The following is a 72,089-nucleotide window of genomic DNA, read 5'->3' on the forward strand; positions in this document are numbered from 1 at the left end:
ACACACACACACACACACACTTATGTATATATAGATGGCTATTTCAGTTTTAATGGTTGGATTAAGATTTAACCATGTTAGAATAGGACTATTGAAACAGGACTATTAAAATCATTTAAATAGGCCTAAATGCACTCATTAATAATATGCAACTATTGTTGTTTATGTGATGGGGTTGTTTAATTACATGATTATTAACATGCAAGTAGTCCACAGGATTGCGATCTTAAGAATCACAACTCAATCTTAACTAAAATGCCACAGTTGTCAAGTTTAATTCCTATCTTCTCAGTTTAACAGTTTGAATACAACATGTATAACTTTCTTCACAGTGCACAAGGTAATTCAGTACCAGGTTTTTAAAATGTGCTATGTTAGATATCATTCCTCTATCTTCAACTATATGGTTTACCTCTCTCTCTCTCTCTCTCTCTCTCTCTCTTTCCCTTGATATCCGAGCAGCTGCATTCAATTCGAAGCTTAATTTCATGGTCTGAAAACACAGGCTTTTGAAGCAGCTATTGTACAAATTCCCAATTGTCTAAATCTATTTATTGAGATTTACTTTTCACCCCATACCAAGGGCATTTTTTGGCAAAGGTTACAAATGGAACTACCTATATCTCATTTCCACTGATGCCAAAAAATAATCCTTGAAACTGATTCACGTGTCTCTCCCTTGTTTCGTGTTAGAGAGATTCTGGTTATTTTTCATAAGTTCTCCCCCCCCCCACTACTACATTTTTTCATGCTTTCTTCCTTGTTTTGCTGCTTGGTAAAATCATGACATGTTTTGTCCTGAGTCACTCAGCAATGCCCCAAATTACAAATCTTGGATTTAGTGTAGAGCAGAAAGGGGATTGTGGCTAAATATATATAAGAGCCGAGGTGGCACAGTGGTTAGGGTGCGGTACTGCAGGCCACTTCAGCTGACTGTGATCAGCAGTTCAGCGGTTCAAATCTCACCGGCTCAAGGTCGACTCAGCCTTCCATCCTTCCGAGGTGGGTGAAATGAGGACCCAGACTGTAGGGACAAGTTGCTGACTCAATTTGCTAAAAAAAAAATGTAAACCGCTTAGAGAGGGCTGAAAGCCCTATGAAGCGGTATATAAGTCTAATAGATGATAGATAGATAGATAGATAGATAGATAGATAGATAGATAGATAGATAGATAGATAGATAGATACAAAGATTCAGCTGAAGCATTTTACAATACTTACCTCTATTTCTTTTTTTCTTTTTGGAGAATTTTTTTTTATTGTTTTAGTTAAACAAACTAACAAAAATCATCTTTCGTTACATCTTGTTGAAAACATATCGATTGGTTACAAATATATTCCATGCGTTTCTTCCACAATCCTTACATAGGCTTCATTCAAATCATGTTGTACACTTTAAGCTAAGAAAGAAAAGTTATGTATTTTACTACCCCAGTACCATAATTTTCATTTGGTTACAATTGTTTAAACATGTTTTTATCTAGAATCATGTATATTAGAAGACACAACCACCTACTGGCGTTCATTTGCAATTTCAATAGATCTCCAATACCATTACACCTTTATAACATATTCTAAAATTAATTCAGTTAAGTAAGATATCTAAGCATTCCCCTCACCCCCGTAACACACCTGTATGTATCATTAAATATTGTCCATTAACATTTCATTGTTATTATTGTAGTTAACTAAAGGTTATTTACTGATTATCTCACCTCTCCTCTCCAGGCCTACACAATATTCTAACTTTATAACCGTCTTTAAACAATGATTTATTAATAAGATTTATAGGACTTTTCCCTCAATCCCAAATTAGTTAATTACGTGCTAAGAAAATAAATGTTAGACATCTAAGACAATCTAAGAGATATTAACATTTCTACTTGACAATCACCCAGAATGTAATACTTATCTCTATTTCTTGATGTTTGCATCTTTTCCCCCGAAATGCAGGGTGGTTTTCTTGCAAGAAACAAAAGTATTTTCCAGTATGTTCCTCATATATATATATATATATTTACTGTAAATCACCATAGAAAGCTTTCAGGCATTAGCTCTCTCACAGCTGTCTAGCCAGTTGTCATTCTGTTGATGCCTTTATGAAGGCAAGAAGCTCAAGAGATCTGGGTAATTTATTGTGAAGGACAGAAAAAATGTTGTTTTTGCAGTTATTAATGTGTACAACACACAGGACACTTTAGCTACACCTGGTTCATGGCAAATATCTTTGACAGTCCTTTCAAAGGGCTTACATATTTCCCTGACACTTTTTTTAAAGCACAGTCTGAGCAAACATTTATTTGCTCGGTCTGATTTATTTACATTTAATCTTGTGTCCAATTGAGGGACCTTTCTTCCAAGATAAAAAGACGGATTCTGGCTCTCGCTTGGAATTTAGCGATAGGAATAGCACTTAGACATATATACAGCTCTTTTACAGCCCTCTGTAAGTGGTTTTTACAGAGTCAGCATATTGCCCCCAACAATCTGGGCCCTCGTTTTACCCAGCTTGGAAGGATGGAAGAGCCGAGGTGGCGCAGTGGGTAGAGTGCAGTACTGCAGGCCACTTCAGGTTCAAATCTCACCGGCTCAGGGTTGACTCAGCCTTCCATCCTTCCGAGGTGGGTGAAATGAGGACCCGGATTGTTGTTGGGGGCGATATGCTGACTCTGTAAACCGCTTAGAGAGGGCTGAAAGCCCTATGAAGCGGTATATAAGTCTAACTGCTAACTGCTATTGCTATGGAAGGCTGAGTCAACCTTGAGCCAGTAAGATTTGAACTGCTGAACTGCAGCTAGTAGCAGTCAGCCGAAGTAGCCTGCAGTACTGCATGCTAACCACTTCACCACCTCGGCTCCTGAATTTCAAAGCATATAGTGGGTGCACCCATAATTCAGGAACCTTCTCCTTCTAGAAGGAGCTTTCAGGGGAACCACAGCGGACCTTCCAAATGTGTGGACTTAAATCCTGCAAATTCTCAGCCATGGCCACATTGGGTGGGGAATGCTAGGAGTTAAAGTTCACACATCAAGAAAACATTTGAAAGAGACACCTATAACAATAGAAAAAGAAAGGAAGGGAAGAAGGAAGGAAGGAAAGGAGGGGAGGAAGGAAGTAGAAAATGGAGGGACGAAGGAATGGAAAGGAGTGGAGGGTGTAAGAGAGAGAAAGAGAAGGAGAGATAGTAGGAGAGGAAGAAGAAGTGTGGAGGAGAGGTAGGGGAAGAAGAAAGAGGTAAGGAGAGGTGGGTGGAAGGGAGAGAAAGAGAAGGAGAGGATGGAGGAAGAGAGAGAAAGAGAAGGAGAGAGGGTAGGAAGGAGAAGAGGGTAGGAGTAGGGGAGAGGTAAGGGAAGGAAGAAGGGGATGGAGAGGAGGAAGGAAGGAACTAGAGAAGGAAGGGAGGGAGAAAAGAAAAGAAATCGAAAATAAGGTGGTGTTATAGCAGGTGCGAAGGATGGTAAACAAAGCATTCCAAACTATACCTTATAACCTTCCAAATGGAATAATAATAATATAAGAATGGCAAAGAAAAAGAATAACTCTGTGAATGTATACCTATAACTGTATGTAAGAGAATAAATGACAGTAAAAATATAAAGCACAATATAGGTAAATAATATTTGATCATAAGTAGCTAAGTATAAATAAATAAAGAATTGTACATAAAAATGGATAACGAATAAGGGGACCATGAATGCAAGATAGAATTGTATAGAAGGGAAAACACTAACTGCAAAGAAACCAATTCGGAACTGCTGTATGATATACGATGGGACTTATTGTTCCTATGTTGTTTTTAATTCATGTGTTTGTTTCTATTGATGTGCTTATGTGTTTAAAATAAAAATTTATAATAAAAAAGAAAACATTGACCTTGCCAGTGACAAAACACAATTTACCACAATTTGAAACATCCTCTTAGGATAAGTGAGAGCAATGAATGTTAACTAATCACTAACAGAACAATTAAGCAGTGAAACGGTTTACCTTCAGAAGTTGTGAGTCCTTCATCACTGGAGCCTTTGAATAGCAATAGCAATAGCAGTTAGACTTATATACCGCTTCATAGGGCTTTCAGCCCTCTCTAAGCGGTTTACAGAGTCAGCAAATTGCTCCCACAGTCTGGGTCCTCATTTCACCCACCTCGGAAGGATGGAAGGCTGAGTCAACCTTGAGCCGGTGAGATTTGAACAGCCGAACTGCAGATAACAGTCAGCTGAAGTGGCTGCAGTACAGCACTCTAACCACTGCGCCTCTCGGCTCTTGAAGAAGAGACTGGACAGACACTTCTCTGTAATGGTATACGGTCTCCTGTCTGAACAAGGGATTAAACTAGAAGGCCTCCAAGGTCGTTTCCAATTCTATTATTCTGTATTCTGTATGATTTTCCCCATCCTGTAAGGTCTTTGTAAGGCCCAGATATGACAGTAGAGGCTGGTATTTTGTTTTGTGGAATACACTCTTTAAAATGAAACAAAATGAAATAATAAATCCAATAGCTTGGTGGACACCCAAGGGCCCACAGTCATAGTGTTGCCTACCTTGCTATGCCTTAGTATCATGGACATAGTAAAACACACCTTGCTATAAATTTGTTCTGAATGCTTGTAAGGATCAGCATGTCAGACATTCCAGTTTCATGGAAGAGGATCTTAATAAGCATCAACTGAGCGTAATCATCTCCTATGATTACGCAGTTGTTCTTGCCGCCGAGTAGCCCTTCAACGGCGTGCATCCCGAAACAACTCACAAGTGTTTTCCTGATCAGTCCCTCTGATCCAAGGCTCAGGCGCCTCCTGGTGGCCAACCAGACTCTCCTCGCCCTGCTCGGAGTCGGCACCCTGTTCAGGGTCCTCCACCTCCTCCAGAGCCGACTCATAAGACCCCTCGCTGTCGGAGTCTGGCGGCAGCTCCAATGGCACCTGCCGGGCCACAACAGAAGGCTTCCCTTGATATGTTAGGATTAGAACTCCCACATTCCTAGTGAGCAAATGCAACAATAGTGAGGAATGGTAATCCCAAATTGGATGCATCAGAGCTTAGTTGTTTGTTCAGTATCTGTGGGGTAGCTTTCTAGTTTTGTGGTAGAGGCCCTGACCATATCACCTTCTTAGACTGCACTTGCATTGGGATCCCTCAGACAGACAGACAGGAAGACATAGTAAGTACCAGTGACATGCAGTGAAGTTTATAGCTGGTGAGGCAGTCCTCTCCCCCGGCACCCCACTGATTAAAGTGCTTTGTTTCGCCTGCAGCAGAGCTCAGGCGGGTGAAAGGAGGTGATTTAGTCAGTGGGATGCCGGGGGAGAGGAGAGAATGCCTGAGCATTGTCTCCTCTCTCCCGTCGCGCACCCCACTGATTAAAGCGCTTTCTTTCGCCCGCCTCAGGCACGCACCCAACTGATTAAATCAGATTCTTTCCTCTCCTCCCGGCACGCACCCCAGTGCTTTCTTTCGCCTGCACTTTCTTAGTGCTTAACTGTTTTAAAAAGCCTCTAAAAAAACACCCTCAACAGGAGGAGGCAAGAGAACCACGTGCCTCATCTACATAAGGAATTTTTCGGCTTTTAAACCTTGCTTAACTCTGCTCGAGTGATCATAAAGTCAGACTAAATGAGGCACGTGGTTCTCCCGCCTCCTCCTGCAGAGGGCACTTTTTTAAAGAGGTTTTTTTTAAACAGTTAATCACTAAGCAGAGTCATCCACTGTGACTCTGGCAGCAACTAGCTCAGCCTTTTTCCTTTTACATTTGTTTTTCTTTTCATGATGGCAGTGGTGAGTCCCTGCATCCCCTGACTGCACGTCACTGGTAAGTACAGGCGAAGTTCCTTTATGTGTTCAATATCCATAAATACGGAATGCTTAAATAAAACCTTATTTACCTTGACCTTCTTCTTTGATAAATATGCTATTTCTTCTTAGCTACTCAGCTTTCAATGAACTATTGTGGATAAACTATGTTTATTCATATCATAGTCAAATAATGTTTAATTATTGCTAGTAACATCCCTGCAAAGGATTAATACAGCTATCTATTGTTACATTTAGGTCTAACCTTGCACTAAAAGTGGGGTCTAGAGATTTATTTCCGCAGGGACAGAATAACTTTCTATTTCAGTAATTTTTATTACCTTCCCCCATTTGTATGAATATTGATCACCATTTCGCTTCATTGTATGTGCATAATATCAATACAGGAAGACAAAAACATGGCTTTAGTATAGATCATAAAAGGCTTTGTTTCCAAGTGATTAAACATAATGAATTACTTTCCATCTTTATTTTCACTGCTCTCTAATCATAACTTCTTTATTCCGTTGTCAATGAAAACTAAGCAGCTTAGGTCATAAAATATTGGCTGTGATGAGAGTGTAGATTTTTATTTAGATATAGGTTGGGCTGGTCTACCTAAACTGCTAGATGAGATATGCTCAATAGCCAACTGTTTGAATTAAGAATGCTGCAGAGAGAATTTTTTTGGAATCAAACCAAAGATCTCTGTTGGCTTTCTTGCTGCTGTTGCCTATAATCCTCCCTCTCCCAACCATAAAGCTTGCAAAAGTGCTAGATGACACCCAGAGAAGTCATAAAATGAAGCCTGGTAAAATAGTTATGAGCTTGTAAGTTGTCCTCAGAGCAAGATGCCTGAGTGAATATTAAATGCTTCGTTCCCTTTGCCCTCAAGTCTATAGTGTTTCTGTTTTCTCCATATTGATGTTAAGAGAAGAAGAAGAAGAAGAAGAAGAAGAAGAAGAAGAAGAAGAAGAAGAAGAAGAGGAGGAGGAGGAGGAGGAGGAGGAGGAGGAGGAGGAGGAGGAGGAGGAGGAGGAGGAGGAGGAGGAGGAAGGGGAAGGGGAAGAAGGGGAGGAGGAAGAGGAGAGAGGGAGAGAAAAAAAGCAAAGTAAACAGATATAATCCATTAGGCTGACAGCTACACATGTTGTGCTCATCATCAGAAAACATGTGAGAGATGAAAAACAATGACAAACAAAATAACACGATTTATTGTATTTAAACTCTACCAGATTATAAAAATATGTTTATTTTCAATCTTTGACTTGTACTATATTTGAAGTAAGTTATATTCTTCATTATGAAGGAATTGACAGTTATTGTAATATTGGGTAGTGTTCAATACAACCTATAAATTGTTGCAGGAACTTCCACTTCTCAAATCTATGTCCAATCAGGATGAATATACTGGAATGTTGATATTCATTAATTGATTGATTGATTGATTAATTGATTCATTCATTCTTTTAAAATTGTTGGACATGACACAAATAATATCTATTAGGGGAAAGTAAGTGCCTACACACACTAGCTATATTAAAAGAGGACAAGACCTCTGCATTAATTCCTGATGTAAGAACAGTGATGCTTAAGATCTTATCTGGGAGAATAAAATTATACTTAGAGAGATGAACGAACAGGCAGATTTCAGAAAGATAGAGGTAAAGGAGATCAGGTAGTTAACATAATATATTTATTTGTTGGTTTGTTTATTTATTTATGAACAACTTAGCTCAGAAATAAATGTTAGAAGTACGTTTTTAAGGTTGCCATTTTTTGGGCTATATTAACATTCATGGCATCAGTTTTACTCAGTGACCAAATGTATGTACTCTGTATTGTTTTCATGGTTCTTCATTGTTCTTATGTTGAATGACGTCCAGAGTCACTTGTTGAGATGGATGACTATAGAAATCAAATAATCAAATAATCAAATAATCAAATAATCAAATAATCAAATAATCAAATAATCAAATAATCAAATAATCAAATAATCAAATAATCAAATAATCAAATAATCAAATAATCAAATAATCAAATAATCAAATAATCAAATAATCAAATAATCAAATAATCAAATAATCAAATAATCAAATAATCAAATAATCAAATAATCAAATAATTAAATACATACATACATACATACATACATACATACATACATACATACATAAAGCAAAACACAGGAGTAACTTAATAACATTAACATAGATCAAAAATTGGATAAAGGAGGAGGATTATTCTTCCTTCCTTCATAGCAAGACCTTTGTGTAGATCAGTGGTAGTCAACCTGGTCCCTACCACCCACTAGTGGGCGTTCCAGCTTTCATGGTGGGCAGTAGGGGTTTTGTCCGATACTGAAGCACTTTCCTATTTTTTTTAAATTTAATTGACTTTTTTTTTTAAAAAATCATAGCATTATTTAAAAAAACATTTTCATTAGGTTTTCATAAAATCACCATTACTGTGGAACCGGTGGGCGGTTAGAAAATTTTACTACTAACCGAGATACAAAAGTAGGCGGTAGGTATAAAAAGGTTGACTACCCCTGGTTTAGTCAATCTTTGGAGAAGATAAGGCAATATCCTTCAGAGGTCCTACATCTAACACCTTTGGCTAATAGCAAAAGATCATGGCATCTATAGTCCCAAACATCTACCGTTTAGAACAGGGGTCACCAATCTTTCGGACCTCGGGGACCATTAAATTCATAATTTTAAATTCTACAGACCACTAATATGATCTGTCTAATGCAGTGGTCCCTACCACCCACTAGTGGGTGTTCCAGATTTCATGGTGGGCAGTAGGGGTTTGCTGTAACTCTGCTTTGTAAATTTTATAAAGTAAAGTTACTTCCCTACTTTATAAAACACCATTACTGTGGAACCGGTGGCCGGTTAGAAAATTCTACTACTAACAGAGATACAAAAGTGGGCAGTAGGTATAAAAAGGTTGACTACCCCTGGTATAGATCATGCCAGGCTGTGGAACATATTATGGTTAATAAAACTACCGTAATAAGAGATTATTCATCTGAGAAATTTTTACAGGTAAGACCCAAAAGTTGCTATAAAAACTTAAATCTATAAATCCAATAAACCAAACCAATTTTGAGAAGTATTTCAAAATTTAAAAAGATATGGAAAAGCATGCATGTTTACACAGCCAATGTATTTATTTATTACAGTGATGGGATTCAGGATGACAACTGAAATCAAAAGTGGGGGTCAAAATACTAACTATAGATATGCAGATAACATCACTTCATTAGTTGAACGTGTCAGGCTTCACCCTAGAGCTGGCCAATAAATCTTGACTCTCCTGACACTTAATCTCTTATTCAAGAATAGGCTTACTCAGCAGAAGAGTCTCAGATGCAATTTGGTCAAATTAGGCTATTGTAGACAAGCTGCTTTGTCCTTTGCAGAGGAAAGAAATCAAAGCTTTTATATTTGTCTGTTCTCAGGATACGAACTTTGGGTGTTTCTTTCTGCCTTCTCAACAGATACTACAATTTTGCTTGGATTTGGAATGGATTTGGAATGCTCAGGCATGTTTATATGACAGGTTGCTATGGTCTAGAAAGATTTAGCCATCCAAAAAAGTCAAGAAGACTTAAAATAATTGTTGTGATTTTAACTATTTAGTCGTGCCCTACTCTTTCTTTTATTTTTTTAATAAAAAAATATTTTTAATTTAAAGCAAACACAACATCCTTCTTTACATGCTATAGAAAGTGTATCGGTTGGTTACAAAAAGGCTTTTGTGCATCTCTTCCACAGTCAACAAACATAATTCATATTAACTCAAGCATTTTAACTCAAATATTTATACATGTCACCATCATCATATCTCCATTTTCATTTGACTATTATTGTTTAAGCATCCTTCATCATAAAATATACCAAAATTTGATACATAACCACATACTGGCCTTTCAATTACTATTTCTAAAATCCTACACTAACACTAAATCCTTATGTCCTAGTCTAGCTGAACATCCATAATATTTCATAACAAAGTTTTCTAATCCTCCTTTCCAAATCACTATTTAAAATTTACATCTAGTTTCCTTATGTTATACCCATAACTATATATACATTGTTATTCTTATCCCTCCTGTATCATAACATTTTCTCCCTAATAATCAAAACTTTAACTGTATCTAACTTGGTTCTTTTTTAATTAACCTTTATATATAATCCAAAGGAATTTCTAATCTTCCTTACATGGGTACCATTCAATATTCATATCCAATTATACTCATCATAACAGTACACATTGTATACATTAGTAACATTATCAATTATTTATTTAAACTATATCTATTGTCAATAAATTTCACTAAGTTTAACTAGTTTTAAATTATATTCTCCCATCTATCAACCTGTATTTTTCCAATAGCAAAACAGTCTCATATCTTCTTCCATTTGTGGTGCCAATCCTCTAATCATCTCCTTGATCAACTTTGTATGGACTCCTCTTAGCAACTCCTTGCTTATAAAATCTCTTGATGCCCTTCTTCTGTTTCCTCAGTTAGCTTATCTTTGTCAGTAGTGTTAGCAATGCTATTGCTAATAAAATTTCTCTCTTTAAATCCATAGATTCTTTGGTTTTTTCTTCTTCTGTAGCTTGCCCTCTGGGATAAATTTCCCCTCCATTTAATTCCTCTTTTAGTATTCCACTCTTTCCATTTTCAAGGACAAATCAATCACCATAAATATCAACCAATTTAATCTCTTTAGATTCATTTTACACCTCAATTTTTTGAGTTTTAACCACCACATTTTCTATTTGATAAGCATCCTCAACTTCTTCATCATATTTTGCTGTTATATGCCCTATATCTTCCAGCTTCTTCTCTATCCTCTCATATGTATTTGATAATTTCTGTATTTCTGAAAATATCTTTTGCAAGCTTACAACTTCTGTTTGCTTTTGAAATTGTGCCATTCTTTCCAGCTAACAAAGACAGCTGCTCTAGCTTAATAAAATTAAGCATACATTCACAAAGACGTTTTGTTTTAACTTTTTTCTGTTTAAAGATATACTTCAAAGGAACATCTGTAGGCTTCCCTTCTTATCACTCTCTGGTCAGTGAGACCTTGTAGTGCCAAGCCAAAACAATCAGTGAAGAAAAAAAGTGTTCCACTTCCAATACACCAACCTTCCAGCCTCTGAGTAGCAGTGTTATTGTTGCAAATTTCCTTATTTCTTTTTGTATCTTTTTTGTAGTTCAAGTTAGAAAAAAGAGCCCAATTTTTAAATGGGTTAGAAGAATATCCATGAAAGAGGAAAATTTTAGATCGTAGGTTACAGAGAAAATAAAAGAAAAAATAGAAGAAAACTTAATCCATTCATTTTAAAAGAGCCAAGGTGGCGCAGTGGTTAAATGCAGCACTGCAGGCTACTGCTAGATCAGCAGGTCAGCAGTTCAAATCTCACCGGCTCAGGGTTGACTCAGCCTTCCATCCTTCCGAGGTGGGTAAAATGAGGACCCAGATTGTTGGGGGCAATATGCTGACTCTGTAAACTGCTTAGAGAGGGTTGAAAGCCCTATGAAGCGGTATATAAGTCTAACTGCTATTGCTATTGCTATTGCTATTAAAAGGCTTGCATAAATTCCATCCATGAAAATAGCATTTAGAAAGTAAGTATTCCCATAAGTATTCCCAGTTAATATTAAATTTAAGAAATCAAATAAAATATCAACCTGCAATCTTTCTACGTGTGCAGTTATCAAAAAAGTGAAACTGGTAGACACCTTTATTTTCTTAAACTCAGGAAATGCTGAAGATGACTTTAATGAAGTAAAGAGAAGATTAATCTGAAGCAGGAAGGTAGTGACGAATTTAGAAAAGAGGAAGGGTAAAGACATGTCAGCAATAATAATAAGAATATTGAAAGAATACAGCTCTGAAAAGTGGACGCTAAGAACGAGTGAGAGAAAAAAGATATATGCCGTCAAATTATGGATCTGGAGATGATTACTAACAAATAATCCATAGACTAAAAAGAAGAACCAACTTGTCGACCTTGAAGCAATGTTCTTCAAGCAGAAATTCATTGACTCTGAATATCTGACAAAACAGACTTCTTGAGCAGTGGTGGGTTTCAAAAATTGTTCGAACCTACTCTGTGGGTGTGGCCTCCTTTGTGGGAGTGGCTTGCTGCCCATGTGACCAGATGGGAGTGGCTTGCCGCCCATGTGACCAGATATGAAGATGCCGACGACACTTGTCAGAACCACCTGAAATTACTTCACACGCAGCACTGGCATACATAAGAAGATGATGTAAACTTGTTTTTTAAAAGGCATCTTTGGTTTGCGTTAAAACAACTTCAACACACGCAATGTTCTGATTGCACCACAAACGCAGTAGTCATCCTTACCTTTCACAGAGGCACTGAGTTTTATAAATATGAGCTTGATAGTGTAGAATAATCATATCCAAGGACCAGTGGTGGGTTTCAAAAAAATTTGGAACCTCTTCTGTTGGTGTGGCCTGCTTTCCGGGTCCACTGGTGGAACCTCTTCTAACCAGTTCGGTAGATTTGATGAACAGGTTCTACCGAATAGGTGTGAACTGGTAGGAACCCACCTCTGTTCTTGAGTAAGAAAAGTTAATATGCTTGGCAAAGTTAAAAAAAGGAAAAGAAAGACATCTTTCTCTGCATGTATACACACACACACACACACACACACAAACACACATCTTTAAAAAAACCATAAAATATGACATTGGAAAGGGGAAGATGGCAAGTTTTCATTCATGTGGATTCATCCATAGAATCACTAAGATGTAAGCCAACTTGATGGCACTTAACTTTTCTTTTTTGTTTTCTGAATTTAAATGTGATGAGGGCATGAGCCAAATCAAATTAGGCCAGGAAAGCATGAAACTGCTTTTGGGATTTACATTATCTAGAAGAACTGGGTCACCTCCAGGCCATGCTTGATCTCACTGTGCATATCTAAATAAGTATTTGCCAGAACAACTAATTTAGGATGTTATTTTGTTACATTTGCTATATAAGAGGGTCAGTAGTAAAAAGCAAAAATCCTGATTTTTTTTTAATGAAATTACTGCTTGTCTGCTTTTTATCCAGAAAGTATGGAAGTTGAAGAGCCATGCTACAGTCTGAAACAACCCCAAATCTAGATGCACAAAACTATTGTGAAATGAACATATTATAACATACAGAAGCGGTCATATTCTCTGAATTTCAATAGGGATAGATGCACTTCTGAGAAAACTACCCCATTGTTAGTATAAAGCAAGAAAGACTTATTCATTCATTTCCACTTTGTGTCCTAACTTTCTTTACTCGCAGTGCTGAAGAGGGCTAGAAGTCTAAAACTAAATTCAAATGAAAACAAAGAGGTTTACATTGATTAGTGCAGCTCAGAAGGATATCTTTATGTATAAATGATACCAATACCCCCTGTGGGGAGGTAATTGAGTAATGAATGTCCTGTTTCTGTTTTGGGAGATTGTGTATGAGGCCTACATGACACAGGAAGACCAGGTACTTTTGGATGATCGATATGTTGGCTAAGAGTATAAAAGACTGTAAACATCTGCCCTTCGGGGTTCAGATTTTGCTTGACCAATCGCAGCTCAACCTTTGCTCAATAAACCTTTCCCTTTGGCAAAGAGCTGGTCTTGTCTCATTTTTTTGCTACACCTTTGCTTGAAAGGTTAAAGCAGCTATATCATTTCCAAGGTTCATGCCTCGAAAGTTGTCTCTGCTAATTCAGTTTGTTGACGACCCCAGAGGAAACGTTATCTGTACATCCAGGGGAGATCAGGGACAATCAGGGACAGCTTTTGAAGTAGCTGAGCAAACCTGGCAAAGGGCGTGACTTCTTTTAACACTGAAGAGATGTGCTTCATTTGCACTAATACATCTTTCAAACGCTTTGCACAACACGACTAGACAATACTGAATTAGATGAATTGATTGCCTGACTTGCTATAAGGCAATCTCCGGACTTCAAATCAAACTCCTGCCTTGGAAATTGCTTTTTTATTAAACCCTCTTGGTCAGTGACTCTGGTTTGAGGCTCTTGTCTTTAACCTTTTAAATCAACAGGGCTTTTAGATGACATATCATATGAACCAATGACTGTGATTTGGGCTATGAAGTACAGCTTCCTAAAACCCAGAACTCGATTTTAATTTAAGTCTGCTTAATTCTTTTTTTTTCCATTACATATACCCCATCTTCTAATTTATTTTCCTTGCCTAAAAAAAAAACAAAACAAGAAGAAAAACAAAATAATAAAAGTGAAGGGAAAAAAATCAATCTCCATTTTTGCCTTGAGAATATATGGTGAACATGATTCTAGGACTGTCCATCCGTGTGTAGAGTTGTCTTTTAGGTTTCCAGAAAAAGGCAACTGTTTAATTTTCTTCTGGGAAACTTTATTAGTCCATCTCCTGCTTTCTTTGAAAACAGCACTACATTTTTTCTATTATTGAAGAAGTAGTTCTTTTTTTTTACTGTGGTATTGACAAGGTGGTGCAACTCATCACAGAATTATTCTAATTTGCATCTGTGATTTGACCATTCTAGTTTGATTTCCGCGAGCTGCACTGGCTGCCTGTTGATCTCCGAGTGCGCTTCAAGGTGCTACTTGTCACCTACAAAGCCCTACATGGTATTGGATCTGGGTATTTGAGAGACCGCCTACTGCCAATAACCTCCACTAGGCCGATACGATCCCATAGATTAGGCCTCCTCCGAATTCCATCGGCCGGCCAATGTCGGCTGGCAACTACCCGGAGGAGAGCCTTCTCGGTGGCTGCTCCGACCCTCTGGAACGAACTCCCCATGGAGATTCGGACCCTCACCACCCTCCAGTCCTTCCGCATTGCCCTTAAGTCCTGGCTGTCCCGACAGGCCTGAGGCTAAAGATTTCAACCCCACCCGAATTGTATGACTGTTGTGTTTTTAATGATGTATTGTTTTTTATGTTATGACTTGTTTGTCCTCCCTCCCCTTGAGTTATGAGCCGCCCTGAGTCCCCCCAGGGAAAAGGGCGGCATACAAATAAAGCATCTCAATCTCAATCTCTCAATCGATTTGCTTGCTTGAACTCAAATCAAGATAAAGTTATCATATTTGGGGTTATTTTTGAATACTGAAGTTCACTTTGGTTAATATTGGTGACTACTTCATATGTTCTACGGCTTCGTTTTGTTTTTGGTCTGCAGGAGATCTAATGTCCTCTGAGTTCATTTCAGGTTTCCATTTGATGATAGGCTGTCTTGGTCAAAACTTAAAGGTCAGGATCCAGTAGAGAACCAGGGTTCTTTTTGCAGAATTGTTACCAGCAGTTTCTGAATAGCAAAGCACAGGGAATATTGAGCTTAATCCTTCATTACTTCCACCAAGTCACTGACTGTTGAGATTTTACATTTGTGAAAGAGCCTGTGGATTAGGGAGGAGGTTGGCACACATGGAAGTCTTTAAGAAGATGCTGGATAACCATTTGTCTGAAACGGTGTAGGGTTTCCTGCCTAGGCAGGGGGTGGGACTAGAAAACCTACAAGGGCCCTTCCAACTCTGCTATTGTATTGTATTGTATTGTATTAACACCAAGCTGAGCACTTTTTGTAAACTTAAAAAGTGGTTTTTGTGATTCTGCTAGGAATACTTTTTCATTTAAAATGTGGCTTCAGCAAAAGTCACCCTATGGGGAACAAAACATACAAAGTGAAGCTTAGAAATACTCTGCGCTGCTGATCTATCTTTCTCATAAGAGAAGTGGCTGGTGAAGGTTTCCCCTCAGTGTTGTGAGCTTGGTGAGATTAAATTGTAAACCTTTTGTTGTTTAATGCTTGACTGATTTTAGAAGACCTGATCTGACAGCTAGTGGGCAAATTATGCTTACAAAGCTCCCATATGGAATTTCTCCAGTTGGCAGTGAATCATGGTGGTAACAGATAAAACTATTTTTCTCCTTTAAAACATCAGGTTGATTGGAACAGGCAGGGTTTCTCTCCCACACCCACCTATTTGGTATGCCTTAGAATATCCTACCTCTCCTCTAATGGATGTGAGAGCCGAGGTGGCACAGTGGTTAAATGCAGCACTGCAGGCTACTTCAGCTGACTGCAATTCTGCAGTTCGGCTGTTCAAATCTCACCGGCTCAGGGTTGACTCAGCCTTCCATTCTTCCGAAGTGGGTAAAATGAGGACCCAGATAAGGCCCGCCTAACAGATAAGGCAAAGAGCCCATCGACCTGAGTGATGTTGAGTTGGCCATGCCCACCCAATCACATGACCACCAAGCCCCACCTACCCTGCTGGTCATTAGGGCAGATAACCGGTTGTTAAATTATTTGAATCCCACCACTGGCCTCCACTGAACATCTTAGCAACTGTGCATCTCTGAAGGAGGTTGGTTTTATTGAGCCTGGAGAACAGCTAAAAAGATAATTCTGTGCTGTTGGAAATAAACTACTACCCTATACTTAGAATCCTGGCCAGAAGAAATGTGTTTACTCTCAGTCTGAACTGGATCTCTATCTGCATAATAAAAAAGCCTGCTCATTATGATTCTGTGCAGTCAAACTTTAATTTGATTTTCAAACATTGAGTTTCTTTTATACAGTATGCCTACTGTAATGTATGCCTGTGCATATCTGTGGGTTTTATTTCCTTGGGATGTTCTATTTGTCTTTTGGTTCTTGCTCATTTTTGGTGTCTGTGTGTGTGTTTGTGAGAGAGAGAGAGAGAGAGAGAGAGAGAGAGAGATATAGAGAGAGAGACAGAGAGAGACAGAGACAGAGACAGAGAGAGAATTCAGCCAAACCAGTAGTGGTATTTTGGCCTAGGCCCCAGAACCGGCCATGACCCAGGCTGGCCATGCCCCCGAACCGGTTCCCCGTCACCACTGCCATTGCTGTCATGTTGTTAATAGAGTGTGCGCATACACAGTTCAGTGTAAATTGTTCTGCGCATGTGAAAAGAACAATTTACATTGAACTGTGCACGGGCCAAAGCAAACCAGTAGTAAAACAGGGAACAACCCACCTGTGGTATGTGTGTGTGTGTGTGTGTGTGTGTGTGTGTGTGTGTGTGTGTGTGAATTACATTCTGTAAACTTTCCCCCTTCCTCCCTTTTTGCTCACTTTCTGTACATCACAGCAATAAAATAAATAAAATAAAATAAATAAAATGCTTAAAATATTAAAAGAGCCTAGGTGGCGCAGTGGTTAGGGTGCAGTACTGCAGGCCACTTCAGCTGACTGTTATCTGCAGTTCAGCGGTTCAAATCTCACCGGCTCAAGGTTGACTCAGCCTTCCATCCTTCCGAGGTGGGTGAAATGAGGACCCAGACTGTGGGGAAAATATATGCTGACTCTGTAAACCGCTTAGAGAGGGCTGAAAGCCCTATGAAGCGGTATGTAAGTCTAACTGCTATTGCCATTAAAAGTCACACAAGTTATTATACGGAAAGGCAGTGCTTTAGATGCCTTATGACCAAATGGCATTAGATTCAAAGGTTGTGCGTAATAACGTCTTGGACAAAATATTGGAAAGAAGAACTCAACCTCTTAGTACAATATTGCATTTTCTTTCTATGACCCCCCTACAGAATTTCAACTTGGCTCTTTCTGATGCTTTAAAAGACTAGAAAGGGAATTGCAATGCCCCCCTGCCCATCCAACCTGCATAGCTTCCCAAAGTGATTGAGGTGAAAGGGCTGATCTAAACGAACTCCTATTCTTCTTCAAGCAGTGGAATATAGTTTATTTTTGAACAATGTTTACAAATCTCTTTCAGTCTCTATCTGCTGCTAATTTGCTATCAGTAGGACATACAGAGATTACCAAACATGAGCTGTGTTATATTCGATGCAACATAGCGCCCTACCCTATGGCCCATCCTTGTCTCCAAAATTAGACTAATTCCATTTTGATATATCCCAAAACTCCCAAGGCTTGACTATGTTGTGAAGCCTAGAGCTCCAAGGTGACCAGGATTTCCTCCAGTGGTGGGATTCAGCCAGTTCGCACCTATTCGGGAGAACCGGCTGGTAACTTTCTAAGTAGTTCGGAGAACCGGTTGTTGGAAGAAATCTCCTTTTGTTTTTTCCCACTTTACAGGGCTAATCCTGTAAGGAAGGCAGGAAGGAAACATTCTGGGGTTGTTTCTAGACTAATCTTTATTGCTCTGCTTACAGAAACTGCCTCTCCGGTTAACCCTTATTACATTGTCACAGCTAAGACGAAGTGCCCATCGACCTGAGTGACCTTCAGTTGGCCATGTCCACCCAGTCACATGACCACCGAGCCCCACCTACCCAGATGGTCATTAGGGCAGAGAACCGGTTGTTATGTTATTTGAATCCCACCACTGATTTGCTCATAAGGCTCCAGTCATAAAATGTGCATCTGAATCCATGTGTTCAAGAGTATTTCTGGGACAGAATTTGAATTAAGAGTCAGCTTTCTCATGGACTCCTCCTTTTTGATATCCCCAGGATTCGGGTTTTTTCCCAATTATCTTTTCTTTGGATGTGTGCAAATAATGTCTATAGAACTGCTAGCCTCTTTTTCAAAATGAGGACTAAAACAGATTCTCTGCAGTTTGAGTAGATCAATACGCATAGTAAATATATTAAGAAGTTTCCTATCATAAAATCACTGGTCACCTTTCAAAAGATAGAGACTTTATTTCTGTAGTAAATACTGAACTCACAGTTAAACAGTTTATGATGCTGATTTAACATTCAATAAAATTTCTTTAGCAGAAAGTGAATTTCCCCAGTATCATTAAACTTTATCACGGTGGTATAATACTTTTTCACTAATTACTAATATCAAATTCCTCCTGTAGCCATAACTATTATTTATAACGGAAATCATTGAACTATTTTAAATATGTTCCATAAGTAAGAACAGCCTCATGCGCTCTGCTAAATAAATAAGTGAATAAATAAAGCAGGCAGACTATAAACAAGTTTTTATTGGAAAAGTTTGGGAAGAGGAGAATTAAAGTCAGCACTTTCATCTTACGTGACTGCAGGAAATTATTTAAAAAACCAAGGCAAATTTATATCCTGCAGCTACCTCTGCTATTGATTATTGCTTTTATTTAGCATTAAAATGGCACACTGGCCATTTATAAGGTTTCTCTAGCCATTAATGTGTTTCTCTTGACATCGGCAGGACACTTTAATGGAAAGCATCATTGACACAGCTGTTTCTCAAGGTGTGATATCCAGATGGGAGGCAGGGGAGATTAGTTACAGTGACAGCCTCAACATTTGGGAATTACTTTCCTGCGCATATCATTAAAAACAATCGATACCATGAATACATAGAGGCCAATACTATTTACTGTAGAGAACAAGGAAAAGAGGAAAGTTCTGCTTTGCCTAAATGGGTTTGATTGCCATGGTTCTCTTGCACAGGGTTGTGTAGAAAGTCACCTTGACTTAATCCTGAAAGGGAACCAAGTAGGTTTCAAATCTAGCAAATGATAGAAACCAGTAATGGCAGATTTTTCTATCGTTGCATATCATCGAGCAGCCATTTAAAAAAAAAAATGCTTCCCCAAAAAGTTTTCGTGATTATGAACTGAACACAAATATAGTTTCAGAATCACTTAGGAAACGTGAAAAATATGAAATTAACATTTAATGACTGATGTATTTAATCGCACAATGTTTTTGACATGCTGCGTGAGTTCAAGGCAGTTTAAAACATTCTTTTGGTGCTGATTTTTATTTGTATTCAGTGTCTGATGTGTCTTGATGGGTTCCAGTTGCCCAGATTTTTCCATAGTGGTGATGTCCTAATGAAAACTTTCACCATGTTTGTCACTGGCTCCATCTAGATTTTTTTGGGGGGAAAGTCCAAGGGTGAATACAGAAAATGAATCTTCAGTGACATGGTACACTTCATGATTTTATATGTTGTAAGAAGTTTGTCAACCACTACTGAATGTAGTTTGGTGCTCTGTAATTACCAAGAAAATTCTCAATGACATCCTTGAATGCTTTCTAGGTGATTTTCTCTGGCCCCACTAACAGATCTTCGAACTGTTTGTCATTGAGCCGAGGTGGCGCAGTGGTTAAATGCAGCATTGCAGGCTACTTCAGCTGACTGCAGTTCAGCAGTTCGGCGGTTCTAATCTCACCGGCTCAAGGTTGACTCAGCCTTCCATCCTTCCGAGGTGGGTAAAATGAGGACCCAGATTGTTGTTGGGGGCAATATGCTGACTGTGTAAACCGCTTAGAGCAGGCTGAAAGCCCTATGAAGCGGTATATAAGTCTAACTGCTATTGCTATTGCTGCTATTGCTTTTGATGCCTTAGCTGATCTATGGCCCAACCAAAATGCTTTCCTTAATCTTGCCATCACTTATTCTTGGAAACCTCTTCCAAATTATGAAAAACTTCAACCTTCTTTGTTTCATCTTTTTCACAAAAGTTTTCATCGCTCTCAGTTTTAGTGAAGGTGAAAATATCTTTGTTGGGTCAACAAGTGCCACATTTCTCTGTCCTGGAACCAAATTATTTCATAGTGGCCATTTCTTTTTCATGTAATGCAACTCTTCTTGCATTTCTATCCCATTTGCCCTTGTAACAACAATACATGGCATATCTGAGCTGCATTTCCAAGCAGCAGAGCCACTACTTTTAGATTTCCCCAGATATTCCAGTTGTATTTGTTGTACTGCATGTGCTTCAACAATAGTTCCATGTTTTCATATGTTTCTTTCTTTCATGTGGGCAGCATAGTCAACAGGTACTGAAAGGACGTACATTGTCATCATGTAACAGCTTTGAGGCTTAATACTGATGAATCAATAAAAAAGATACCATTCCAGTGGGTATTAGTAATTGGTCAACTTAACATTAATAAAATTAGTAAACTGTTCTGACCCCCCTCGTCCCACACCAAAGCACACTCCGAGCCAAAGATAAGTTACAGCATTTATTTAACAGACAGACAGGTCCTTGGCAGCAAACCGGCACAGACAAGCTGGAGCAGCAATCCAGCACAGATAAGGCTTGGCAGCAATCCAGCCTGCCAAGCTCACAATAATGTTCTCCAACATTACTTCCTGCGTTGACTTCTGCAAAAGGGGCGTGTGCACAAGCAGTCCTTTTATAGTCTGGAGAGGAGCTAATGACCACCAGCTGAGTGCAATTGCCTCCTGTAACTGCGCATCTGTTCCTGACGCCTATTAGCTCTCCGGTGCTGGGTATCTAGGAACAACTCCCTTGGCTCCTCCCCTCTGCTGACGTCCGGATCACACTCCTTTGTCTCCTCCCCACTGGTCCAAGGCTCAGGCGCCTCCTGGTGGCCAACCAGCCTCTCTGCACCCTGCTCAGAGTCGGAACCCTGCCCAGGGTCCTCCACATCCTCCAAAGCCGATTCATAGGGCACCTCGCTGTTGGAGTCTGGTGGCAGCTCCAATGGCTCCTGCTGGGTCACAACAATCTGCGGAGGTCTTATTTTCGGGGAAACAGGGTACTAGCTACATTAGAATCAAAAAGTAAACTCCATTACTCTCTTCAACCTTTTTTGAACACATAGTACTGACTGAATAATGAATACTGGTAAGGATTATTTTCTGCCCTCTACATCAAACTTGTTAATTCCTGAAAATGTGTTTACTTTCTTGTATTATTTGTAATATTCTCCCATTCCTTATCTAATTGCTCCATGATCCCTGGATTCAGTATTTTCTTTAGACTAACCCTAGCAGTTCATTGCTCCCCTGGATGTGTGGTCTCTCTCCAGATTAATTAAGGCCCAAACTGCAATCTCTGAGGAAAAATAGACGTTCTTCTCATTCACTCCTTCCCACACTATTATGAGAAGCTATGAGATGTTCACAAGGTCAGATGAAATTTCATTACTGTAATATGGAGTAGATGAAGCAAACTGACATGAATAAACAAGCAATCAAAAACAGAAGGAATTTCTGCCATGTACTTACCAAGAGATGGAAATTGAAAATTGCATCCACTGGCTCATAGCTCACCCAATTCCTTATAAAACTATCAGTAGATGTGTAAGCATTCAATTAAAAACAAACAAACATTTTGTTGTTTCCTCAGATGGCAATAAAGGTGTTCAGGGAATTGATATACAGTATACTGGCAGCCAAATTCAGTTCTTTTTAGGAAAGAAAAGTGGGGGGGAAAAACTTTAAATGTCTGACTTTCTTTTGAGTCATTAACAAGAAGAACTGATCTCATTAAAAATTAACACCTTTTTATTATACCTAATTTACTTATAAATCTCATTGCCTCTCATTATGGGCTTTCATGGACATCTCAATCAGCTCTGTGATTAAATCTGTTTTATTCAGGCTATTCTTTCCCCACTGATTTTAATTTTATCTTAATGAGTTTCTTTCTTTCCCTTCTCCCTTCCCGAGCCCTGAGCATTCACTTGGGCCATTTCTTTCCCATTTTCTAATCCAACTTATGTCTTTCAATCTATTATATTTAGTTGTGGGCATTTTGTTTTCCCTTTCCATCTACCATTATGTATTATAATTATAAACCGTCGGAGACATGCATCACTTGCCGTGGAAACGAACCTTATGAAATTGAATAAAAAAGACTTCACAGAACAACTGAACTTTAAGGGCAGAAATCATAGAGGTAAAATACTTTCATTTCAGAAGGCAAAGGTAGAGTTGGTTGAAAGAAATGACCCCTGGGGAGGATGAAGCGATATCAACATGAAGGGCAGAGATACGATAAGATAAAATGGCAGCCCTTGCATTTACAGAGGGACAATATGTGATCAGAAAGAATAGTGTTGACAGCCAAGCAGTAGAGAAAAGTTAACAGTATGTAGTGAGACAGTAGAAGGCTACAGCACCAAAAGTGAGTGATGACAAGGGCATGAATGAGAACTTCCATTGAAGAGCCAGAGAGGAAGGGACATATTTTTTATAATGTTGTAAAGGAGAAGTGACTTGACTCAATATGGGGAACAAAGGAGAGAGAGAGAGAGACAGAGACAGAGACAGAGAGACAGAGAGAGACAAAGAGAAAGAGACACAGAGAGAGAGAGACACAGAGACAGAGAGAGAGACACACACACACAGAGAGAAAGCGAGAGAGACAGAGAGATGAGACAGAGAGAGACAGAGAGAGAGACAGAGACAGAGAGAGACAGAGAGACACACACACACACACACAGAGACAGAGACAGAGACAGAGACAGAGACAGAGAGACAGAGAGAGACAAAGAGAAAGAGACAGAGAGAGAGACACACAGAGAGAGAGACACAGAGAGACAGAGAGAGACACAGAGAGAGAGAGAGAGAAAGCGAGAGAGACAGAGAGATGAGACAGAGAGAGAGACAGAGAGAGACAGAGAGACACAGAGAGAGAGAGAGAAAGCAAGAGAGACAGAGAGAGAGACAGAGAGAGACAGAGACAGAGAGAGACAGAGAGACACACACACAGAGAGAGAGAGAAAGCGAGAGAGACAGAGAGATGAGACAGAGAGAGAGACAGGGAGAGAGAGACAGAGACAGAGAGAGACAGAGAGACACACACACACACACAGAGACACACAGAGACAGAGACAGAGAAAGACAGACAGACAGACACACACACACAGATAGAGAGAGACACACAGAGAGAGACAGAGAGACACACACGCAGAGAGAGAGAGAGAGACAGAGAGACAGAGAGAGACAGAGAGAGACAGAAAGACACACACACACACACACACGATATAAAAATAAAATAAAAGATTTTGTGTCAGTTCAAGAGGGTGATTGGTGATCTTTTCCTCACATCAGGAGTGTTTGACAATGGGGGGAAAGGTTTGAGAGGAAAATGAGACATTTTGTGTTTGATATATTGAGTTTTGACTCAGGCTTGAAGATAAGAGATTAGATGCCACTAGAAACACGTCACTGGAGGAAGACATAGTGGACCACAGATGTAGAATTAGATGTCCCTGGCATAGATGAACATTATATACACCAAGGGATTTATGAGGTAACCCAAGGACAATGTGCATAAAAAGGAGATTTATACACACATTCCCATTCATCACCATCAAAAGATGAAGAAGACAAGGAAGAGGAGGCCGCAAGAATATGAACTACATATTGCTGGAGTTCTTACTATGAACTTAACTAAAAATTAGTGGTGGAGCAGTGGTTAGAAAGCAGTACTGCAGGCTAATTCTGCTGACTGCCGATTGCCAGCAGTTCGACCATTCGAATCTCACCAGCTCAGGGTTGACTCAGCCTTCCATCCTTCTGAGGCCAGTAAAATGAGGACCCAGATTGTTGGGGGCAATGTGCTGACTCTGTAAACCACTTAGAGAGGACTGTAAATACACAGTGAAGCAGTATATAAGTCTAAGTGCTATTGCTAAGTGCTGTTGCTATTAGTAGTAGTCTAACATGTATCTTCAACTTCAAAAAATAAAATTTTAATAAACTCAGAACAGTAAGTGGGGTTCTATGGAAGTGGAAAATCTAGCTCATGATGGTGAGAGTTCCTCTTTAAAAAGATACTAAAGGGATGATTGCAAACTATTCCAATGAGGGGGGGAGAGATAGCAAGGGAAAAAGGAGTCAAGAAATTTTGTGAAGATCTATAAACAAAATAAAAGCGCAGAAAGAGGGAGTGGAAAGAGGGAATGACACAGAGGTTATCTATAATTATGTGGTACGTACGGAATCGGAAACATGAAAGGTCAACGGATGTTAAGGCTGAAGAGCTTCATCAATTACGTTCAAAAACAAGAACCAGCTCATCATTCAGGACCAGATCAGCGAGGATAGCAAAATACTAACAAGTAATAAAAAAAAAGAGACAGAGGAGGATAAAAAAACCCCTCAATTCCTATTTTGGGTCAGGTTTTTTTTTGCAACAAGAACACAGCTATTTCACTATGCGATTGTGAGAAATAGGCTGACATAGTTGTAATTTGAATATGAGTCAAGAGCCTTAACTTGCTGCTAAGAAAGGCAATTCCAAGTTATGCTTTATCTATAAAATATCCCATTTGATTCTGCATAGTCAACCAAGCATTCTATCCAGTTCTAGATCCCACACTTTAATAAGTTTGAAGTTTGAAGTTTTATTTTATTTATATGCCGCCCTATTCCCTAAAAGGGACTCAGGGCGGCGAACAACTCCAAGGGAAGGGGAACATACAAATACAAATAAACAGTTTAAAATGACCAACAACCACACCTCTCGAGAGGGGAGGGGAGCTCATCAACCCCAGGCCTGCCGACACAGCCAGGTCTTAACGGCTTTTCGGAAAGCCGGGAGAGAGGTGAGGGTCCGAATCTCCATGGGGAGTTCGTTCCAAAGGGCCGGAGCTGCAACAGAGAAGGCTCTCCCCCGGGTCGTAGCCATATGGCATTGGCTGGTGGATGGAACCCGGAGGAGGCCGACCCTGTGCGATCTAATGGGTCTTTGGGAGGTAATTGGCAGCAGGTGGTCTCTCAAGTACCCAGGTCCAATACCATGAAGGGCTTTATAAGTAATAACTAGCACCTTGAAGCATATCCGGAGACCGATTGGAAGCCAGTGCAGTTCGCGGAGGATAGGTGTAACGTGGGTGTATCGAGGTACACCCACAATCGCTCGCGCGGCTGCATTCTGGACAAGTTGAAGTCTCCGAATGCTCTTCAAGGGCTGCCCCAGGTAGAGCGCATTGCAGTAGTATTCAGAAGGATAGTATTCAGAAGTAGTATTCAGAAGGATAAGGATTCAGAAGACTCTAAGGAGTTCAATGATCAGTAAGCATAATCAGAGGAATAGAGACAGAAAAAGTCCTTGGGCTATTTCTGCCCAAGAAGAGGACAGATACAATCATAATTTTAAAGTATCTGAAAGAATGTCACAGAAAAAGGGCGTAACTTTCTCTGTCCTACAAAAGAGGTTATGGAACAAATTCCAGTGAATTGTTAGGAAATGTTCTAATAGTAAGAATACTATTCAGCAATGGTCCCAATTACCCAGGAAGAGCTTCCTTTCCTTGAATGAGCTCAAAGGCTGAACCAGCAGATGTAATCGATGCTTTAATGTGGTTTACTGCACAAAATGTGGTGTTGAATTTGAAAGCCAAATTGATTCTACGATTCTATGATATTGGCCTATTAAAATCAAAATGATTGCAAAAAAAATGGTATTTTCATGCGTAAGAACCATAAATGAAATGGTGGTCTTCCACTGATTGACCCAGGGGAGCTGAACTGATTGATTAAATATTGATTGATCGTTACATTTTTAAATCCTGCAGTTCTAAGATTGCAGATAGTATAAGATTTATAGACAATAAGAGGCTTCCTGAACAACTCGCTACAGTTGTGGTTTTCTCCGGAAGTGGGTTACCACCAGTTCGGAACCAGTGAGTAAGTAGTAACTTGATCACCCATGCTTCTGAACAGGTTCTATCAGCTGCACTGTAGGGGCTGCCATCATGGTTTTTGCTTCTGCGCATGCACAAAAGCAATTTTTCCACTACTGTGCATGCGGCATAGCATGCATCAAGTGTGTGCATCAAGCGTGTGCCTGAAGTGTATCCCTGAGCAAACCAGCAGTAAAAAAAAAAAAAAATCCAGAACCCACCCCTGGTTCTCTCCACTTGGGCTCAGCCTGTTACTCGTTCAATTGGTTGTGGCTCAGACCAGTGGTGGGTTTCAAAAATTGTTCAAACCTACTCTGTGGTGTGGCCAACCTTTGTGGGAGTGGCTTGTTTCCCATGTGATATGAAGATGCCGACGACACTTGTCAGAACCACCTTAAATTACCTCCCACACAGCACTGGCATGCATAAGAATATGATGTAAACTTGTTTTTTAAAAGGCATCCTTGGTTTGCGTTAAAACAACTTCAACACACGCAATGTTCTGATTGCACCACAAACGCAGTAGTCATCCTTACCTTCCACAGAGGCACTGAGTCTTATAAATATGAGCATGATAGTGTAGAATAATCATATCCAAGGACCAGTGGTGGGTTTCAAAACATTTTGGAATCTCTTCTGTAGGTGTGGCCTGCTTTCCGGGTCCACTGGTGGAATCTCTTCTAACCGGTTCGGTAGATTTGACGAACCGGTTCTACCGAATAGGTGCGAACTGGTAGGAACCCACCTCTGGCTCAGACCCACTAATTCCTGATCCAAATCTCCACGTGACTCTGTACTCCCTTCTACTGACTCCTCCCCTTTCCCCAAACTTGCAGACATACAAGGGAAGGCTCAGGGGCGAATCCATTGCAGAAGCACTCAAGAATATTGGCCTGTTAAACAAGATGGGGTATTAAGAGATCTGTAATTGAATCTCATAGCTGGTTGGTGGACATGAAGAAAAATATATATAAATAGTGATGTGAAATATAAAATAGGGTGTGATCAGAATGTACTTCTGTGATGGGGAAGAGGGTTAAATTATATCCCCCTTCCTAGCCTGTCTCTCAGGGAAAATAGCCACAGATGAAGATTTTTATTTCAAGAAAATAGGCAATATACTTTCCCACACAAGCAGAAATGGCTTTTATTGCTTTATTTATAAAGTGGGAGAATAATTACCAATCTTACCATATACCTGACTTGGACTTCTACATTTTATTCCACAATAGGTAGGTAGGAACAGATTGTAGACAACCGATCGATAAATAAATTGATTTGACTTGCAAAAACGTTACTTAGCAGTATTGTCTGGAAAAGTCATCAAAATAAATAATGCATAGAAGGATGCATACCAGCCCTATTATTGTTCCCCAGTTATTTCCAATGCTAATGTTAAGTTTTGTTGCAATATCGTGTAGGAAATTTTGCATTTATTTAACTTTAGGCAAGAAGGAAACGTGCTGTGGTGCTATTACCATAACAAATTAATCTAAGCACTTTTTGTTTCCCCGAAAAATCCTTACATATTGCTAGACCAAGGTATAAAACTCTAGCTTTTCCCTGCTCTGTTTCACATCAATCAGTAAATGAAAATTAATTGCCTAAAAATCAAGTGTCCGTTTCCACAATTAATTGATCCTTAATCAATTCCTAAGATGTGTGAGAGAGACACTGGTGTCTTTCACATACAAGCCATCCTCCCACACAGCACAATAAAATGACCCCCGCCCCCCCCCCCAAAAAAAAACCAACCTCAAAACACACCCCACTCCTTCCAGCACAAATAACAAAAGCGACAAAATTAACCACTTTGAATTTTAAATAAAAGGAAAAGGTCTGATATGTGGATAGAGAAATAAAAAGGAACTGGAAAACACTTGAAAAACAAGGCAAGATATAACTAAGCAGGGGAGGATATACATGAAAAAACAGCCTTGACAGGTTTATCAAAATAGGGTATTATATTCAGCCAGTTAGGAAAAAGTCCAATTCCTTGTCCCGGAGTAGCAAGCTTTGATATTTATTTATTTATTTATTTATTTATTTATTTATTTATTTATTTATTTATTTATTATTTATTCATTCATTCATTCATTCATTCATTCATTCATTCATTCATTCATTCATTCATTTGTCTTGTATGCCGCCCACTCCCGGAGGACTCCGGGCGGCTCACAATAGACAAGGGAAGGGGAAATAAATAGACAAAGACAACACTTTAAAAAAAACACACAACATTCACAGTTTCCGTGGGGCTGGATGTTTCACAGCCCCCCCGGGCTGCTGGAGTAGCCAGGACTTGGTGGCTTTGCAGAAGGTCGGAGGGGGAGTAAGGGTCCGGATCTCCATGGGGAGGTCATTCCAGAGGGCTGGAGCTGCAACAGAGAAGGCTCTCCCTCCAGGGGTTGCCAGCCGACATTGGCTGGCGGATGGAATCCGGAGGAGACCTAGCCTGTGAGATCTAATCGGTCTATGGGAGGTAATCGGCAGGAGGCGGTAATCCATGTTTTTAGAAAGGATATATACAGTCACTTGTACTTCTAGTCCATGTTCTTGTTCTCAAGAGCAAATATTCATTCTTGACAAATATAAGTTGATCTTCCTCCCTTCAGGATTCACGGGTAAATTATTTGGAGGGAAAACTGTCACCTTCCTATTGGATATCATGAAACTTCCATTTACCACAACTGATACAACACTAAGTATGTCATTTCTGTCCTTTCCATGATGATGCAAATTACATCGGACGATACAAACAGTATAGTTTGTGCCATTTGTGTGATGATGTCGTCATGCAGATGGCGCAAATCTCTGGGAATCGACAATGTTCTCTAAAATTTACCAGGCATTTTTCATAATGGACATCCCCTGCATTATTCATCCAGTACAATGAAGATTTACTGTAGTACTTACATTTTTTTCCTCAGTGCCCACAAATAGGAGAGCAAATACTTCTGTGGAATCTACCAATGAAAATAAAGCAAACCCAAATGTTTCAAGGTGACAAATATCTCTTTTTAAAACTACATGCTCTTTTCTGATCTTTCCGTGGCTGCATCTCGTCTGCCTTCATCATTCAAAAGTCTGTCATCGAAATAATTTGGGAAAAGGCCTGGTGAAGGTTTTCAGACCCCTTCAAAATACTAGCTACTCAGAGCAACCTTCCACTCCTCAAAAAATAACATGTAACCCCCATCTAGTAGTAGTAGTAGAGAAGTATAGTAGTAGTAATGAACTACTTTGGTATAGTGGTTAAGATGCTGGCCTAGAAAGCAGGAAATTCTCCTCCTGCCTTAGTCATGAAAATTGGCTGGATGACTTTGCGCCAATCGCTGTCAGCCCAACCCAACTCATAAGGTTGTTGTGGGAAAAAATAGAAGGAGAAGGGAGTATTACCTATGTTTGCTGCAGTGGTGGGTTTCACATTTTTTTAGAACCTCTTCTGTAGGTGTGGCCTGCTTTGTGGGAGTGACTTGCCGGTCATGTGACTGGGTGGGAGTGGATTGCCAGCCATGTGACTGGGTGGGCGTGGCCACCTTGTAAAATGTGGTGGAACTCACTTTAACAACGCTCTTGCTTAGCAACCAAAATGTTGGCTCAGAAACTCTGGCATTTGAAGCACGCAAGTCTTAAAGCTGTCAAGTTACAAGACCCTCGCATCCCTAACCCTTTAGAAAAAAAACCCCAGGGGTGTTCAAACTTGACAGCTTTAAGACTTGTGGACTTCAACTCCCAGAATTCCTTCTCTTGCTCTTCATCTTGATGATGTGCGGACGGATGGGGGGGGGGAGGGAGCTGGAACCGGTTCTAAATGGCACTGTAGATTTGTGGAACCTCTTCTATAGAAGAGCTTAGAACTGGCAGGAATCCACCCCTGGTTTGCTGCCTTGAGTTATTTATAAAAATAAAAAAGACAGATACAGGTGATTGTATTGAATGAAATGGAAATAAAAATATTATGTTCTTTAAAAATAAAAAAGACAGGATTTTTAAAAAAATCTAAACAAAGTAGTCAAACGTTGCAGCCCCCTTTCTGTAAAACGGGTCCCGTGATTCATTCAGCTTCAATCAGGCTTCCTTTTCAGCAGTTGTTTGATTTTTTAACACACCACGTTTGGTCAGAAAATCACTTCCAATTGATATTTAAGCCATTTTTATGTCTTTTATATTCATTTGCAACTTTTTCCCCACAAATTTCCCTTTACTCTTCTAAATGGATTATCCAGTACTTCAACTTGTTTAGATAAACTGATTCCTCTGCTTCTCTCTTTATGATAACTGTTGAAGCATTCATGACTGATTATATCATTCTGGCTCTTAGACACGTTTAACCACCTTAAAATTGATTGTGTATAGTGTACTAAGTTGTCTAGTCCTGTATCCCACAGAAACCAAGAAAGGTAAAGTCATTATCTATTACAGGAGGTGATGTTTCTTTAGTTAATTGCACTTTGCCCTGCAAATTTTTTTCCTTTGTTGGGTTACTCTACCAAAGTGAAAAATGAAACCATCAAGGAAAGAGCTTAGGGATAAACTGAAAGCATCCAAATATTTGCCCCAAATGCTATTGATTTTGTTTGTTAAAAACGGTTCTAGGTATACAAAAAAAAAATCAATAGGAAGAATATGATTTCTATTTAGTTTTCATCCTAATCAAATTGGCAGTGTGCTGAAATAAGTAGGAGTAAGAAAAAGGTAAATTATTTCAATTACCGCGTTTAAAAGATATAAGGATATTGCGTGAGAAATCAATCCTGCACTTCTTAAGTTTTTCATTTTTCTATTCAGTTCAGAAAAATAAGATGGAAAGTAGATTTTGATACATCATTAAGACCTATACAGCTACAAATTTGGACAGAAGCACGGACAAATAATACATTAGCCTAGTAGGACATTGTACAAAGTGAATGAATACCAAGAGTTATGTGTGCATGAATGAAATAAGCATAATATTTGACCGTTTTGTTCAGAAAGCAGGCTATTTGACCGTTTTGTTCAGAAAGCTACTGCTTAGACTACTTACAGTCTAAGCAGTAGTGAAGGGTGAGTTTGAGTTTGAGTTTATTTGTCTTGTATGCCGCCCACTCCTGAAGGACTCTGGGCGGCTTACAATAAACAAGGGAAGGGGATAAATAAACAAAACAACACTTTAAAATACACAACAGTCACAGTTTCCGTAGGGCTGGATATTTTGAAAGCCCCCCGGCCTGCTGGAGCAGCCAGGACTTGGTGGCTTTGCGGAAGGCCGGGAGGGTAGTAAGGGTCTGGATCTCCACGGGGAGATCGTTCCAGAGGGCTGGAGCTGCGACAGAGAAGGCTCTCCCCTGGGGAGTCGCCAGTCGACATTGGCTGGCAGATGGGATCCGGAGAAGACCTAACCTGTGAGATCTAATCGGTCTATGGGAGGTAATCGGCAGGAGGCGGTCTCATTAGAATATTAATAATCATCATTTTCTCCAGCATAAGAACAGGGTATTAATACAAAAAGAAAACTGCCAGAGACACACACTCAGCTATTTTTTAAAATTCTTGGTCCTAAGTACTTTTAATAAAACCATTATTTAAAAGACCCATTTGAAAATATTTTAAAAGGCAAATATGTACATTAAAAAAAGGGATCAGAGTATTCTGAAGAATGCAGAAAAGAAAGATGACAATGATTTAGCACTGTTTGGATATTGATATATTGCCTTTAACAGTAGGACACTCATGCAAAAATAACCCTGAGGCTTAGGATGGCTAAATTCCAGTCAGGATACTGCCTACATTTTGAACCTTGTGAATATATGCATGATATGAGCAGATGGCCAATGTTCTTGGAATTGATATGGTTATATGGGTTTGGTTACATCTGGTTGTATGGATCACTGCCTTTATGTGACTTAAGTACCATGGGGGCCATAAATACTTTGATGGCTATGGTTGAAAAGTATGCTAATAACTGTGTTTGTGAAATATGTCAACTATTGGGTAAAACATTGGGTGAAAATAGAAGCAGAAGACATGTTAGCATGATAAGTTAGGAGGTAAACCTTTATTATGTCTTTAATCAAAACATAATAGTTTCAAGGTTCAAGGTTCATTTTATTTATATGCCGCCCTATTCCCGGGGGGACTCAGGGCGGCGCACAAACCCAAGGAGGGGAAGGGAAGCACAAGAACTACAACAAAAAGTACAGGGAATTTAAAACAACCAACAGCCACCCGATTCGAGAGGGGAAGGGAACTCATCGACCCCAGGCCTGCTCTCACAGCCAGGTTTTAACGGCTTTTTGGAAGGCCTGGAGAGAGGTGAGGGTCCGAATCTCTGCGGGGAGTTCATTCCAAAGGGCTGGAGCTGCCACAGAGAAGGCCCTCCCCTGGGTAGTAGCCAGATGACATTGGCTAGTAGACGGAACCCGGAGGAGGCCTAATCTGTGTGATCTAATGGGTCTTTGGGAGGTAATTGGCAGCAGGCGGTCTCTCAAGTACCCAGTTTGGTGAAGGAAGGAAGTCTTTGGAAGTAATAAGTAACTTAGTAATAAGTGACCAATTGCTTGCTCTATACATTGAGAACTACAAGTCCAACTAATGTTGACTTGCTATGATCATTTTATCAGCCCCAATAAGATTTTGAAAACATCTCTGATAATGCATATGAAAGAATAATAAGAAACATGAGAGTGTTTAAACTACCAATATTTCCCCAAAAATAAGACCAGGTGTTATTTTCTTTTGGACTCCAAAATAAGCACTAGGGTTTATTTTGGGGGCATCTTATTTTCTCTTCTCACTTCCCCCTCCCACATGTATGAAAGGCCCCACTTCTTCTTCTGGCTCGCGGCAGGGCAGGAAGTGACATGGCATGCCAGGGCTGCCACCATGAGGCAGGGGCTGCCCTATATGCCCTGCAACATCTTATCTCTACCTTCGAGACCGCCTACTGCCACATACCTCCCAGCGGCCAGTAAGATCCCACAGATTGGGCCTCCTTCGGATGCCGTCAGTCAGACAGTGTCGGCTGGCGGGCCCTCGGAGGAGAGCCTTCTCTGTGGCTGCTCCGACTCTTTGGAATCAGCTACCCCCAGAGATCTGGACCATACCCACTCTCATGGCCTTCAGGAAAGCTGTAAAAACCTGGCTGTTCCGGCAGGCCCGGGGCTGTTAACCTCATTGTTGAGGTCCGGCCCCAATTAGAATGAATGTATGTGGCGTTGTGATTTTAAACTGTTTTCTTTCATTATATGTTGGTTATGTGTCTTTTTTTTCCTCTTTTTTGTAAGCCACCCGGAGTCCTTCAGGATTGGGTGGCATATAAATTTTATAAATAAATAAATAAATAAATAAATCTCAGGGTCCCTGCAGCTAGGTCACCCATGCCCCAACACCTGCCTTACCTTGCGGCCTCAGCACTACTTGGCCTTCTACTCTGTTGTGGCCATGAGCAAGCAGAAGAAGTGAGCCGGAAGCTATGTGGACTCCTGCTGCGCATGACTGCTGGTGTTGCTACCACAAGGCAGATGTATGGGCATGGACAGCTTGGCTGCAGGAGCCTGTGTGGGGGGAGTGTGGGGCAGCTTCACCACCACCCTTCCTTGCTTCATCATCATGATAATCATGGCATGATGAGCCATGGGCATCTGGCCTATGGAGGCTTTTAAGCTTATTTTGGGGGTAGAGCTTATATTAGGTGCACATGGAAAAACATGCTAGGGCTTATTTTTGGGGAAACAGGGTATACGTACACAGAGAGGGAGGAGACAGAGAGACGCAGAGAGAGAGAGAGAGAGGGAGGGAGAAATGCAGTAGATAGGTAGGGAGAGAGAGTGAGTAGGTAGGTAGGTAGGTAGGTAGGTAGGTAGGTAGGTAGGTAGGTAGATGTTTCCAGGTGTATTTATCCATGTGCTGGAGAAGGAAATCGCTGACTATCTGCAGCACTTAAGACTTTGTTTCTGCTGGCAGCATTTGGTCAATGTAATTCTCATCAATCAGTTAAAGAGCTTTAAAAATGAGTCATTTTGCTCCAATAGAAAAACTTCATGAACCCACAAATATATTCATGCCAGTGGTATCTGCCGCAAACAATGGTGATGTCAAAACAATAACATAATTACATAAAGTCCATGATTGTGCATTTGTGTCAAGCAGTCCGCACCATCCAATCAGAAGAGCATATGAAATATCTCAAATATTAAATGAAGCATTGGAACAGATCAAATGTTCATGGGAGTCTCACTGTGCAGGAATACACCTGGCCTTTGTACTCATTCCCAAAGTTGAAAGAGGATCTTTGCCTCAACAAAGATGTTGAATTTTTCTTTGAGTGAACTTTGGGATAAATCTATATCTGCTGTATGCAGTTGGTATGCATATAAAAAGTTGATCTTTTAAATTTGAAGCTGTTCTTTTCTAACAATCTGACAACTTACATAAATTCCAAGCTGCTTTTATGGTGCTTTTCCATTATTTTTTGTTGCTTGCTAATTACTTTTCTTGCCCAATTTCATTTGCAGTTTGAATAAATAAACTGTTTCGTTCTGCCTTCGGGATATTGTAGGAATAGTCAATATGCAGCTATAATAAAATCATAAATTTCTTTGAACAGGCAATTTCCAACATATTTTTCCATGGGGCTTTAAAATGTCTATTGTTATAGTAACTTACTTGCAAGCTGAAAACTTCCAGTGTTAATTTCTGAACTTCAGAATAATTGAGAATAGAAATAAATTGTTTCCTATTGCTCTACAAATTGTAAAGGGGTTATTTAAATATTTATACCAGGTGACAGTTCCACCAAAGTACACAGAATTGTAGAATGCTTAATGGCCTTTTTAATTTGAATTTGAAGGAGTCTGAAGCCTTTTATTTTAAACAGTCTTAAGTTAATTAAATATGAACTAGGCACAACCCAAAAAATGCCAATCTGGACAAATTTTCAATAAACTCCATCGGGCAAAGTTAGCCTCAACTAAGAGAAAAAAATACTATGGTGAAACCTAAACTTCTATCCTAGTGAGTAATGACACTTCTATTCTGTATACAGTTGCTAAGCAGTCAGCCCCACTGAACATGCTGTGAGTTAATGCTTAGTAAATGTGTCCTAAAATATCATCTCTTCAACACTTCAGACATCAAATGGAACTTACATCAACCTGGGTTAGAGCAGCCTGAGCAGGTATCCTTTCTTCTAAACCAAACTGGTTTGCTCCAGCCTCATTTTGGAGTCACTGTGACTCAAAATTAATTAATGCAGCTTAGAGATTGCTACCTCCTTTTATAAGGCAAATCATTTCTTCAGCCATTGTGCCTCTAAAACAGGGGTGTCAAACTCAAGGACGCACCGGTGCTTAGATCTGGCCCACGCGGCTGTGCTGGAAACGGTGAAGGACTGGCCTGCGGTGCCTCTATCAGCAAAAATGGAGCTTTGGAAGGGCACCAGTGGTGGGATTCAGCCAGTTTGCACCTATTCGGGAGAAGCGGTTGGTAACTTTCTAAGCAGTTCGGAGAACCGGTTGTTGGAAGAAATCTCCTTTTGTTTTTGTTTTTTCCAGTTTACAGAGCTAATTCTGTAAGGAAGACAAGAAGGAAACATTCTGGTGTTGTTTCTAGCCTAATCTTTATTGCCCTGCTTATAGAAACTGCCTCCCTGGTTAACCCTTATTACATTGTAACAGCTAAGGTGAAGCTCCCATCAATCTGAGTGATGTTGAGTTGGCCATGCCCACCCAGTCACATGCCCACCAAGCCACGCCTACCCTGCTGGTCATTAGGGCAGAGAACTGGTTGTTAAATTAATTGAATCCCACCACTGAGGGGCACATTCTCTGTTTTTGTTGGCAGAGGGTTTCAGGAGACCATGTCAGCTGAAAACAGAGACTGCAAGGGCTGTGTGTACCCCCAAGCTCCATTTTCACTGGCAGAGGGCTGCAGGAGGCCATCCCAGCCAAAAACGGAGCTCGCGAGCCCATTTCACTGGCAGATCACTCAGGCCAACACAGGCCTCCAAGACATGAGTGATGTCAAGCTGGCCACCCCCATCCTGGATCCCATTGCCAAAGTGAAACACGACCCTGATGCAACCCTCAGTGACATCGAGTTTGACACCCCTGCTCTAAAACAATCCTGCCTCATGCTAAAGCAGTATTTCGAAGCTAATGTTTTGTCAAAATGTCAGGGCAGTGATTAGGTGCCCAGCAGTGGTGGGTTTCAAAATTTTTAGAACTTCTTCTGTAGGTGTGGCCTGCTTTGTGGGAGTGGCTTGCTGGCCATGTGACCAGGTGGGAGTGGCTTGCCAGCCACGTGACCGAGTGGGAGTGGCTTGGCAGTCATGTGACTGGGTGGGTGTGGCCAACTTGTAAAATGTGGTGAAACTTACTTAACAATGTTCTTGCTTAGCAACCAAAATGTTGGCTCACAATCACTGGCATTTGAAGCACGCAAGTCTTAAAGCTGTCAAGTTACAAGACCCTTGCACCCCTAACCCTTTACAAAAAAACCCCAGGGGTGTTCAAACTTGACAGCTTTAAGACTTGTGGACTTCAACTCCCAGAATTCCTCCTCCAGTCATGTTGGCTCAGGAATTCTGGCATTGAAGTATGCAAGTCTTAAAGCTGTCAAGTTACAAGACCCTTGCACCCCTAACCCTTTAGAGAAAAAAACCCCAGGGGTGTTCAAACTTGACAGCTTTAAGACTCGTGGACTTCAACTCCCATGGTTCTTTTGGACCCAGAAACTATAAGCACACTAGTGAATAAAGAGCTTGATTATTAACGTAAGCAAGCAGATTTAAAAGCAAAATATAAAAAGTGTACATACCAAGCAAAATGGTACCCTAATATCTTTCAAGCGGTCAAGAGCGGTCAATAATGACAGCAGAGATATTTCAAAAGGATGGCTACTTTCCACAGTACCCAATGCTAAGTTCTGTGCAGAAGCTCCCAGTCAGTACTGGGGTTCTTATTAAAAGCTGGCACCTTGGTTTCATGGGCCTACTGGTAGGATTATGAGACTGGAAGTCGATGTGGCACAGTGGTTAAATGCAGCACTGCAGGCTACTTCAGCTGACTGCAGTTCTGCAGTTCGGCTGTTCAAATCTCACCAGCTCAGGGTTGACTCAGCCTTCCATCCTTCCGAGGTGGGTAAAATGAGGACCCGGATTGTTGTTGGGGGCAATATGCTGACTCTGTAAACTGCTTAGAGAGGGCTGAAAACCCTATGAAGCGGTATATAAGTCTAACTGCTATTGCTATTAATCTTGACCAGATGGCACATGACTCTGGGATGGAAATCAAAGTCTGAGAGTTTCCTAGATAGGAAAAGCTTGCAGCTATGTGAAAGTTACACCCCCCCCATACACATACCCCTGCTCCTTTATTCAGCAAGCAAGAGAGAAAAGCAAACAGGTTAGCCCAGAATAAATTTTAAAACTTTAAAACTTTCCTTTAGAAAAAAATAAAAAAAATATGCCACTAAACTCTTTAAAATGCAATGGTGTTTCACATTGCCAGCACAGCTATTTAGAATGAATAGCTCTCATACTCAAAATGTTGATTTGTGACAAACAATAAAAAGAAAGAATATGGTTTTGGCTAGAGTTGTAGGAATATTTTTTTTTAAAAAAGAAACCTGAAACTGTGATTCCAAAAATATGTGCATATTAGTGGAAAAATAAGGTTTGTATTTGGAAACTTACTAGCAAATTTAGAATCAAAAATATAACATTTATGAAAAAAATTGTATAAATTTAAGATGTGAAAAACGGAAGCAGAGAAATGAAAACTGACAATTTTGACAAATTCTAATTGTACAGTCTACAATACCCAATCTTTTTACATATGTTACAAATCGATGAATGTGTGACATCTTATCCATGTTCTAAAGCAGACCCTTTCGACAATCAAGATCTCTTCCTCTGCTACGGTAAAATTCGAAGGAACAAATCATTTTAATATCAAAGTTCCGAAACCATTAACCAGATCATCGTTCATGAGTTCAACAACATATAAAATATGATATTAAATATTAAACTTTTTTCAACCCAGCAGCTTCTAAATATTATAATTCAGAAGATACACAAAACTATAAGAAATACTTTTGCACACCCCCTTTATGGACTTCTTAGGAATGGGGTGACAGTTTAAGAGTGAAGCCGTGGAGGTTTGAGGCTGTAACAACGGAGTCAGGTAGAGCATTCCAGGCGTTGACCACTCTGTTGCTGAAGGCGTATTTTTTGCAATCGAGTTTGGAGCGGTTTACCTTGAGTTTGTATCGATCGTTTGCCCGAGTATTATTGCGGTTGATAGAAATAGCAATAGCACTTAGACTTATATACCACTTCACAGTGCTTTACAACCCACTTTAAGCAGTTTACAGAGTCAGCATCAGAGGTGGGTTCCTACCAGTTCACACCTATTCGTAGAACCGGTTCGTCAAATCTACCGAACCGGTTAGAAGAGGTTCCACCAGTGGACACGGAAAGCAGGCCACACCTACAGAAGAGGTTCCAAATTTTTTTGAAACCCACCACTGGTCCTTGGATATGATTATTCTACACTATCATGCTCATATTTATAAAACTCAGTGCCTCTGTGGAAGGTAAGGATGACTACTGCGTTTGTGGTGCAATCAGAACATTGCGTGTGTTGAAGTTGTTTTAACGCAAACCAAAGATGCCTTTTAAAAAACAAGTTTACATCATATTCTTATGCATGCCAGTGCTGCGTGTGAGGTAATTTAAGGTGGTTCTGACAAGTGTCGTCGGCATCTTCATATCCGGTCACATGGGCGGTAAGCCACTCCCATCCGGTCACATGGGCGGCAAGCCACTCCCACCAAGGAGGCCACACCCACAGAGTAGGTTCGAACAATTTTTGAAACCCACCACTGGTCAGCATATTGTCCCCAGCAATCTGAGTCCTTGAACCGGGGGATATTTGAACTGCCAATTGCAGGCAGCAGAAATAGCCTGCAGTACTGCATTCTAACCACTGTGCCACAACAGCGCATCCATTTGATCGATCTGGCTCAGCATTATCCATCCAGGCTGAGAAAGTACAATTTAAAAGTTTGGAAGAAAAACAATCCCTTTATTTCTTCTGAGCTCAGAAAAAATATATGGCACATTGTGTTCTACACAGTTTTATATATTCTACTCTCCTTTGACTGGCTTTATGGTCTTTATTCATTTTATATATCAAATACATGACTCCAGATAACTATACAAGCAACCTATACATGGAGTAGGAATTCGTTTATATGACAGACATATTGGCTAGCATATGGTTAGCATACATAGCATATGGGTGGGATTTCTGTACAAGATAGGAAGAAAGCTTTGAAAAAGACTTTGCACCAACATATAACGAGATATACATTTTGAGCAAACAAGCGTTTCAAGCTTTTATTTCCAGAAATTAAAGGATCTAGGAATATTTAGAAAAAAGTCAAAGGTTAACTATAAATTCTTGGTAGCTGTTGTGCAGGTTTGTTGCCAGTAATCTCCTGCAATTGCCCTCAGGTTTTCCACTTGAACACAGAGGAAGGGCTCCAGTTCAGCAACTCCAAAGTCCCGTTATCCAGCTTCTGTCTTGAATGAAGTCTAGAGTGTTCTGCTTGAACCTCCGGTCAAGTTTCAAAGTGTGCTTTTGCTGTTGCAATCATTACCACTTCTCAGTTGCCAATGAACCAGGGGGGATGAAAGGAGAGTTGAAATGTAGACTCCAGACATCAAGAAGACAGCCATAAGAACTATAGACCGATTAGATCTCACAGGTTGGGTCTCCTCCGGATTCCATCTGCCAGCCAATGTCGGCTGGCGACTCCCCGGGGGAGAGCCTTCTCTGTTGCAGCTCCAGCCCTCTGGAATGACCTCCCCGTGGAGTTCCGGACCCTTACTACCCTCCCGGCCTTCCACAAAGCACCAAGTCCTGGCTGTTCCAGCAGGCTGGGGGGCTTGTGAAACATCCAGCCCCACGGAAACTGTGAATGTTGCGTATTTTAAAGTGCTGTTTTGTCTATTTATCCCCCTTCCCTTGTTTATTGTGAGCTGCCCGGAGTCCTTCGGGAGTGGGCGGCATACAAGACAAATAAACTAAACTAAACTAAACTAAGGACACTTTGGCAGGTGTTTGCCAAAGTCAAAGACTTTTTCCCATAGCAATGCAATGAGTCTCAATTGGATAATGTGACCTGGACTAACAAGGGGAGGGAGAATTTATATTATGATTATGTGGGCTTGTGCAGGAATTAGCTAGATCAGTTTTTGCCCTCATCTGTGCTGAAATGGCGTACTCAATAAAGTTTTGCATTAAGAGATTGGATCATCTCAGCTAAGTTTGCTTGGATTGGGTTCATCATTTGGAATGTTTAGGTTTAGGTTTAGGTTTCGTTTTATTTATATGCCACCCTATTCCCAGCGGGACTCAGGGCGGCGCACAAACCCAAAGGGGGAAAGGGAAACACAAAAACTACAAATACAAGCATTTAAAAATAACCAACAGACAGACAGATCGAGAGGGGAAGGGAACTCATCAACCCCAGGACTGCCGGCACAGCCAGGTTTTAACGGCTTTTCGGAAGGCCTGGAGAGAGGTGAGGATCCGAATCTCTGCGGGGAGTTCGTTCCAAAGGGCCGGAGCAGCCACAGAGAAGGCCCTCCCCCCGGGTAGTAGCCAGATGGCATTGGCTGGTAGACGGAACCTGGAGGAGGCCAGCCCTGTGTGATCTAATGGGTCTTTGGGAGGTAATTGGCAGCAGGCGGTCTCTCAAGTACCCAGGTCCAATACCATGAAGGGCTTTATAAGTGACGACTAGCACCTTGTTGATACTTTATTTATCCTATTGATAACTTAGCCTCCCTTATGGTACGGACTTCTGTGTTGACAGTTTCAAAATAACACCACTAACAAAATAAGACTTTATTAAAACCTAACTGATCTCTATGGTAAAAGAAATGCCAAATTGCTAGAATACAGCATAAAAAAATACATCAGCATTTTTGCACATGAAAAGTACTCCAAAGCTTAGTTTTAAATAGACAGTAAGGTCAGCACAATGAAGTCAGGTTATACTCTTGGGGTTGCTAGGCAACCCTCACTCTCAAATGAAACTCATCCTTAATTATGACTTTGTTAAGTCTGGATAAGTGCAAAACATAGTAATGGGCTATAAGAGTAACCTTCATTACCTGGAGGAAGAGCAGCCACCAAGACAACAATCAGAAAAAGAAATGTTGAGTCCAAGACAGGCACGTAATTTGAAAAAAAGTGTCTCAGAATTGACCCTTGAAAGTTACTGCAACTTTACAATAAATGTCATATTAGCATTTGCAATTTTGGTTTCCTACTCTGGCCTACCTCAAATGGGTGATACTTTCACATACGGTATCTACTATTAAATGCAGATCCAACAACTCAGTTATAGCTTTATAATGCTTACTTTTCAGTAGAACCATTTGATTTGAGAGCCAAGGTGGCACAGTGGTTAAATGCAGCACTGCAGGCTACTTCAGCTGACTGCAGTTCTGCAGTTCGGCTGTTCAAATCTCACCGGCTCAGGGTTGACTCAGCCTTCCATCCTTCCGAGGTGGGTAAAATGAGGACCCGAATTGTTGTTGGGGGTGATATGCTGACTCTGTAAACCGCTTAGAGAGGGCTGAAAGCCCTATGAAGCGGTATATAAGTCTAACTGCTATTGCTATTGCTATTTAATCCACCGATTAATATTTTCCCTCCTCAAGGACTTTCATGGGGTATTTGCTGCATAGGAATGAAGAAGCAGAACAGGTGGAAACTTGAGTTCACTAATAAATTAATAGTTCAGTGCCTCAGTACTATTTTAATGTTACAGAAAGACTGTTTTTTTTTTTGTCTGAAATATGTTTACTGGATTCTTGCTGTTTTCTGCTGGAAATTTAGATTCCAATGTTATATTTTTCACTTTGTGTGTTCCCTGAGCATTGTACTTTGATTTTCAGACACAGTTGCTAAGTGCAAAACTAAACACATGAAACAACTGACAATTCCTGCAATTATACTGTTGGGTTTTCAGGTTGTACACTAATATGTTGCATTAATTGTTGACCCTTACAGTCAAATGCAAAATATGCACTGTACATATATATTAATAGATTTTGCTCTTTTTTCCAAGCAAATTGTCTGGTGCAAAAACAGTGTTGTTTGTTGAGTTTTGCAGGCATTTTGCCAAGTGCAACCATTACAGATGTACTAATGTTGAACTTTCTGGTTTACAAATGCAAAAAAAACCCATATTGATTTATTTGTTGAGTGAAAACAGATGCACATTATGCATGTCTTAGGAAGAAACCTTAAGCCAATATTTTTGCTATTATTTTATTGCCCATAGAAGAGTAAATCCATTTAGTTTGCTTTGTTATTTGCCAGTCTCGATTGCATAAAATCTACTAACTGTTCCTACCTTTGTGTGCTATGAAAAAATTAACCTTAAAAATAATTGCCTTGAACAACTTTTCTACAGATCAGTTGGAAGCAGGGGTGGGTTTCAACCGGTTCGTGGCGGTCCCCACAAACCGGTTGGTTGGCGAACCCGGAAGTAAGTAACTTCCGGGAATGGCGAAGGGGCCACCCACCCGCCCACGTTCCTTATCCGGTTTTGATGAGTTCTGCGCTTCCACGCATGCACAGGACGCCTCCAGGAGCAGCTGGAGCATCGCACAGATGCTAGTTCGCATGCGTGCGCTGCGTGCGTGCATGAGGACGCCGCTGGCCCCATTCCAACTGAACCGGTTGGAACGGGGCGAGAAACCCACCCCTGGTTGGAAGGCATTGCTGAGAATATGCATAAATTTCACCAATATTTTGTGGTCCTAAGGCATGAAAAAATATTTACTGTATGAATATTTGAGTTAAAATGCTCGAGTTAACATGAACTATGTTTGTTGACTGTGGAAGAGATGCATAAAAGTCTATTTGTAACCAACTGATACACTCTCTATAGCATGTAAAGAAGGATGTTGTATTTGTTTTAAATTAAAAATTAAAAAATTTAATAAAAAAAAAAGAAAAAATATTTACTGTGCTGAAACATCTGAAACATTAGAATATGGGTCACTTGTGGTATTTTGAGTTTGTTCCCTCACATCTCAGATGACCAAGAGGAACTGGAAAGTTCCTCGATAGTTCAGAGAAAGCTCGGTAGTGGCCATTTTCAAATGACCACGTTCTAGCTGGGGCAACTGAACTAAGTTTTTGGAGGTTAGGAACAGAGTTTTGGAACCAGGTGAGTGATTGGCCAACTCACAGGTAAAATAAAAGTTTGAATGTGGACTTAAAAAGGGTCCCGGAGCTGAATTAGCGGCTAATTGGCATTTGGGAAATTCCATGGAGGAAGAAGGATAAAGTGGAGGCTAAAATACTAAAGCCCAAGAAGATCCTTGCTTTCATAATTGGATTTGGAGAAACAAAAAATAACAAAAGGAAAGAACGAGGGGAAAAGTTTTTTTTTTCAAATGTGGATTTAAAGTGTTTTTGACAGTTTTGACAATCAACTGGTTTGAGTGTATTGCGGATTTGAGAGAGCCATCTGCTAGTGGGACGAGAGTACTACAATACTTTGTGAAAGAAAAAAAGAGAAAGTGCAGCAGTGAAACTTGACCTTGACTACTGTTTGTTTTTCTGCATTGCTGGTTTCAATTTTCTACAGCCATGCAAGATAATAAATCTTCGACTTGGATTGGATTGGACTAATATTAGAATTGGCTATCAGAATCTGGAAATAAAAACAACAACAACTGTATGGACTTTAAGTTCTAATTAAATGTGATATAACCCAAAAGTCTTAAAAATGTGTTAAATTTGTTAAATGAGCAATATGGAGCCTTGGATGTATGATGAATTATTTGAGATGCTTAAAAATGCACACGAAACTTTAGAAGACAATAAAAAGTCAGAAATTCATCTGGAGCACACAGATCAGGAAACAGAAGAGAAGGGGGTGAAAGAGCGTAATTGAGAAACAAGAAAATAATGTTGAAGAAAAAAGAACTGAAAGTAAAAAAAAAACAAATGATTTCACTGGATGATTTCACTGGATTTACATTGTCACCCATAAAGCCCTACATGGTAGTGGATCTGGGTACTTGAGAGACCGCCTACTGCCAATTACCTCCACGCGACCTATTAGATCTCATCGATTAGGCCTCCTCCGAGTTCCATCTGCCGGTCAATGCCGACTGGCAACTACACGGAGGAGAGCCTTCTCGGTGGTAGCTCCGACCCTATGGAACGATCTCCCCGTGGAGATTCGTACCCTCACCACCCTCCAGACCTTCCACACAGCCCTCAGAATCTGGCTATCCCGTCAGGCCTGGGGCTAAGACTGTAACCCGCCCGAATGGTATCAATGTTGTGTTTTTAATTATGTATTGTCTTATATGTTAAAAGTTTGTCTCCCCCTCCCTTTTGGGTTGTGAGCCGCCCTGAGTCCCCCCAGGGAAAAGGGCAGCATACAAATAAATTTCTACATTCTACATTCTACATAGTGGCACTCCAAAAAAGAATCAATCAAACAGCAAAGAGGGAAATAATGGGAAGAGACCAAGAAAAACCCTGGGGAAAACTACTTGAACAATAAAATTAAAAGTGAGAAAAAGGATTCAGAAGAAATGATAAAATAATTATAAAGAGGAAAAAAAGAAAAAAAGAAATTAAGAAAATGGGATAAAAGAAGAAAATTAAGAAGAAGTAGAATCTTTGAGAGTCCAAGAGAAAATGGTTAAACAGGAGGAGGAAGGGAAATAAGGTACATATTAGTAGATTAAAGGGAATTGTATTTATATTATTAATAGTGAATAATTAATTAAGATGTAAAGGAATTATACAAACATTACTAATTGTGGCTAATTAATTAAGTTAAATGTTCTTTATGTAAAAAAAATGATTTTGATGGTGTATGTTGCTTACAGCAAAACAGACTAACCGATGAAATGTGAAATGGCAATTTGATTTAACTTTGAAGATAACTTAAATTAAGAGACGGAGATGAAATGTTAAAGAGTGGGATGGGGAATTTGAGAAACATATTTATCAATGAAGTTGATCTTATTGTAAGAGATAGAAATTGAGGGCGATTAGTGATAGTGTTTATGTACTAAGAAGAGAATAAGTTTAAGACACAAAAAATATGGAAAGAGAATAATATGGCTGAAATTGGAAACAGTGATATGATGTAAAATGGATTATGTCTATGAGAGGATGTAAAAGAAAATAATTTAAATAATCCCAGAGTCCTCCGGGATTGGGAGGCCTATAAATCGTACCAATAAATAAATAAAAATTCCGGACAAGACTTTGTTCATAAAATATGTAAAAATCTGCAATAAAAAAAATAAAAACCTTATAAAAAAACATGAAATACCCGAAGAATTCTGATGGAACCTTCTGACAGATTTCTTTTCTTCTTCTGAGCTCAGAACAAAACTTTCTTGTATAGAATCCCTAGTTTGCATTCCCAGGGTTCAGAGAAAGGAACATGAAGGAAAGGTTTAAATGCTGGTTCAAAATTGTTTTTAGCACACAAACAAGTGCTCTATATCAGGGGTGTCAAACTGGCGGCCCCTGGCCTGGATGCATCACATGCTGGCCATGCCCACCCCCATTTTAGCAAAGGGGAAAAAAGTCACGATACATCATGTGACAATGTGATGCTGCGAGTTTGACACCCTCTCTCTACATCAAATGAATCATACTTCACAAGAGATCCTGAACACGGCGATTCTGTGCTCCATCTAATTAGTCCCTCATACTGCTTTTCTCCGAAAGCTTCCTGAAATACGAACTTTACCGTTCATATTGTTTGTGCTTTGTGTTGTGTGTTACATTGTGTGTTGTGTGTTATGTGGTATTAGGAAGGACACCTGACCAGTTTATATATAAATAAAATCATTTCTTCTTCTTCTTCTTCTTCTTCTTCTTCTTCTTCTTCTTCTTCTTCTTCTTCTTCATCATCATCATCATCATCATCATCATCATCATCATCATTATCATTTTAGCCATTGTCAATTCACTATAGGATAAGGGCCTCTTCCGCATGTTTCCAACCCATACGGTCCTGAGTTTTCTTTTGCCAACTGGGCCTGCAATACTTGCTGATGTCATCAATCCATCTTGTTTTAGGTCTATTTTTTATGGCCACTTTTTATCAAGTGGGATCAGAGGTGGGTTCCTACCAGTTCGCACCTATTCGGTAGAACCGGTTCATCAAATCTACCGAACCGGTTAGAAGAGGTTCCACCAGTGGACCCGGAAAGCAGGCCACACCTACAGAAGAGGTTCCAAACCTTTTTGAAACCCACCACTGGTCCTTGGGTATGATTATTCTGCACTATCATGCTCCTATTTATAAAACTCAGTGCCTCTGTGAAAGGTAAGGATGACTACTGCGTTTGTGGCGCAATCGGAACATTGCGTGTGTTGAAGTTGTTCTAACGCAAACCAAAGATGCCTTTTAAAAAACAAGTTTACATCCTAGTCTTATGCATGCCAGTGCTGTGTGGGAGGTCATTTAAGGTGGTTCTGACAAGTGTCGTCGGCATCTTCATATCCGATCACATGGGCAGCAAGCCACTCCCATCTGGTCACATGGGCGGCAAGCCACTCCCACAAATGAGGCCACACCCACAGAGTAGGTTCGAACAATTTTTGAAACCCACCACTGAGTAGGATCCATATATTCATTCATTCATTCATTCATTCATTCATTCATTCATTCAAAATAATACATTCTTGGAGGCAAAATAGAATCCCGCTTTTATAGTCAATAGGCAAGAAAAATAATTAAAAGTGAAGCCTTTTATTAGTATTCAGACTACTGAAGCAAACTGTGAGCAGATGTGTCAAAATAAAAGCCTTTGATTATTATTTTTTTGTCCCCCTGTTATTATCAAATTTCAGAAGTCTGTGTTCTTTACAAGCCTGGAGAATGAAGATTTATAATTGTCCATTTCTAGGTGATCACTTTAAAATACCAGTCCTTTAAATAGAACTAGTAACTTGCTTGTTTAACCTTGGAAATCACTTTGACCCACTTTCTTAGATGACTTTTTTCCATTCAAGATCACACACAAAAATTTTTGCAACGAGATCACCGAAGGAAAAAAAATATGACAGCTTCAAGTAAGCTTTGCATGCATAAACCTGAAGTTAATAAGACCTTAATTTCACTCTGCCTAATATATATGTCAGCACAAGTGCGTTTCCATTTTTGCTAACACAAAGAAATAGGCATCAGCTGTCTGTGGTTTTTCTGGATGCCATCAAGAGTGAAGCTTCTTTTTTTTTTTAAAGAAATGGAAATAAAATCTACATTTTTGGTTATAGATAAAATAATAAGGAAACAATTGGGGCATCCAAAGCAAGATAATTGCTTTCAAGCAGAAAAAAACAACGATGCAAAAACTATCTGGGAAGTTGTGGTCGAAAGAAAGCCATATGGTCTATTGTTTTTTTTAAGTTGCATGCACAGTAGTCACCCAAATACAATGTGAAGAACTGAAAAGGAAGAAATATATTCTAAATCAGAATTGCTTAATGGCCATGGCTGGCAAAGACGCAAGTCTCAAACAGTCAGTGTTATCTTGATATGGTGTGACCAGGAAGATGACACTCCAGAAAGGGCTCATTATATGAAAATAATAATAATAATTCACCTCATCTAGACTGTATTAAACCTGTCAAGTTAGAGCAAACTTTTCAGATTAAATTTCTTTACCGATGCTAAATTTCCTAGGCTTCTGTGAAGGGAGGTTTGGCATGGTCTTTAGCTACTATAATAATGTTGAGGATATTTATAAACATTATGCCTTGCTGTCTGCATAATGTATCAGCTTAGGGAGTAGTCTTCCTGGGTACTCTTATACCTGCCAGAAGTATATTTGGCAAATGGTAAAATAATAGCTCTTTGCTTGTTTGTGCAAAAGCTTGTGCTTCTTAAATTATTTTTTCATTCATTGATGAGATAGAAGCCTTCAGTGGCTTCTGTTTACTTTACTTGGTACAAGTATGGAAGCTTAAAGAATTCAGGGAATAGCCTCTAAAACTAAGCCAAGTCACCAACTTCATGTTGTAGAGCCATGCTGTGCAATTATATTCTATGAATGCTCATGCTGAATAGGTGCTCCCTTCCACTGACTGACTGGAGAAGAGCCTAATGCTGGGAAAGATTGAGGGGAAAAGAAGAATGGGAAGACAGAGAATGAGGTGCTAGATGGAATCACTGATGCAGTAGGAACATTGCGTGTGTTGTTTTAACGCAAACCAAAGATGCCTTTTAAAAAACAAGTTGACATCATATTCTTATGCATGCCAGTGCTGTGTGTGAGGTAATTTAAGGTGGTTCTGACAAGTGTCGTCGGCATCTTCATATCTGGTCACATGGGTGGCAAGCCACTCCCATCCGGTCACATGGGTGGCAAGCCACTCCCATCCGGTCACATGGGTGGCAAGCCACTCCCATCCAATCACATGGGTGGCAAGCCACTCCCATCCAGTCACATGGGCAGCAAGTCACTCCCATCCGGTCACATGGGCAGCAAGCCACTCCACAAAGGAGGCCGCACCCACAGAGTAGGTTCAAACAATTTTTGAAACCCACCACTGGTCCGAGGCCATTGTTCATGGCCACAAAAGATGTCCATGGTGAAGAAATATTTGAGCGTCGCCACTGCTTTACATATAAGATGTTTGTTGCATGATAGGACCGAATAGGACTGGAAAACCTAATTCTATTGAGTAGCCAGTTCCATTGACTGCCTTATTTTGTGCAAAATCAACCAAAGTTGGTGAGCAGGAAGGAGTGCTATTTTCAGACACATGACTACATTAAACGTAGCGTGTTTAGAATGTTTTTGAATCCTCGTTTTAGCCTGAGATCCACTTTCAGCCTCCCATCCAAAGACTAAGCTCATCTGTTTTCCTGACCAGCTAAACTTAACTAGGCATTATCATCTAATTAGTCACAGCCCATGTAGTAAGTGTCCTTTTCACTGCCTATAACTTTCAGAAATGATGGATTTGGATTGTTCTAACACACGGGTGTCAAACTCGCTGGGTCATGTGGCTGTCACATGACATTTCATGACATTTTCCCCCTTCGCGGAGCTGGGGTGGGTGTGGCCTGCATGTGACAATTCTAGTTAGCAGTTAGCAATAGCAGTTAGACTTATATACCGCTTCATAGGCCTTTCAGCCCTCTCTAAGCGGTTTACAGAGTCGGCGTATTGCTCCCAATAACAATCCGGCTCCTCATTTTACCCACCTCGGAAGGATGGAAGGCTGAGTCAACCTTTGAGCCGGTGAGATTTGAACAGCCGAACTGCAGAACTAGCAGTCAGCTGTAGTAGCCTGCAGTGCTGCATTTAACCACTGCGCCACCTCGGCTCTTCATGTTCATGGGCTGCCAGTTTGACACCCCTATTCTAACATAAGTGGGATATTATTCTTCTATCCAATACCAGGCCAATTTATTTTCCCAGTTAATCATTTACAGTATCTATGGCTAACTGTTTGTAACCAATTATTCCCAGATCCATTTACATGAGCGAATTTGAAGTTATCCACTATCAATGAATCACTTCAAACTTATAAAGCTCCATTTAATTTTTTTAGAAAATTGAAAAATATATGAATTCCACGCATGGTTGTAGAGATGAGACATCCTTTGGAAGGTTAAAACTACTTTTATTGAGAATGGCAATAATAACAGAATCATGCAAGTCTGCTTGTGTTGCTCTTCCTCCTTATAGGTCAATGAATTAGGAAGATGCCTGTCTGAATCACTTCTGAGGATTATTCCTCAGGTATGGAATTAATAAAATGCAGTCTTCCTATTTGCCTACACAACTGTTCCTGCATATTTTCTATCAAGGTCATCTTCCTTACTCTCTACAAAACCTGACCACAAGTTTAAGCATGAGAGGTTGAGAGTAATCAAACTCTCAAGGGAGTGGGTAGGTGAGAACATTATTGGTGACAATACCAATAGAACTTAGGCTTATATACCACTTCATAGCAACCAAGTTTATCTCAACTTCATTGGATACTTTCATCTGGAGAAATTAGATAAACATTGTGTAAACAATCTCTGTCCTTTTTAAATCAAATTACTACTATCATTTATCATCTCCAAACATATGAAAAGATCTCCAAGCAGTGACCATTTCTGGATTTGGCATCTAAGAATACATTTTTTGTAGACCTTCTATTAATGAAGAATGAAAAACTGTTCTATGCCTGGTTCTAAATTCTAAATGACAAGCAGCTGCTTTATGAGGTGTTGATCAATAACAGATTAATGACTGGTAAAAAAATAAAAATAACATTCCCAAAGTACAGGATTTGATTCTGAAGAAGGCTGCCAAATGTTCACACATTAGCAAGATCTAAGTTGATGAGATATGAAGAAAATATTGGACCAGCTGGGTCCAGTTGGATAATCGCCCAATTCTCTTGGCAGAAGGTGATTGCATTGATTTATAACATCTCAGCTCCCTGAATCTATTGCAGAAAAATGAGAAACCTATATGGCTTAATTCCAAATTTGAGAGAATGCTTTTTTCTATAGGATTCTTCTCTCTGTCCCCTTTCACTGAAATCATGTAAGCTTTAGCTACAATTGCCACTCAAATTTGGAGGCCATTCCTTCTCTGTAGCTGCCCTGTTTCTTTAGAAGGCATCCCCCGCTCAGCTGGAATTCTTATCCTCTTTGCTCTTTAAAAAGCTCTAAAACAACATCTTTTAAAACAAGTGTTTAATTGTTGGTGTTAATTGTTGATCCTAACTGACTTCAAGTTTTGTAATGTCTCTACTTTTGATTTTTTTTTTAATTGACCTCAATAGACCGTAGTAGGATACATCTAATAATAAATGAAAGGGATGGGAAAAGGGCAAATTGCTTCGTACCAATCTTCCTTTCTGCATATCTTGAAGCACATTTAAAAAATATTATTATTATATTATTATAGAATTAAGTATTATCTACAAGCAAATATGATAACACTGTATATATCTGGAAATATTACTATATTCTAATCAACTATATAATGTAGAGTATATTAGAGAATATAGAAATTGAGCTTATGTAAATACGAATGACATCAATGATACTGATACGGAGTGGAAATTAGTGTTTTGTATTTTAATGTTTAAATAAGTTCAATAAAAATTACTTTTAAAAAACATTATTCTGTCTCAAAAGTCTAACCATACATTTCTCATGAACAACACATTTTACATTGCTGAATAGAGTCCCTCCCTCCCTCCCTCCCTCCCTTCCTTCCTTCCTTCCTTCCCTTCTTCCCTTACTTCCTTCCTTCCCTTCTTTCCTTCCTTCCTTCCTTCTTTCCTTCCTTACCTTCCTTCCTCCCTCCCTCCCTTCCTCCCTCCCTTCCTTCCTTCCTTCCTTCCTTCCTCCCTTCCTTACCTTCTTTCCTTCCTTCCTTCCTTCTTTCCTTCCTTACCTTCCTTCTTTCCTTCCTTCCTTCCTTCCTTCCTTCCTTCCTTCCTCCCTTCCTTCCTTCCTTCCTCCGTTCCTTCCTTCCTTCCTTCCTCCCTTCCTTCCTCCCTTCCTTCCTTCTTTCCTTCCTTACCTTCCTTCCTTCCTTCCTTTCCTGGCAGAGCTAAATGCATTTCTAATGCTTGGGAAACCAGCACCTTAGATACATTTGCATTTAGAGTCGTATCAAGCCTTCAGAGAATTCAGTTAACCTTTATTTTCAACCTTCCTTAGCTCCCTTTGAAATGAAATCCACTTTTAGAAATGGAAACGAAAAGGGTAATGTTGACTCCAAAAGCTTTCAGAAGAGGTTTAAATCAAGATTTAGCAGGAGTCGACAGACAGGGCGAGACAGATCCTTGTCCTTGTAAAAAGCTTACTTGAATTTTATCTCCCTCGTTGCATCCCATCAGTTGACGTGCTCTCAGCCTCTAAGGTCTCCCTATTGCATTGGCCATCACTTATGATGAACAGAAAGGAAAGGCCTGCAGGGCCCTAATCAAATAAATTTGAATGCCACATCCATGGGTACTGTTCTGACTTGGTGATGCAGAAGCACTTTTGAACTCTGCCAGGAAAATCTTACAGAAAATGCCTGAAATGTAAATGAACTGAACCTCAGACAACCTTAAAGCACCGTAAAGTCTAACCGAACAATGAAACTTTCTGGCAAAGTGTTGGACAGATTGGTCTATTTATTTACTTATTTTTTATTTCTTGAGCCGAGGTGGCACAGTGGTTAAATGCAGCACTGCAAGCTACTTCAGCTGACTGCAGTTCTGCAGTTCGGCTGTTCAAATCTCACCGGCTCAGGGTTGACTCAGCCTTCCATCCTTCCGAGGTGGGTGAAATGAGGACCCGGATTGTTGTTGGGGGCAATATGCTGACTCTGTAAACCGCTTAGAGAGGGCTGAAAGCCCTATGAAGCGGCATATAAGTCTAACTGCTATTGCTATTTATTAATAAAATTTATAGGCTGCCCAATCCCGAAGGACTCCGGGCGGCTTACAAAAAGAAGAGGAAGAAGAAATAATAATTTTTTTTTTTTTTTTTAAAAAGACAGATTTAAAAATCACAACACATGCATTCGCTCTGATCGGGGCTGGAGTTCAACAGTGAGGTCAACAGCCCCAGGCCTGCCAGAATAGCCAGGTTTTAACAGCTTTTCTGAAGGCCATGAGAGTGGGTAAGGTCCGGATCTCTGGGGGTAGCTCATTCCAAAGGGTCGGAGCAGCCACAGAGAAGGCTCTCCTCCGGGGAGCCGCCAGCCGACATTGTCTGGCTGACGGCATCTGAAGGAGGCCCAATCTGTGGGATCTCACTGGCCGCAGGGAGGTATGTGGCAGTGGGCGGTCTCGCAGGTACGCTGGCCCAGTTCTATCCGACTGTTGAAATTGATTCATTACAATCAAAGAACTGTTACTTTCACATTTTGACCTTTTACAACCAATATGATGGCACCAATACGGTGCCAATGAGAAGTGCTCAAAATTGGGAGTGTGAGGTGTGATGCTCCATGGCTGGTCTAAATCTGGTGTGCTTTGAATTAGGTCTCTCTTAATTCTTGATCATTGACCTCACTGACTGGAGCTCTTGGGAATTGTATTTCCTCCAGATGCATTTGGAGGAAGCTGTATTAAGGAACATTTATTTAAGTCCAAAGACACAACTGAGTAAAAGCATTTTCATCACCTTTCGAGACACAAGTAGGCAGAACACTATACAGAACACCAAGAGAATTATCTTCTAGAGCACTGATGGTGAAGCTTTTTGGCATTGAGTGCCCAAACCAGTACACATGTGCATGTGTGTGCGTGTGCACGCTGGAGCATTGGAAACCTGTGCCCATGCCTGTTTTCTGGGCGCTTTGGGGGCTGTTTTCACGCCATTTTCAAGCTGTTTCTCAGGCTGTTTTCAGACAGATTTTTGGCTGTTTTGGGGTCAAAAACAGGGGTGGGTTCCTGCCAGTTCTAAGCTCTTCTATAGAAGAGGTTCCACAAATCTACAGTGCTGTTTAAAACCAGTTCCAGCTCCCTCCCCCTGTCCATCTGCACATCATCAAGATGAAGAGCGAGAGGAGGAATTCTGGGAGTTGAAGTCCACAAGTCTTAAAGCTGTCACGTTTGAACACCCCTGGGTTTTTTTTTTCCCTAAAGGGTTAGGGATGCAAGAGTCTTGTAACTTGACAGCTTTAAGACTTGCCCGCTGCAACGTCAGAGTTCATGAGCCAACATATTGGTTGCTAACCAGAACGTTGTTAAGTGAGTTTCACCACATTTTACAAGTTGGCCATGCCCACCCAGTCACATGGCTGCCAAGCCACTCCCACCCAGTCACATGGTTGGCAAGCCACCCCCACAAAGCAGGTCACACCTACAGAAGAGGTTCTAAAATAATTTGAAACCCACCACTGGTCAAAAATGACTCAAAAATGGTCCTAAAAACAGCCTCATTTTTTGCTGTCTTCAGACCATTTTCCGTCACTCCAGTGCCTGCTGGACCAGCTGGAAACCATGTGTGCCAGAAACCACAAGAGCTGCTGGCAATGGCATGCATGCCCACAGAGAGGGCTCCGCGTACCATGGGTTCGCCACCATGGATCTAGAGCATGAAGGTGAGCAAAATCAGTTTCAGCAAGGCAATAATCCAATTCATCTATAACATGATATCTTTCATTTATTGGGAACCAAATTGATGTAGTAGCTGAATTACTGGGCTAGAAATCAGGAGATTGTGAGTTCCAATCCTTCTTCGTGTATGAAAACTTGCCGGGTGACTTTGGTCAGTTATTTTCTCTAATTCCAATCCACTTCACAGAGATATTGTTGTGGTGAAAATAGAGGCAGGATCATTAGATATGTATGCTGCCTTGAGTTTATCCCTAAAAGTAAAGGTAGGATAAAATCAAATCCTGTAAATAATCTTTTGATTCTTCCCCTCCATTTTTAACCTTGAGGAAGTGGATTAGTGAGAAATTAATGAAATTAAACTTAATTTAGATTTTAAAAGTCTAAGTCATTCCATTGGATTTAATCTGAACAGGACTAATACCTGAATCCAATACCAGTTTAGTCTTAATAAGATCCACAGCGACACTTTCTCTGATTCCCAGAATCTTTTCCTCTTTGATGTTTTCAATTTTAAATATGCTACCTATATAAGAATAAAAAAAATAAATTCTAATATGAGAAAGGATATTTTTAATTGTCATCGTTATCGGTAACTATGCTAAAACTTACCTTATCTGGAGATAAGCCCCATACTCTCTTTCCAGACAAAATATTTTCCCCCTCCTTGTTTGACACACAACTTCAAAATTATTTTGTAATTTAACACTCTCAGGTGTCATAGCTAGATAAAAAAAAGATGGTTTGGAACTCTGCAACCTTTTTCCTTACTGCTGTGAAAATTTGAGCTGATGTAATTCTGAAACTCCAAAATGCATAACTCCGATTACAAACTATATCCACTTTGCAATGAGATGAACTCCTACGGTAAGATTTTAAAAGTCAACTCCCTTAGAAGTATGCACTTTTACTGTCCCCACTTCTTAACAGGAAGAAAGAATTCAGTGAGTGAAAGTAAAAGTAATTTAACCTTCTTAAAGCAAGTAAAATAGATTGGCTCCAGAAAAAGAGGCATGTCCAGCTGTGTTCCAAACTTGGGACACAATTTGATAAGGACGATCTCATTCTTCTAACTTTCTAATGGACTTTTAAATATTAGGGCAAGCTTACATAGGGCATAACCTCCTAAAAAAAAGAAAAACCTCAGATGGAATGCTTGAAAATGATTAGGAATACCAAAAACATGAATATTCCATATGTCTTCAGGTCCAAATTTTACCACGGATCTTCAATTGCACTGAAAAATTTACAAAATTATTAATCCGGCTTGAATTTAACAATATTTAACTTTGTACAAGTAAGGACCGGTTAGCTAGGAAACTATATTTGAGAATTTTTGTTCTCTTATAATTTGAAACCAGGACCAGGTTAATGGAATAGTGGCATAAGAAATATATTCAGAATTTACCACTCAATATTATAGTGAATATTGGGGTATCACAGTCTACCACCTGTTCCAATTTAGGATAATACTCCAGGTCATTTGTAGATAATCTAAGAATAACTCTCTTACTTGTTTCTGAAACCAATCAATCCGGTTTCCACTTCCAGGATGAAATTAATCTTAATTTAGATTTTAAAAATCTAAGTAATTTCATTGGATTTAATCTGAACAGGACTAATTTCTGGATCCAATCCCAGTTTAGTGACGCTTTCTCTGATTCACAGAGTCTTTTCCTCTGATTTTTTAAAAAAATTTCAAATATGCTACCTATTCATGGATCAGTCATTTTGTTTACTACATAAATACGATTTCAGCTTAATGAAGATCTTTAGGACAAATTGGTCCTCTGAATTCTCCAAAAGCTTGTTAGACTTATAAAATGATGATCTACTGAAATGGCTCATCCCAGCCGAAGAGTTTCAGTAGCTCCATTCTAGACTATGTAATGATTCCTGATTTCTGAGGTCTTCAGGATTTTTTCTGATTCAAAGTCCTACATGATGATATTCAGGAGGTTGTTTAAAATTACAAATTGCCCTTTAAAAAGTGCCTCCTAGCAATAATAATAATAATAATAATAACAACAACAACAACAAGAATACAAGAAGCGCAACAGAAATGCAAAATGGGTCAAACAAATTGAGGATTCTATTAAAGTGCATAAAATGGAAGATGTGAAAATAACAAAAGAAATAGCAATAGCAATAGCAGTTAGACTTATATATCGCTTCATAGGGCTTTCAGCCCTCTCTAAGCAGTTTACAGAGTCAGCATATATTACCCCCACAGTCTAGCTCCTCATTTCACCCACCTTAGAAGGATGGAAGGCTGAGTCAACCTTGAGCCGGTGAGATTAGAACCGCTGAACTGCAGATAACAGTCAGCTGAAGTGGCCTGCAGTACTGCACCCTAACCACTGCGCCACCTCTTTGGTGCAAAGACAGTCAAGAAAAGTGGAAAACTGGAGTGCACCTAGACCAGATGAGTTACATGGCTTCTGGTTAAAGGCACTTACAAGTGTGCACAAAAGATTGGCAGCCCAAATGAACCAGATCTTAAAAACACCTGAAAATGATGAATGGATGACAACTGGAAGGACATTTTTGATCCAAAAAGATAAAGAAAAAGGAAAGGACCCTGGAAACTATAGGCCAATCACCTGTTTGCCAACAACATACAAGCTCCTTACTGGTATCATTGCAAACCAAATTTATGGATACTTGGAAAGAAATAACTTGCTTCCTGTAGAACAGAAGGGATGCTGCAAAAACTCAAGAGGAACAAAGGACCAACTGCTGATTGACAAACTAATCCTAAATAATTCATAGAAAAGATGAACCAACCTTTTCATGGCTTGGATAGGCTGTAAGAAAGTGTTTGATTCAGTTCCCCATAGCTGGATCAAGAAATGCCTGAAAATCTTTGGCATCAGCAGCAACATACAAAAATTCATGGAAACTTCAACGAACCTCTGGAAAACAAAGCTTATAGCTAATGAAGAAGAACTGGGTGAAGTTGAAATTAAACGAGGCATTTTCCAGAGCGATTCCCTTTCACCCCTACTTTTTATACTCTCAATACTACTACTGACAATCATTTTGAAGAAGATGAACTGTGGATACGAACTTGCAAAGAAAGGACTGAACATTTTGCACTTGGTGTATATGGATGATTTGAAGCTGTTTGGTAAGACAAAAGCTGAACTGAATTTATTAATTGAAAGCACAAAAGAATGGGAATTTCTCAGGTATCCAATTCCTACTCAAGAAGCAGGCAGCACTTTGGCTAGGAGGCATCTGCATTGATTCCCTCCCTTACGTGTCCATTCCCAACTGGGAGGCCATGTTCCCTGTCAATCATGCTTTGGACACCTCCCACATGGATTAATACAGCAGAAGTCAAAAGCACATGGAAGCTACAGATAGGGCAGAAGTTCTTCTACTTCATCTTGAGGGTCCTAAGGGCTTCTGGATAAAATTCAAGATGTGGGTATCAGAGGTAGGTTGTCTGCCAGAGCCCCTGTCTCTACTGTAATCATTTCTGTTCATTTCACGAGGTTAGACATATTCTGAGTCTCTTCTATTAATCAATGTCTTTTAATTTGCCCCAAGAAATAACTCCCTAACAATATACTCACAGAGATTTCAACGGCTCTCTAATCCTGCTGACCTTTTAATGTACATCAAAGACCTGATTCTTCCCCAAACTTTGGACCAGGCTGTTATTCTGAATTGGCACTGGATTAATGCTCCATTCCTCAGATGGGTATGCCTACAGCAGCAATAGCTGGTCACTCAATACTCAAAATTTGTATATATTTGATGAACCTGTCAAAATTATAGCTGTCAATAGGTTGAGGTGAAATACATTCCGACGCAGATGTGCATCTGACAAGTCATAAAATCTGCTTTTGATGATGATTTTGGAAGGCATAATAATGCAAATAAATAAATAAATAAATAAAATACATAAATAAATAACATGTCGAAGACAGCATTCAAACTGAAGCACGTGGGGAAGAAATCTCCCAAGAGAAATTTTAAAAAAAGACTTCCATTTTGAGACAGAGCAAGCTAGGGACACTCACTTTGAAAATATTTAATATGAGGCCCATTTAACAGAAATAGGCCTGTTTTATCTTACAATATGGTTAATTTTGGGTTAATTTTGAGCTTGTCGATCAGAAAGGTCGGCGGTTTGGTGGTTTGAGTCCCTAGCGCCACGTAACGGAGTGAGCTCCAGTTACTTGTCCCAGCTTCTGCCAACCTAGCAGTTTGAAAGCATGTAAAAATGCATGTAGAAAAATAGGAACCATCTTTGGTGGGAAGGTAACATGTTCCGTGCGCCTTCAGTATTTAGTCATGCCGGCCACATGACCACGGAGACGTCTTCAGACAGCGCTGGCTCTTTAGCTTTGAAATGAGATGAGCACTGCCTCCTAGAGTCAGGAACGACTACCATATATGTGCGAGGGGAACTTTTACCTTTACCTATGGTTAACTTGGGGCAATTGTTGATTTTTGTTTTTCACTTTCTTCTCCTGCATTTAAGTTGATTTCTTTTCTATATATTCCCAAGGCTTGCTGGGGTCCACTAATAAAACCATGACAAAAGCTCTTCTGAATTGGACGAGTCAACCTTTGAATGCTTGCAGGGAGGTCAGCATGACTGAATGGTAGTTGACGAATAAGCAAAGGGGCTGCTTTGGTAGGAATAAGCATTTACTTGAAGCTACAACAATACTGAGATTGTGTGTTTATTCTAAAGAAAATTCTCTCAAAAACCTTCATTCTGAAGCTCTGGTCTCCGAATTTAACATGAAGTTGGGTGTTTTTTTACCGATGAAATACAGGGGGAGAAGCTGCTTTTTTCATTTTTAATGAGCTTTAATTTTGTTTTAAATGATTTATTTCAATTTATCTTGTAATTTATTTCTTAGAAACATTCTGCATCAATTATTGTGGGAAGACAGAACACACACACACAAATACATACATACATACACACACACACACACACACACAAACATATGTGTGTGTGTGTGTGTGTTATATTTGTGCTGATAAATAAATAAAGGGAGACTAGTATAGATCTATTTCAAGCTATTTAGCTCTCATCAGCTAGCCATACCCTTACTGGGATTCGAACCCGGGCTATATTACATCTTAGGCAGACGTCTTAGCCATTAAGCCACAGGTCCTCCTCCTTATCAGCTGAAGCCAGGGAGGAAGGTATATATTTAGTGTCACAACCCCTGTATGCCCCAATTATGGGAGGAAGCTAACTGCTTCCATTAGCAGTTAGCTTCCTCCCATAATTGGGGCATACCAGGGGTTGTGACACTAAATAAATATATATATATATATATATATATATATATATATATATATATATATATATATATATATATATATATATATATATATATACGCAAGCACACAACATACGCACACACTGAAAGAGCTAATATTTCTTTTTCAATACTCATAATCTTCACATCTACAAAAATAATGGTGATCTCCTGTCACATACTTAAGATATGTCAGGTTCTTCATCACCGCTGTGAAAATGTTCTTCCCTTCCAATAGCTGTTTTAAATTATACCCAAAGATATAAATGATACTTTATGAGCTTTAGCTGGATCTTTTGGGTGAATTGTTAATCAGTAATGATTTTAATGAAATGTTTTAATCAGATTTTATATGTTTTTTTAAAAATTTGTTAGACACTTTAAGTGCCATCAGGAAAGAGAGGTGGGATATCATTTAACACAGCAGAAAGGAGGGGGGGGAATTAAGCTCAGCTTATAATTAGCTCTACATTTATAAACTGGGGCACCCTATTGGTCCTACATTAAATGTTTTCTGAGTCTTTGGCAGGAGAACATTACACAGTAAGTTGATCAACTCTGGCAAGTTTCTTCCTTGAACCATCTGAAGCTTCTGGATTTGGAATGGAAACCATTGTTAATGCTCATTCAGTTTAAGATGCTAAGAACAAAATGGTTGAGGAAGGAGCGCATAGGACTGTTCTCCTCATACCCTTCACTGCCCATTTTTCACCCCCAAATTTCCGCCCCCAGCCGTTAACCTCTACCATTTCGCCTCCACTGTTACGACCCTAGTATTCACGCTGGCCAATGGGACCCTGCCTCTTTAGTCCCAGGCCCTTCCTCATGGGCTTTCGGAGAACAGTCCCATTCTGAGGAAGGATCATCCTGAAATTGAAAAACCTGGCAGAAATCTGCTCTACTGAGGATAGAAGAATGGAAGACCTTGAAGTTCTCACATGACATATCCATGTTCTGCATTCCCCATCACTTTGACTTTACCTATGGTATCCGTGCCTAGGTTAGAAATTCCACTTGGAGATATAAAAGCTTTACGTGTTCAGTGGCATCTTTCCGGAATCACCGTAGGAGAATGAAACACATTTGGATAGCAGAAATATGCTCACTCGCCTTTATCCCCCTAGTAATGCAGCTGAAATGACAAAACACATTGTGACAGCAATTTGGCAATAGGTAATTCTAATATCCATGTAAAACATGAAGGAGCAAAGAAGTATCCAATTCTCCAGAGAGTTGATCTAAAACAAAAAATAAAAAGAGCGGCTTTCCTGACTTATTTATTTTAATCTTCCAAACCTGTCAGGGAAGCATGATGGCCTTTGCAAATGTGGCTCTTTGAATGAGAGTCAATATAAACCAAACCGTGTGGGATTATATATCTTTAGCTAAACGGAAGCAATATGATACAGATCATTAACTCTAAACACCTTCTCCATTCGTCTTCAGCAACACACATATTGAGGTTGCTGAACTGAGAAATGTTACTGTGGGTACAGGCCATCCATTTTAAGCAGTGATAGGCAATAAAAAATGATAGTGGGAAAAAGGGATTCCTCTATTGAATTATTATGCAGCTTGCTTAAATAATATTTGCTGTAGTTTGGCCTCCCCATAAAGTATCTAGTTCACTGGAAGGTATAAAGTTGATTGTGTGTAAATGCTGAATTGCTGGATAGGTCAGCAGTGATTTAACTCCTGTACTTACCTCAGTGACCCTTTTCTCTTTGTGGACAAGGAGCTTATACAACAACACTACGTAGTTTACCTCTTATGTCCTCTTAATCCTGCAAATTGCTTCACACTACAGAACCTGGCCTCTAAAAAGAATGTATATGTCATCTTTGTGGCCCCATTATCATCATCTGCAACCAGGGCTGGATTTAGATGAAAAGAGGCCCTAGGCTATTCCACTTATGAGGCCCTTTCACCTCCCATTTTTAAGTTTGTAAATTACATGAGAGACAATAAAATACATCATTACTGTGATATATATCAATATATCAATATATCAATATATCAATATATCAATATATCAATATATATATATATATATATATATATATATATATATATATATACATATATCAATATATATATATATCAATATCAATATCAATATCTATATCTATATCTATATCTATATCTATATCTATATCTATATCTATATCTATATCTATATCTATATCTATATCTATATCTATATCTATATCTATATCTATATATCTATATATCTATATATCTATATCTATATCTATATCTATATCTATATCTATATCTATATCTATATCTATATCTATATCTATATCTATATCTATATCTATATCTATATCTATCTATCTATCTATCTATCTATCTATCTATCTATATATATATATATATATATATATATATATATATATATATATATATATATATATATATATATCTATATATATATCTATATATATATATATATATATATATATATATATATATATATATATATATATATATATATATATATATATATATATATATATTTTGCAATGAGCCGAGGTGGCGCAGTGGTTAGGGTGCAGTACTGCAGGCCACTTCAGCTGACTGTTATCTGCAGTTCAGCGGTTCTAATCTCACCGGCTCAAGGTTGACTCAGCCTTCCATCCTTCCGAGGTGGGTGAAATGAGGACCCAGACTGTGGGGGCGATATGCTGACTCTGTAAACCGCTTAGAGAGGGCGGCTCTGCTCTGCGGAAAAGGCAGCAAGGCCAGCCGCCTCCCCTGATGTGTTCTTCTGCCCGGCTCGGCCCCCTCGCCCTCACCTGCCTGGACGCTGATGGGCTCCGCGTCGCCTCTCACCCGACCGCCGGTGTCAGGAACGTGGGTGGGCTCCCCAACTGCCGCGGTGTTGGAACGATCTTAACTAATACATTTTTATGTTTGTTTATTAGTCATATGCGTAGAATTTCTCCTTATTTTCGGTTCAGTGTTTTAGTGTTCACTGTTTTTAGAATAGTGTAATTTTAATTTTGCTAACAATTTGAATGTAGGCCCCTCTTGATCTTGAGGCCCTAGGCTGAAGCCTAGTTAGCCTATAGGGAAATCCGGCACTGTCTGTAACCAAGCCACACATAATTTATGTAGCAAATCTAAATATCAGAAAGTCCTCCTATCAATTATAATTAGGTAGCAAATTTTAGTACAGATTTTACAACAGAATGTGTTCTGGTCAGACACACTTTTCTCTTCAAAGAAGCTAAATAAATGCAACTTCAAATACACACAGCAGACACAGAGAAGAGAAATAGGGTCAGTAGATAGAATTAGGATATGAAGTTTGAGTCGCTGCTACATGGCGTAGAAAAAGAAATCAACTGATGCAACTGATGGCGTAGACATCAGTTGCATCCATTCACTTCAATCTTTTAAATTAATTTATTAATTGAGGCAGATAAGAGTTCCATAGAGAATCCCATTACATAAAGTTGGGGGGGGGGGGGTGTAAAGAAAACTCAAGAACATTACAGCTGCCTCTCCCTTCTCAGCTGTCTATATAGTTAAGTTCATCCTTTACTCCAGGGGTGTCAAACTCAAGACCCACAGGCCAGATCCGGCGGGCATGGTGTTTCCATGGAAACAGCAAAGGTCCAGCCCACAGTACCTCTGGCAGCAAAATATGGAGCTGAGGAGAGTTCCATTTTCAGCCAGTATGGCCTCCTGCAGCTCTCTGCCAGCAAAAATGGAGGTCAGAGGCCAGAGGCTCAGCAGGTTCTGACCAATTCTGGAGAGAGCTCATAAGGGCTGCACGTGGTCTTTCCGAACTCCGTTTTCACTGGCAGAGGGTTGCAGGAAGCTGTCCCAGCTGAAAACAGAGCTCGGGAGCCTGTTTTTGCTGGTAGAGCATTCGGTCCACCACAGGCATCCCCGATACGAGTTATGTCAAGCTGGCCATTCCCGCTTTCCCCCTTTCTCTTCCCCCCAGTCAAACCTTGATGCAGCCCTTAGTGAAATCGAGTTTCACACCCCTGTTCTACTCAGTGAAGACCACAAACCCAATATTCAGTCTCCAGAACAGTTTATTCGGAAGAGTCTTCATAGCGTGGTTGCTCACACGAAGAACATAACAACACTTTGAATGTCTCCTTTCTCACCATCAGCTACAATATGCCCTGTATTCACTGTACAGGAACAAAGAGGCTCAAATAACAGATTATTAGTTACAAGGTAAGTGCCAAGTAATTCTCTAATCAGATACAAATGAAGTCAAGAAAATATGAATATTGGAAAAAATATGCACTAAGCAATTCTTCATCTCTACTCTCTAATCTGCTAAGGTAAAAAGGCACAAAGCTGCCTACTTTCCCACGGAGGCTAAATGCTTCCACAGTGATTCCCAAAAGATGATTTTCTCCATTTAGTTTAATTTCTTCTACTTATGTTCTTTTAGGAACAACCGTACTACCCATCTATAGCAGCCAATTCAGGAGGTTTCTAAACACCAGGAAAGCCAATTTTTTACTGTTTGCCATGTAATTCTTAAAATATGTGGAGACTACAGAAAATAAATTGGAAGTTTAATGGCTGAACAATCAAACCAGAGCCCATCATTCAAAATGTTCTGTCTTGATTAATGTGTCCATGAGTTTTGCTTTCTCTATCATCTGATTCAATGGTGGGATTCAAAATTTTTTTACTACCAGTTCTGTGGGCGCGACTTGGTGGGAGTGGCAGGGGAAGGATACTGTAAAATCTCCATTCCACCCCACTCCAGGGGAAGGTTACTGCACAATTCCCATTCTCTCCCGATCAGCTGGAACTTGGGAGGTAGAGAATAGATGGGGATGGGGCCAGCCAGAGGTGGTATTTATTGGTTCTCCGAACTATTCAAAATTTCCGCTACCGTTTCTCCAGAACTGGTCAGAACCTGCTGAATACCACCTATGATCTGTTTTTTTTTAAAATAAAAAAAGTTCTAAACATAACTTCAATTGAAAAATTTATAAATCGGAAGCACTAATTTTTAAAACACTGCCCATTCCTAATTTAGAGGAATATTACAAGGCATTCTCAAATGCAATTGCTGTTGAGTTGTACTTTCAAACTCCCAACCATACCCTGCAAAATTATTAGTAAATATGTTGGAAGTTATGCATATTTGCCACAGCCTTTCTTCAGCACAGCAAAAATCTTGTCTAATCTTAAACAGACTGTATTTTGAAAAGACAGCACTAAATTATATAAATTTTCAGTCTAGTTATTTAAAAAGCACGCTTCTCCTTTTCACTGATTTATATTCTATTGTATTGGATATCTTCCTCCTGTCCTATTTACTCAAATCACATTTGCAAAGCTAAATCCCTTCTTAGTTTAGTCTCTTCTCCTTTCAGAAAATATCCCACTTTTCTCCCCAGGAATGGATTTAATACATTATGTTGAGACTTACAGAAATGTCATGGAAATATCTCATCCAAGCTACAGATACCAGGGAGAACACAGAGCAGGCCTAATCACCGAGCCTAGGAAAATCTTCAAGAATGTATGCCCCCATTATACTCTTATAATTTTCAATTCACTTGAAAGATCTTTCTTTCTTCATGCTCTTCTTAACAAAAAAAAAGTGCTGTTTCTATACTTTTCTGTGAATTTTAAGAAACATAAGCATCATCATCACGGTACTCATTATTCCACAGACATATTACATTTTATGCATAAAAAGTAAGCTGGTTTTCAAACAGAATAGAGCCCCACAGACATTTTTTTTAAAAAAATTCTCTCTGTGGAAGTGTCCCCATTTTTAACAATATCAATCAACAGATAACGGTGGCCGAATTTCCTACTAAAATCTGGGTCTGACAGAGACTTGCAGACAATTGGAGGAAAGGTGCTGGGGCAGCCAAAAATCTGTCTCACTTTAAAGCAAATAACTCACTTCACAGATACAAAATAAGTATAGGAGCATGCATACAATATAATATTGAGGGTTGGAAGGTTAGCAATAGCAATAGCAGTTAGACTTAGAGAGGGCTTTCAGCCCTCTCTAAGCGGTTTACAGAGTCAGCATATTGCCCCCAACAACAATCCGGGTCCTCATTTCACCCACCTCGGAAGGATGGAAGGCTGAGTCAACCTTGAGCCGGTGAGATTTGAACAGCCGAACTGCAGAACTGCAGTCAGCTGAAGTAGCCTACAATGCTGCACTCTAACCACTGTGCCACCTCGGCTCTTTTCGTTAGGAGAAGGGGTATTGATAGCAAATAAACCTTTTTATGTTAAGGGAGGGGTGGTTTTCCACTACAAGGCTAACATAGAGATAAAGACATCTGCAAAATTCTCCACATCGTCCTCCACTCCTCACAAATACAAACCCACATTCCATCTTTTAAGAATTTGAATTCTGTTGCTGCAATGGATATGATTGAAAAGGGGAGAGAGAGACTGACCTGCTGCAGTTCCAGATTAAGTAGCCCTGGGTGAAGTGAATCCTCCAAGCACGGGCTTCCACTGGTAGCAACCACAGCCACTACTAGCAGTTGGTTAAAGCGTTGCATTTCCCCACAGAAGCTTACCATGAGCCTGGGAAATGCAAAATATTGTGCAGTTTCCCAGGTCAGTCTTCCTGCCACTTGTACAGTAGCCTGTTTTAAAACTCCAATTTTTCTTTTGCTTTTTAAACAAAAAAAAAGCATTTTGATTGTGTTTATGTATTTCAAAGACAAAAATCCAGTCCAGTTGTTAAGTCCACAACCTTTATTTTCTTCATAACTGATTCATTTCTTTGACTAAATCCTCTGTTTTCCAAGATTATGATTAGGCTTGCATCTTGCTAACTTGTTTAACTTAGATTGCCTAAACTTCTACAGTTTAGCTTCATTATGCTTTCCAATCAACATTATTGCTTTATAGTCCTTTGTAACAGTGCAAGGTATTTTTAAGCACAATTTTTTGTGCTTTGTTTCTTTTTTTCTGACTGAATAATGCTTCTCCGTTTTTGTTGGCCAATGATACAGCCTAGTCCAGGGTCAGCAAACGTAAACACTCAAAGAGACATTTGGACCCATTTCCCACAGAAAAGAAAACACCGGGAGCCACAAAGGTCCTAATCGGAAGCCCCCTGTTCAATTCTGGAGCTGACCGGAAGTTCAGTTCCCCCACCATAGAGTCTCCTCCTAGCGCGGCGTACTTTTTCCTCTACCTGTCATAACCGAAAGCCCTATCAATTGTGGAGACAACTGGAAAACCCTCCCCTTGCCATAGAGTTTTCTCCTGGTGCACTGTGCTTCTCTCCCCCCGCCCCCAGAAGCTGCTCTCAAATTTATGGCACCAACCGGTGATGGAGCCACAGCAGAGGGAGGAAAGAGCCACATGTGGCTCTAGAGAGCAGTTTGCTGACCCCTGGTCCAGTCAATCAGATTTTTTGATATTAGCCATCCAGTAATGTCCATGTTTAGAACCATCTTTTAGATTTTTTAGAAAGAAGATAATTGCTATACACATTGCTATTTTTGGTAGAATTCTATAACTCAGTCTTCCGCTTCGTTTTGTACACTGAAATCGAATTTTCTTACTATTCCAGTAGGATATTATTTTTCTTTTCTGTAATGAAAATGATATCTTTTGACATTTTGTCATCAAAATATTGCTGGTCAACTAGAGCTGATGTACTTTTTTCTGTGTCTTTGTGAAAACATAGATGTGGATGACTATAATAACATAAGTGCTCTCAGATTAAGACTATCATTTGGAGGAGAGTTATTGGAACACCTTCTTTCTAATGATTCTGGCTCCATTCCTTCCAATGATTTTCTTTCTGGCAATAGCACATCTGATGCTTTTTCAATGTGAAGTGATCCATTCCAGTTCAGTTCATTTCACTGATTCTCTGAATGTCAGTGTTCAGTCTAGAGATTTCTGCAATTGGTCAGGCCTAAAACCAAGAATGACACATGGTGATTCTTTCACAATGAATTATTTATTGTTTCACACCTACAGACAAATCCTTGCCATACTGAGCACTCTATTATTGATATCTACGATATACTACAATGTATTATATAATACCGTAAACTATTAGGGAAAGGCTGAATTCTTAGGGAGGGACTGTCTTTATCCTCTTTCCATTATATAAAATAGCAATAGCACTTAGACTTATATACCACTTCATAGTACTTTACAACCAGTGGTGGGATTCAAATAATTTAACAACCGGTTCTCTGCCCTAATGACCAGTTGGGTAGGCGTGGCTCAGTGGTCATGTGACTGGGTGGGCATGGCCAACTCAACGTCACTCACATGGATAGGCACTTCGCCTTAGCTGTTACAATGGAATAAGAGTTAACTGGAGAGGCAGTTTCTGTAAGCAGGACAATGAAGATGAGGCTAGAAACAACACCAGAATGTTTCCTTCCTGCCTTCCTTACAGGATTAGCCCTGTAAAGTGGGAAAAAACAAAAGGAGATTTCTTCCAACAACTGATTCTCCTAACTGCTTAGAAAGTTAACAACCGGTTCTCCCGAATAGGTGCAAACTGGCTGAATCCCACCACTGTTTACAACCCTCTCTAAGCAGTTTATAGAGTCAGTATATTGCTCCCAACAATCTGGATCCTCATTTTACCCACCTCGGAAGGAGGGAAGGCTGAGTCAATTTTGAACCAGTCAGGATCGAACTGCCCGCAGTGGAATGCAGAATTAGTCTGCAATATTGCATTCTAACACACTGTGCCATCATGGCTCTCTCTGGACTGATTTGCCTCTTACTCCTCTGGAATTCACTCCCTCCCTCCTAGGAAATCACATTTTTGTACTTTCCATCACAGCTCTGAAATATGCTTGCCATCTTTTGCAGTTCTGACATTTCATATTTATGTTTATAAATTTTTGTTTTGCCACCAGGGCACATCAGCAGCTTGATATCCTTTCGACTTTAATGTAGCCACCTCATAAGCTGTCAGTTCTATTGGTATCTGCCCTCTTTGTTAGTAGTAGATTGGGTATCTTCTGACTTGTGGGAGTGCATATTCTGTATTCTCTATTCTGTGTAGAAGAAAATCTTTCGACTGAAGTGATCAGAAGACTAATATATGGAGGCACTCATGCATCCTAAAACAAAACTGAATTAGCATGTATAAAAGAAGGAGACTTGGAAAAGAAACAGCCAATATCCCACTGGATTATAAAAAATGGAGACCACTCTTTGAAAATCAACTTTTATTTTCAAGGAACTCAACAACCAAGAAATCAAATTAGCTTGACCTAAACTTATTTTGAAAAGGGCAACAGTGGTAGCATAGCACATTGATCAATCACAAGTGTGTTTTTTTCTCACTTGTTTGATGAAAAAGAATGATGTGACAAATGTCATTTTCGGCTATTCCTACAATTAATGGGGAGCATGCCATGATTAAATTTATGGGATGTCCGTGGATACAGCTTTCACTTTTCCTTGCTAATCATACATTCTTGAGCAAACTTTATTAGTTAAGCAACTTGGTTACCTATTTCAATTTATGCTTATATTTCAGAATAGCATAAAGACTCGGGGCAACCATAAAATGTGAATGATGGCCCTTTTTATTTTCACATTGAAGCAAGAGGAAGAAACATTCAGTGTTTATGAGAAAATGGTGATTGGTGGAAGGAATAAATAGTAATCATTTGACACTAACTAAACAAAGAGTAACTATCTTATATTAATATACATTCAGCAATTTACTGCAGCTTAGTCAGATATTGTAATCAGCCATGGCAGAAACTGAATGCAGTAGCTGCACCCGAAGATGCTGTTTATTAATTTATCTTGGCATTTAATGATGAATTGTCAACGTAAATTATGTGATTTCATTGGTTGTGTTTCTTTGTATTCGGAAAATGCTTCTAAGCGGGGGGAAATCCTACTTTTCCTTCTTCTTCTCCTCTGTTTATATTGAAAAGCATTGGGTATTCATGAGAATTGATTGCCTGTTCTGTCTGTAGTGAGCATGATGTGTCATTCAAACCTACCAGGATCTATCCAACTCTGCTAGGCAAAATGTCATTTCCAGGAACTGTCACTTTGGATTTCACAAAGCTTCTATTTTTTATTTTATTTTTTACTATTAGGTTTATTGCACTGTCTTGAATTTTGGGGGTTTGGAATGCTGCTTTTTTTTAAGTCTCCACAAAAAATATATATCATTCATCCTTTTGTTTGCTCTTCCACTCCTTGCATTTTTATATACTTTTCCTAAATCCAATCCAGAGAAAACAAAAGATCTGTAAATAGATGGTGCCTATGATAGATGAAATGGAAGTGGTGGCTCAGTGGCTAAATGCTTGTCGATCAGAAAGGTCGACAGTTTGGTGGTTTGAATCCCTAGTGTCACGTAATGGAGTGAGCTGCCATTACTTGTCCCAGCTTCTGCCAACCTAGCAGTTTGAAAGCATGTGAAAGTGCAAGTAGAAAAATGCGAACCACCTTTGGTGGGAAGGTAACAGTGTTCCGTGTGCCTTCGGCATTGAATCATGCCAACCACATGGCCACGGAGACATCTCCGAACAGCGCTAGCTCTTCAGCTTTGAAACGGAGATGAGCACCACCCCCTAGAGTCAGGAAAGGCTAGCACATATATGCAAGGGGAAACTTTATCTTTACCTTACGATAGATGAATGACTTTCATCCTGTTTGAGAAAGGGTTGCAACTCATCATAAAAGGATCAAATTCATAATTCATAGCTATTCATAGATTCATCTTCACCCATTTAAGGCAAATGTGTTGTCAGACATTTCACTGCTATTAGGTTCGTATATCAACTACTGAACTGTGCAGATAGATCTTCAATTCAGGAAATGATGTTAATAGAAAATATGGCAGCTGGAGCACATTGGAGCTGGAAATTATGATTACAGGAAGCAGCGCAGCATAGTTTCCAAGTCCATTTCTAAATGGCTAAACTATAAAGCTCTCAGGCCCAAGCCCAAAGATGACACAGCAAAATCCAGTCAAGTCCAATCCTTTACTTGCTTACAGCGAATGGACAGAATCTTGCCAATGTAAAGCTATAACCTCCTAGATATATCCTGAGTGTCAGGCCTGTAATTATATTTCTTTTAGAATTTTGGCCTGCCACACTTTCTCTTATTTCATTATGCTGTTTCATTAGTATAGTTGATGGGAGGGAGGAATAGACAGGAGTAGGATTGTGGAATGTATTGTTATCATTCTTTTCTAGAAGACGAAGGTCATCTTTTGTCTCCGCACTTTTACACCTGACTGGAAGCAGCTGGGTCGGGACGCCAGTGTGGAAGAAGAAGATTGGACCCTGTGATGGATTGTGGGTGTGGAGACAAGATCATGAACTTTTAACTGAGTGGAATTCTGATGTCATTTCCAGAATTGGGATTAACACAGATGTGCTAAGATGTCTGCTTTATTAAATTGGAACTTTAAGGATTGTTTTGCCTTGGACACAGATTTAATTCAACATGATACTTGGAACACTGACACTGAGAGGTTTTAGGGTGCGGACACTCTGAACCTCTTTCCCTTCATCCATCCAACTCAGGACTGTGTAGTCTCTAAATCTGGGCCTCTCTCTGGTGAGCTTTACCTCTTCCCCCCTGGCAAAGCTGTGTAGCCAAAACCTCCGTCCACTGATTCTCCAGGTTCTATCACAAAAGGATGACAGTATTTGAAGCACATGTTTCCAGATACTGTGTCCTAGGTTTATCTTTAGTGCTCTGTATCTCTGCATTTGAACTATGGCAAGTCAAGCCACTTGGGAGGGATCCTTGTCAATGGAAAAGGTAATAGAGCTTAGAGAAATGCATCTGGTTCCCTCCTCAGCTGCCTTTTCAGCATCAGATTCAGACATTTTTATTCTCTAAGGCCCTTTTATTGAAATTGCTGCAGATGAGCAGTAGGGTGGTCTTCAAATAAGTCATATATTTACTGTTGTGACTCAGCAGAAGTTTGCTGGGAGTTGAGTCGGGATGCAAGATTAACAATGCAGCTGGGGCTCGTTAGTGTAGTCTTCTGGTGATAAAAGGATGGATGGTGCCACGCCCTGGTTGTAGGAGTCAACGTTCATCATTCATTGTTCATCGGTCATGGGTTGTTTGTGAGAGACACTTGGAGAAGTGATTTGCTTTCTGTAACCCTGATTCAAAGAGACACTTGGAGAAGTGCTTTGCTTTCTTTTTGGACACCTGGTTTTGCCGTAAGAGTTTTGTTTTGCATTCTGTTATCTTCTTGCCAGAGACTTTGTTTATGTTTATTTTTGGGCTCGCAGCCAGTCTGAGCCGAGGACTGATAAAGTTCTTTCCTTTTAAGTTTGTCTGCCTGTCGTCTGTTAACGAGCGGAGAAGGGGGGACAGAACAATTTACCATTGTAGTTGCTGCTGTTTAGTAGATACAGTAAGTGATAATTTTAATTGATTATTCTTCAGTGTCTTGGAAGATAATTTATCTGTTTTATTTGTCTATATTCTTGTTATTCCACTATTTTAAATTTATAATTTAAATGTCAGCTTAATTTT

This window comes from Thamnophis elegans, chromosome 5 (genome assembly GCF_009769535.1).
Source record: "Thamnophis elegans isolate rThaEle1 chromosome 5, rThaEle1.pri, whole genome shotgun sequence".
In the NCBI taxonomy this organism is placed as follows: Eukaryota; Metazoa; Chordata; class Lepidosauria; order Squamata; family Colubridae; genus Thamnophis; species Thamnophis elegans.